This window comes from Sus scrofa, chromosome 17, assembly GCF_054392235.1.
Source record: "Sus scrofa isolate SSC_HxYL_T2T_F1_AM1 chromosome 17, Sscrofa_HxYL_maternal_Yorkshire_Landrace_v2.0, whole genome shotgun sequence".
Classification (NCBI taxonomy): Eukaryota; Metazoa; Chordata; class Mammalia; order Artiodactyla; family Suidae; genus Sus; species Sus scrofa.
The window spans coordinates 712,628-780,144 of NC_139399.1; positions in this window are offsets into that span (position 1 = coordinate 712,628).

Genomic DNA, 67,517 nt, shown 5'->3' on the forward strand with positions numbered 1-67,517 from the left:
TAGCAGGCGAAGGGTGGGGTGCTGGGGCCAGTGCACACAAGGCCTTTGCAGACCCCATCCGCCTTCTCCCTGAAGGAGAGCACGTTTGGAGGTGGTTTCCAGCTCCGGTGACCCTCGGCCAAGCACCGGCGCACAGGGAGCGGGAGGCAGCCCAGACCCTCCTAGGCCGAAGGGCGAGCACAGGCCTAGGGGCGAAACCGGCAAGCGCTGCTTTGCTGAGCACACACGCACTGGGGCTGAGCTTGCTTTCCCGAGGAGAGTTTCCCTTTCGAGAAGGCAGCTCCCAGAAGCTCGTTTTGTGCCCTCTCTGAGATGGGCCCTAGGTGGGTCCCTCCCTAGCAGGCGAAGGGTGGGGTGCTGGGGCCAGTGCACACAAGGCCTTTTCAGACCCCATCCGCCTTCTCCCTGAAGGAGAGCACGTTTGGAGGTGGTTTCCAGCTCCGGTGACCCTCAGACAAGCAGCGGCGCACAGGGAACAAGAGGCAGCCCAGACCCTCCTCGGCCGAAGGGAGAGCACAGGCCTAGGGGCGAAACCGGCAAGCGCTGCTTTGCTGAGCACACACGCACTGGGGCTGAGCTTGCTTTCCCGAGGAGAGTTTCCCTTTCGTGAAGGCAGCTCCCAGAAGCTCGTTTTGTGCCCTTTCTGAGATGGGCCCTAGGTGGGTCCCTCCCTCGCAGGCGAAGGGTGGGGTGCTGGGGCCAGTGCACACAAGGCCTTTGCAGACCCCATCCGCCTTCTCCCTGAAGGAGAGCACGTTTGGAGGTGGTTTCCAGCTCCGGTGAACCTCGGCCAAGCACCGGCGCACAGGGAGCGGGAGGCAGCCCAGACCCTCCTCGGCCGAAGGGCGAGCACAGGCCTAGGGGCGAAACCGGCAAGCGCTGCTTTGCTGAGCAAACACGCACTGGGGCTGAGCTTGCTTTCCCGAGCAGAGTTTCCCTTTCGAGAAGGCAGCTCCCAGAAGCTCGTTTTGTGCCCTCTCTGAGATGGGCCCTAGGTGGGTCCCTCCCTCGCAGGCGGAGGGTGGGGTGCTGGGGCCAGTGCACACAAGGCCTTTGCAGACCCCATCCGCCTTCTCCCTGAAGGAGAGCACGTTTGGAGGTGGTTTCCAGCTCCGGTGACCCTCGGCCAAGCAGCGGCGCACAGGGAACGAGAGGCAGCACAGACCCTCCTCGGCCGAAGGGCGAGCACAGGCCTAGGGGCGAAACCGGCAAGCGCTGCTTTGCTGAGCACACACGCACTGGGGCTGAGCTTGCTTTCCCGAGGAGAGTTTCCCTTTCGAGAAGGCAGCTCCCAGAAGCTCGTTTTGTGCCCTTTCTGAGATGGGCCCTAGGTGGGTCCCTCCCTCGCAGTCGGAGGGTGGGGTGCTGGGGCCAGTGCACACAAGGCCTTTTCAGACCCCATCCGCCTTCTCCCTGAAGGAGAGCACGTTTGGAGGTGGTTTCCAGCTCCGGTGACCCTCAGCCAAGCAGCGGTGCACAGGGAACAAGAGGCAGCCCAGACCCTCCTCGGCCGAAGGGAGAGCACAGGCCTAGGGGCGAAACCGGCAAGCGCTGCTTTGCTGAGCAAACACGCACTGGGGCTGAGCTTGCTTTCCCGAGGAGAGTTTCCCTTTCGAGAAGGCAGCTCCCAGAAGCTCGTTTTGTGCCCTTTCTGAGATGGGCCCTAGGTGGGTCCCTCCCTCGCAGGCGAAGGGTGGGGTGCTGGGGCCAGTGCACACAAGGCCTTTGCAGACCCCATCCGCCTTCTCCCTGAAGGAGAGCACGTTTGGAGGTGGTTTCCAGCTCCGGTGACCCTCGGCCAAGCACCGGCGCACAGGGAGCGGGAGGCAGCCCAGACCCTCCTAGGCCGAAGGGCGAGCACAGGCCTAGGGGCGAAACCGGCAAGCGCTGCTTTGCTGAGCACACACGCACTGGGGCTGAGCTTGCTTTCCCGAGGAGAGTTTCCCTTTCGAGAAGGCAGCTCCCAGAAGCTCGTTTTGTGCCCTTTCTGAGATGGGCCCTAGGTGGGTCCCTCCCTCGCAGGCGGAGGGTGGGGTGCTGGGGCCAGTGCACACAAGGCCTTTGCAGACCCCATCCGCCTTCTCCCTGAAGGAGAGCACGTTTGGAGGTGGTTTCCAGCTCCGGTGACCCTCAGCCAAGCAGCGGTGCACAGGGAACAAGAGGCAGCCCAGACCCTCCTCGGCCGAAGGGAGAGCACAGGCCTAGGGGCGAAACCGGCAAGCGCTGCTTTGCTGAGCAAACACGCACTGGGGCTGAGCTTGCTTTCCCGAGGAGAGTTTCCCTTTCGAGAAGGCAGCTCCCAGAAGCTCGTTTTGTGCCCTTTCTGAGATGGGCCCTAGGTGGGTCCCTCCCTCGCAGGCGAAGGGTGGGGTGCTGGGGCCAGTGCACACAAGGCCTTTGCAGACCCCATCCGCCTTCTCCCTGAAGGAGAGCACGTTTGGAGGTGGTTTCCAGCTCCGGTGACCCTCAGCCAAGCAGCGGTGCACAGGGAACAAGAGGCAGCCCAGACCCTCCTCGGCCGAAGGGAGAGCACAGGCCTAGGGGCGAAACCGGCAAGCGCTGCTTTGCTGAGCAAACACGCACTGGGGCTGAGCTTGCTTTCCCGAGGAGAGTTTCCCTTTCGAGAAGGCAGCTCCCAGAAGCTCGTTTTGTGCCCTTTCTGAGATGGGCCCTAGGTGGGTCCCTCCCTCGCAGGCGAAGGGTGGGGTGCTGGGGCCAGTGCACACAAGGCCTTTGCAGACCCCATCCGCCTTCTCCCTGAAGGAGAGCACGTTTGGAGGTGGTTTCCAGCTCCGGTGACCCTCAGCCAAGCACCGGCGCACAGGGAGCGGGAGGCAGCCCAGACCCTCCTAGGCCGAAGGGAGAGCACAGGCCTAGGGGCGAAACCGGCAAGCGCTGCTTTGCTGAGCACACACGCACTGGGGCTGAGCTTGCTTTCCCGAGGAGAGTTTCCCTTTCGAGAAGGCAGCTCCCAGAAGCTCGTTTTGTGCCCTCTCTGAGATGGGCCCTAGGTGGGTCCCTCCCTCGCAGGCGGAGGGTGGGGTGCTGGGGCCAGTGCACACAAGGCCTTTGCAGACCCCATCCGCCTTCTCCCTGAAGGAGAGCACGTTTGGAGGTGGTTTCCAGCTCCGGTGACCCTCAGCCAAGCAGCGGTGCACAGGGAACAAGAGGCAGCCCAGACCCTCCTCGGCCGAAGGGAGAGCACAGGCCTATGGGCGAAACCAGCAAGCGCTGCTTTGCTGAGCACACACGCACTGGGGCTGAGCTTGCTTTCCCGAGGAGAGTTTCCCTTTCGAGAAGGCAGCTCCCAGAAGCTCGTTTTGTGCCCTTTCTGAGATGGGCCCTAGGTGGGTCCCTCCCTCGCAGGCGGAGGGTGGGGTGCTGGGGCCAGTGCACACAAGGCCTTTTCAGACCCCATCCGCCTTCTCCCTGAAGGAGAGCACGTTTGGAGGTGGTTTCCAGCTCCGGTGACCCTCGGCCAAGCACCGGCGCACAGGGAGCGGGAGGCAGCCCAGACCCTCCTCGGCCGAAGGGAGAGCACAGGCCTAGGGGCGAAACCGGCAAGCGCTGCTTTGCTGAGCAAACACGCACTGGGGCTGAGCTTGCTTTCCCGAGCAGAGTTTCCCTTTCGAGAAGGCAGCTCCCAGAAGCTCGTTTTGTGCCCTCTCTGAGATGGGCCCTAGGTGGGTCCCTCCCTCGCAGGCGGAGGGTGGGGTGCTGGGGCCAGTGCACACAAGGCCTTTGCAGACCCCATCCGCCTTCTCCCTGAAGGAGAGCACGTTTGGAGGTGGTTTCCAGCTCCGGTGACCCTCGGCCAAGCAGCGGCGCACAGGGAACGAGAGGCAGCACAGACCCTCCTCGGCCGAAGGGCGAGCACAGGCCTAGGGGCGAAACCGGCAAGCGCTGCTTTGCTGAGCACACACGCACTGGGGCTGAGCTTGCTTTCCCGAGGAGAGTTTCCCTTTCGAGAAGGCAGCTCCCAGAAGCTCGTTTTGTGCCCTTTCTGAGATGGGCCCTAGGTGGGTCCCTCCCTCGCAGGCGGAGGGTGGGGTGCTGGGGCCAGTGCACACAAGGCCTTTTCAGACCCCATCCGCCTTCTCCCTGAAGGAGAGCACGTTTGGAGGTGGTTTCCAGCTCCGGTGACCCTCAGCCAAGCAGCGGTGCACAGGGAACAAGAGGCAGCCCAGACCCTCCTCGGCCGAAGGGAGAGCACAGGCCTAGGGGCGAAACCGGCAAGCGCTGCTTTGCTGAGCAAACACGCACTGGGGCTGAGCTTGCTTTCCCGAGGAGAGTTTCCCTTTCGAGAAGGCAGCTCCCAGAAGCTCGTTTTGTGCCCTTTCTGAGATGGGCCCTAGGTGGGTCCCTCCCTCGCAGGCGAAGGGTGGGGTGCTGGGGCCAGTGCACACAAGGCCTTTGCAGACCCCATCCGCCTTCTCCCTGAAGGAGAGCACGTTTGGAGGTGGTTTCCAGCTCCGGTGACCCTCGGCCAAGCACCGGCGCACAGGGAGCGGGAGGCAGCCCAGACCCTCCTAGGCCGAAGGGCGAGCACAGGCCTAGGGGCGAAACCGGCAAGCGCTGCTTTGCTGAGCACACACGCACTGGGGCTGAGCTTGCTTTCCCGAGGAGAGTTTCCCTTTCGAGAAGGCAGCTCCCAGAAGCTCGTTTTGTGCCCTTTCTGAGATGGGCCCTAGGTGGGTCCCTCCCTCGCAGGCGGAGGGTGGGGTGCTGGGGCCAGTGCACACAAGGCCTTTGCAGACCCCATCCGCCTTCTCCCTGAAGGAGAGCACGTTTGGAGGTGGTTTCCAGCTCCGGTGACCCTCAGCCAAGCAGCGGTGCACAGGGAACAAGAGGCAGCCCAGACCCTCCTCGGCCGAAGGGAGAGCACAGGCCTAGGGGCGAAACCGGCAAGCGCTGCTTTGCTGAGCAAACACGCACTGGGGCTGAGCTTGCTTTCCCGAGGAGAGTTTCCCTTTCGAGAAGGCAGCTCCCAGAAGCTCGTTTTGTGCCCTTTCTGAGATGGGCCCTAGGTGGGTCCCTCCCTCGCAGGCGAAGGGTGGGGTGCTGGGGCCAGTGCACACAAGGCCTTTGCAGACCCCATCCGCCTTCTCCCTGAAGGAGAGCACGTTTGGAGGTGGTTTCCAGCTCCGGTGACCCTCAGCCAAGCAGCGGTGCACAGGGAACAAGAGGCAGCCCAGACCCTCCTCGGCCGAAGGGAGAGCACAGGCCTAGGGGCGAAACCGGCAAGCGCTGCTTTGCTGAGCAAACACGCACTGGGGCTGAGCTTGCTTTCCCGAGGAGAGTTTCCCTTTCGAGAAGGCAGCTCCCAGAAGCTCGTTTTGTGCCCTTTCTGAGATGGGCCCTAGGTGGGTCCTTCCCTCGCAGGCGAAGGGTGGGGTGCTGGGGCCAGTGCACACAAGGCCTTTGCAGACCCCATCCGCCTTCTCCCTGAAGGAGAGCACGTTTGGAGGTGGTTTCCAGCTCCGGTGACCCTCAGCCAAGCACCGGCGCACAGGGAGCGGGAGGCAGCCCAGACCCTCCTAGGCCGAAGGGAGAGCACAGGCCTAGGGGCGAAACCGGCAAGCGCTGCTTTGCTGAGCACACACGCACTGGGGCTGAGCTTGCTTTCCCGAGGAGAGTTTCCCTTTCGAGAAGGCAGCTCCCAGAAGCTCGTTTTGTGCCCTCTCTGAGATGGGCCCTAGGTGGGTCCCTCCCTCGCAGGCGGAGGGTGGGGTGCTGGGGCCAGTGCACACAAGGACTTTGCAGACCCCATCCGCCTTCTCCCTGAAGGAGAGCACGTTTGGAGGTGGTTTCCAGCTCCGGTGACCCTCAGCCAAGCAGCGGTGCACAGGGAACAAGAGGCAGCCCAGACCCTCCTCGGCCGAAGGGAGAGCACAGGCCTATGGGCGAAACCAGCAAGCGCTGCTTTGCTGAGCACACACGCACTGGGGCTGAGCTTGCTTTCCCGAGGAGAGTTTCCCTTTCGAGAAGGCAGCTCCCAGAAGCTCGTTTTGTGCCCTTTCTGAGATGGGCCCTAGGTGGGTCCCTCCCTCGCAGGCGGAGGGTGGGGTGCTGGGGCCAGTGCACACAAGGCCTTTTCAGACCCCATCCGCCTTCTCCCTGAAGGAGAGCACGTTTGGAGGTGGTTTCCAGCTCCGGTGACCCTCGGCCAAGCACCGGCGCACAGGGAGCGGGAGGCAGCCCAGACCCTCCTCGGCCGAAGGGAGAGCACAGGCCTAGGGGCGAAACCGGCAAGCGCTGCTTTGCTGAGCAAACACGCACTGGGGCTGAGCTTGCTTTCCCGAGCAGAGTTTCCCTTTCGAGAAGGCAGCTCCCAGAAGCTCGTTTTGTGCCCTCTCTGAGATGGGCCCTAGGTGGGTCCCTCCCTCGCAGGCGGAGGGTGGGGTGCTGGGGCCAGTGCACACAAGGCCTTTGCAGACCCCATCCGCCTTCTCCCTGAAGGAGAGCACGTTTGGAGGTGGTTTCAAGCTCCGGTGACCCTCGGCCAAGCAGCGGCGCACAGGGAACGAGAGGCAGCACAGACCCTCCTCGGCCGAAGGGCGAGCACAGGCCTAGGGGCGAAACCGGCAAGCGCTGCTTTGCTGAGCACACACGCACTGGGGCTGAGCTTGCTTTCCCGAGGAGAGTTTCCCTTTCGAGAAGGCAGCTCCCAGAAGCTCGTTTTGTGCCCTCTCTGAGATGGGCCCTAGGTGGGTCCCTCCCTCGCAGGCGGAGGGTGGGGTGCTGGGGCCAGTGCACACAAGGCCTTTTCAGACCCCATCCGCCTTCTCCCTGAAGGAGAGCACGTTTGGAGGTGGTTTCCAGCTCCGGTGACCCTCAGCCAAGCAGCGGTGCACAGGGAACAAGAGGCAGCCCAGACCATCCTCGGCCGAAGGGAGAGCACAGGCCTAGGGGCGAAACCGGCAAGCGCTGCTTTGCTGAGCAAACACGCACTGGGGCTGAGCTTGCTTTCCCGAGGAGAGTTTCCCTTTCGAGAAGGCAGCTCCCAGAAGCTCGTTTTGTGCCCTTTCTGAGATGGGCCCTAGGTGGGTCCCTCCCTCGCAGGCGAAGGGTGGGGTGCTGGGGCCAGTGCACACAAGGCCTTTGCAGACCCCATCCGCCTTCTCCCTGAAGGAGAGCACGTTTGGAGGTGGTTTCCAGCTCCGGTGACCCTCAGCCAAGCAGCGGTGCACAGGGAACAAGAGGCAGCCCAGACCCTCCTCGGCCGAAGGGAGAGCACAGGCCTAGGGGCGAAACCGGCAAGCGCTGCTTTGCTGAGCAAACACGCACTGGGGCTGAGCTTGCTTTCCCGAGGAGAGTTTCCCTTTCGAGAATGCAGCTCCCAGAAGCTCGTTTTGTGCCCTTTCTGAGATGGGCCCTAGGTGGGTCCCTCCCTCGCAGGCGAAGGGTGGGGTGCTGGGGCCAGTGCACACAAGGCCTTTTCAGACCCCATCCGCCTTCTCCCTGAAGGAGAGCACGTTTGGAGGTGGTTTCCAGCTCCGGTGACCCTCAGCCAAGCAGCGGTGCACAGGGAACAAGAGGCAGCCCAGACCCTCCTCGGCCGAAGGGAGAGCACAGGCCTAGGGGCGAAACCGGCAAGCGCTGCTTTGCTGAGCACACACGCACTGGGGCTGAGCTTGCTTTCCCGAGGAGAGTTTCCCTTTTGAGAAGGCAGCTCCCAGAAGCTCGTTTTGTGCCCTTTCTGAGATGGGCCCTAGGTGGGTCCCTCCCTCGCAGGCGAAGGGTGGGGTGCTGGGGCCAGTGCACACAAGGCCTTTTCAGACCCCATCCGCCTTCTCCCTGAAGGAGAGCACGTTTGGAGGTGGTTTCCAGCTCCGGTGACCCTCGGCCAAGCAGCGGCGCACAGGGAACGAGAGGCAGCCCAGACCCTCCTAGGCCGAAGGGCGAGCACAGGCCTAGGGGCGAAACCGGCAAGCGCTGCTTTGCTGAGCACACACGCACTGGGGCTGAGCTTGCTTTCCCGAGGAGAGTTTCCCTTTCGAGAAGGCAGCTCCCAGAAGCTCGTTTTGTGCCCTTTCTGAGATGGGCCCTAGGTGGGTCCCTCCCTCGCAGGCGGAGGGTGGGGTGCTGGGGCCAGTGCACACAAGGCCTTTTCAGACCCCATCCGCCTTCTCCCTGAAGGAGAGCACGTTTGGAGGTGGTTTCCAGCTCCGGTGACCCTCAGCCAAGCAGCGGCGCACAGGGAACAAGAGGCAGCCCAGACCCTCCTCGGCCGAAGGGAGAGCACAGGCCTAGGGGCGAAACCGGCAAGCGCTGCTTTGCTGAGCACACACGCACTGGGGCTGAGCTTGCTTTCCCGAGGAGAGTTTCCCTTTCGAGAAGGCAGCTCCCAGAAGCTCGTTTTGTGCCCTTTCTGAGATGGGCCCTAGGTGGGTCCCTCCCTCGCAGGCGAAGGGTGGGGTGCTGGGGCCAGTGCACACAAGGCCTTTGCAGACCCCATCCGCCTTCTCCCTGAAGGAGAGCACGTTTGGAGGTGGTTTCCAGCTCCGGTGACCCTCGGCCAAGCACCGGCGCACAGGGAGCGGGAGGCAGCCCAGACCCTCCTAGGCCGAAGGGCGAGCACAGGCCTAGGGGCGAAACCGGCAAGCGCTGCTTTGCTGAGCACACACGCACTGGGGCTGAGCTTGCTTTCCCGAGGAGAGTTTCCTTTTCGAGAAGGCAGCTCCCAGAAGCTCGTTTTGTGCCCTCTCTGAGATGGGCCCTAGGTGGGTCCCTCCCGAGCAGGCGAAGGGTGGGGTGCTGGGGCCAGTGCACACAAGGCCTTTGCAGACCCCATCCGCCTTCTCCCTGAAGGAGAGCACGTTTGGAGGTGGTTTCCAGCTCCGGTGACCCTCGGCCAAGCACCGGCGCACAGGGAGCGGGAGGCAGCCCAGACCCTCCTAGGCCGAAGGGCGAGCACAGGCCTAGGGGCGAAACCGGCAAGCGCTGCTTTGCTGAGCACACACGCACTGGGGCTGAGCTTGCTTTCCCGAGGAGAGTTTCCTTTTCGAGAAGGCAGCTCCCAGAAGCTCGTTTTGTGCCCTCTCTGAGATGGGCCCTAGGTGGGTCCCTCCCTCGCTGGCGGAGGGTGGGGTGCTGGGGCCAGTGCACACAAGGCCTTTGCAGACCCCATCCGCCTTCTCCCTGAAGGAGAGCACGTTTGGAGGTGGTTTCCAGCTCCGGTGACCCTCGGCCAAGCAGCGGCGCACAGGGAACGAGAGGCAGCACAGACCCTCCTCGGCCGAAGGGCGAGCACAGGCCTAGGGGCGAAACCGGCAAGCGCTGCTTTGCTGAGCACACACGCACTGGGGCTGAGCTTGCTTTCCCGAGGAGAGTTTCCCTTTCGAGAAGGCAGCTCCCAGAAGCTCGTTTTGTGCCCTTTCTGAGATGGGCCCTAGGTGGGTCCCTCCCTCGCAGGCGGAGGGTGGGGTGCTGGGGCCAGTGCACACAAGGCCTTTTCAGACCCCATCCGCCTTCTCCCTGAAGGAGAGCACGTTTGGAGGTGGTTTCCAGCTCCGGTGACCCTCAGCCAAGCAGCGGCGCACAGGGAACAAGAGGCAGCCCAGACCCTCCTCGGCCGAAGGGCGAGCACAGGCCTAGGGGCGAAACCGGCAAGCGCTGCTTTGCTGAGCACACACGCACTGGGGCTGAGCTTGCTTTCCCGAGGAGAGTTTCCCTTTCGTGAAGGCAGCTCCCAGAAGCTCGTTTTGTGCCCTTTCTGAGATGGGCCCTAGGTGGGTCCCTCCCTCGCAGGCAAAGGGTGGGGTGCTGGGGCCAGTGCACACAAGGCCTTTGCAGACCCCATCCGCCTTCTCCCTGAAGGAGAGCACGTTTGGAGGTGGTTTCCAGCTCCGGTGACCCTCAGCCAAGCAGCGGTGCACAGGGAACAAGAGGCAGCCCAGACCCTCCTCGGCCGAAGGGAGAGCACAGGCCTAGGGGCGAAACCGGCAAGCGCTGCTTTGCTGAGCACACACGCACTGGGGCTGAGCTTGCTTTCCCGAGGAGAGTTTCCCTTTTGAGAAGGCAGCTCCCAGAAGCTCGTTTTGTGCCCTTTCTGAGATGGGCCCTAGGTGGGTCCCTCCCTAGCAGGCGGAGGGTGGGGTGCTGGGGCCAGTGCACACAAGGCCTTTTCAGACCCCATCCGCCTTCTCCCTGAAGGAGAGCACGTTTGGAGGTGGTTTCCAGCTCCGGTGACCCTCGGCCAAGCAGCGGCGCACAGGGAACGAGAGGCAGCACAGACCCTCCTAGGCCGAAGGGCGAGCACAGGCCTAGGGGCGAAACCGGCAAGCGCTGCTTTGCTGAGCACACACGCACTGGGGCTGAGCTTGCTTTCCCGAGGAGAGTTTCCCTTTCGAGAAGGCAGCTCCCAGAAGCTCGTTTTGTGCCCTCTCTGAGATGGGCCCTAGGTGGGTCCCTCCCTCGCAGGCGGAGGGTGGGGTGCTGGGGCCAGTGCACACAAGGCCTTTTCAGACCCCATCCGCCTTCTCCCTGAAGGAGAGCACGTTTGGAGGTGGTTTCCAGCTCCGGTGACCCTCAGCCAAGCAGCGGTGCACAGGGAACAAGAGGCAGCCCAGACCCTCCTCGGCCGAAGGGAGAGAACAGGCCTATGGGCGAAACCGGCAAGCAATGCTTTGCTGAGCAAACACGCACTGGGGCTGAGCTTGCTTTCCCGAGGAGAGTTTCCCTTTCGAGAAGGCAGCTCCCAGAAGCTCGTTTTGTGCCCTTTCTGAGATGGGCCCTAGGTGGGTCCCTCCCTCGCAGGCGAAGGTTGGGGTGCTGGGGCCAGTGCACACAAGGCCTTTGCAGACCCCATCCGCCTTCTCCCTGAAGGAGAGCACGTTTGGAGGTGGTTTCCAGCTCCGGTGACCCTCGGCCAAGCACCGGCGCACAGGGAGCGGGAGGCAGCCCAGACCCTCCTAGGCCGAAGGGCGAGCACAGGCCTAGGGGCGAAACCGGCAAGCGCTGCTTTGCTGAGCACACACGCACTGGGGCTGAGCTTGCTTTCCCGAGGAGAGTTTCCCTTTCGAGAAGGCAGCTCCCAGAAGCTCGTTTTGTGCCCTTTCTGAGATGGGCCCTAGGTGGGTCCCTCCCTCGCAGGCGGAGGGTGGGGTGCTGGGGCCAGTGCACACAAGGCCTTTTCAGACCCCATCCGCCTTCTCCCTGAAGGAGAGCACGTTTGGAGGTGGTTTCCAGCTCCGGTGACCCTCAGCCAAGCAGCGGCGCACAGGGAACAAGAGGCAGCCCAGACCCTCCTCGGCCGAAGGGAGAGCACAGGCCTAGGGGCGAAACCGGCAAGCGCTGCTTTGCTGAGCACACACGCACTGGGGCTGAGCTTGCTTTCCCGAGGAGAGTTTCCCTTTCGAGAAGGCAGCTCCCAGAAGCTCGTTTTGTGCCCTTTCTGAGATGGGCCCTAGGTGGGTCCCTCCCTAGCAGGCGAAGGGTGGGGTGCTGGGGCCAGTGCACACAAGGCCTTTGCAGACCCCATCCGCCTTCTCCCTGAAGGAGAGCACGTTTGGAGGTGGTTTCCAGCTCCGGTGACCCTCGGCCAAGCACCGGCGCACAGGGAGCGGGAGGCAGCCCAGACCCTCCTAGGCCGAAGGGCGAGCACAGGCCTAGGGGCGAAACCGGCAAGCGCTGCTTTGCTGAGCACACACGCACTGGGGCTGAGCTTGCTTTCCCGAGGAGAGTTTCCCTTTCGAGAAGGCAGCTCCCAGAAGCTCGTTTTGTGCCCTCTCTGAGATGGGCCCTAGGTGGGTCCCTCCCTCGCAGGCGGAGGGTGGGGTGCTGGGGCCAGTGCACACAAGGCCTTTTCAGACCCCATCCGCCTTCTCCCTGAAGGAGAGCACGTTTGGAGGTGGTTTCCAGCTCCGGTGACCCTCAGACAAGCAGCGGCGCACAGGGAACAAGAGGCAGCCCAGACCCTCCTCGGCCGAAGGGAGAGCACAGGCCTAGGGGCGAAACCGGCAAGCGCTGCTTTGCTGAGCACACACGCACTGGGGCTGAGCTTGCTTTCCCGAGGAGAGTTTCCCTTTCGTGAAGGCAGCTCCCAGAAGCTCGTTTTGTGCCCTTTCTGAGATGGGCCCTAGGTGGGTCCCTCCCTCGCAGGCGAAGGGTGGGGTGCTGGGGCCAGTGCACACAAGGCCTTTGCAGACCCCATCCGCCTTCTCCCTGAAGGAGAGCACGTTTGGAGGTGGTTTCCAGCTCCGGTGACCCTCGGCCAAGCACCGGCGCACAGGGAGCGGGAGGCAGCCCAGACCCTCCTCGGCCGAAGGGCGAGCACAGGCCTAGGGGCGAAACCGGCAAGCGCTGCTTTGCTGAGCAAACACGCACTGGGGCTGAGCTTGCTTTCCCGAGCAGAGTTTCCCTTTCGAGAAGGCAGCTCCCAGAAGCTCGTTTTGTGCCCTCTCTGAGATGGGCCCTAGGTGGGTCCCTCCCTCGCAGGCGGAGGGTGGGGTGCTGGGGCCAGTGCACACAAGGCCTTTTCAGACCCCATCCGCCTTCTCCCTGAAGGAGAGCACGTTTGGAGGTGGTTTCCAGCTCCGGTGACCCTCGGCCAAGCAGCGGCGCACAGGGAACGAGAGGCAGCCCAGACCCTCCTCGGCCGAAGGGCGAGCACAGGCCTAGGGGCGAAACCGGCAAGCGCTGCTTTGCTGAGCACACACGCACTGGGGCTGAGCTTGCTTTCCCGAGGAGAGTTTCCCTTTTGAGAAGGCAGCTCCCAGAAGCTCGTTTTGTGCCCTCTCTGAGATGGGCCCTAGGTGGGTCCCTCCCTCGCAGGCGGAGGGTGGGGTGCTGGGGCCAGTGCACACAAGGCCTTTTCAGACCCCATCCGCCTTCTCCCTGAAGGAGAGCACGTTTGGAGGTGGTTTCCAGCTCCGGTGACCCTCAGCCAAGCAGCGGTGCACAGGGAACAAGAGGCAGCCCAGACCCTCCTCGGCCGAAGGGAGAGCACAGGCCTAGGGGCGAAACCGGCAAGCGCTGCTTTGCTGAGCAAACACGCACTGGGGCTGAGCTTGCTTTCCCGAGGAGAGTTTCCCTTTCGAGAAGGCAGCTCCCAGAAGCTCGTTTTGTGCCCTTTCTGAGATGGGCCCTAGGTGGGTCCCTCCCTCGCAGGCGAAGTGTGGGGTGCTGGGGCCAGTGCACACAAGGCCTTTGCAGACCCCATCCGCCTTCTCCCTGAAGGAGAGCACGTTTGGAGGTGGTTTCCAGCTCCGGTGACCCTCAGCCAAGCAGCGGTGCACAGGGAACAAGAGGCAGCCCAGACCCTCCTCGGCCGAAGGGAGAGCACAGGCCTAGGGGCGAAACCTGCAAGCGCTGCTTTGCTGAGCAAACACGCACTGGGGCTGAGCTTGCTTTCCCGAGGAGAGTTTCCCTTTCGAGAAGGCAGCTCCCAGAAGCTCGTTTTGTGCCCTTTCTGAGATGGGCCCTAGGTGGGTCCCTCCCTCGCAGGCGAAGGGTGGGGTGCTGGGGCCAGTGCACACAAGGCCTTTGCAGACCCCATCCGCCTTCTCCCTGAAGGAGAGCACGTTTGGAGGTGGTTTCCAGCTCCGGTGACCCTCAGCCAAGCACCGGCGCACAGGGAACGAGAGGCAGCCCAGACCCTCCTCGGCCGAAGGGCGAGCACAGGCCTAGGGGCGAAACCGGCAAGCGCTGCTTTGCTGAGCAAACACGCACTGGGGCTGAGCTTGCTTTCCCGAGGAGAGTTTCCCTTTTGAGAAGGCAGCTCCCAGAAGCTCGTTTTGTGCCCTTTCTGAGATGGGCCCTAGGTGGGTCCCTCCCTAGCAGGCGGAGGGTGGGGTGCTGGGGCCAGTGCACACAAGGCCTTTTCAGACCCCATCCGCCTTCTCCCTGAAGGAGAGCACGTTTGGAGGTGGTTTCCAGCTCCGGTGACCCTCAGCCAAGCAGCGGCGCACAGGGAACGAGAGGCAGCACAGACCCTCCTAGGCCGAAGGGCGAGCACAGGCCTAGGGGCGAAACCGGCAAGCGCTGCTTTGCTGAGCAAACACGCACTGGGGCTGAGCTTGCTTTCCCGAGGAGAGTTTCCCTTTCGAGAAGGCAGCTCCCAGAAGCTCGTTTTGTGCCCTCTCTGAGATGGGCCCTAGGTGGGTCCCTCCCTCGCAGGCGAAGTGTGGGGTGCTGGGGCCAGTGCACACAAGGCCTTTGCAGACCCCATCCGCCTTCTCCCTGAAGGAGAGCACGTTTGGAGGTGGTTTCCAGCTCCGGTGACCCTCAGCAAAGCAGCGGCGCACAGGGAACAAGAGGCAGCCCAGACCCTCCTCGGCCGAAGGGAGAGCACAGGCCTAGGGGCGAAACCGGCAAGCGCTGCTTTGCTGAGCAAACACGCACTGGGGCTGAGCTTGCTTTCCCGAGGAGAGTTTCCCTTTCGAGAAGGCAGCTCCCAGAAGCTCGTTTTCTGCCCTCTCTGAGATGGGCCCTAGGTGGGTCCCTCCCTCGCAGGCGGAGGGTGGGGTGCTGGGGCCAGTGCACACAAGGCCTTTTCAGACCCCATCCGCCTTCTCCCTGAAGGAGAGCACGTTTGGAGGTGGTTTCCAGCTCCGGTGACCCTCAGCCAAGCAGCGGCGCACAGGGAACAAGAGGCAGCCCAGACCCTCCTCGGCCGAAGGGAGAGCACAGGCCTAGGGGCGAAACCGGCAAGCGCTGCTTTGCTGAGCAAACACGCACTGGGGCTGAGCTTGCTTTCCCGAGGAGAGTTTCCCTTTTGAGAAGGCAGCTCCCAGAAGCTCGTTTTGTGCCCTTTCTGAGATGGGCCCTAGGTGGGTCCCTCCCTAGCAGGCGGAGGGTGGGGTGCTGGGGCCAGTGCACACAAGGCCTTTTCAGACCCCATCCGCCTTCTCCCTGAAGGAGAGCACGTTTGGAGGTGGTTTCCAGCTCCGGTGACCCTCGGCCAAGCACCTGCGCACAGGGAACGAGAGGCAGCACAGACCCTCCTAGGCCGAAGGGCGAGCACAGGCCTAGGGGCGAAACCGGCAAGCGCTGCTTTGCTGAGCAAACACGCACTGGGGCTGAGCTTGCTTTCCCGAGGAGAGTTTCCCTTTCGAGAAGGCAGCTCCCAGAAGCTCGTTTTGTGCCCTCTCTGAGATGGGCCCTAGGTGGGTCCCTCCCTCGCAGGCGGAGGGTGGGGTGCTAGGGCCAGTGCACACAAGGCCTTTGCAGACCCCATCCGCCTTCTCCCTGAAGGAGAGCACGTTTGGAGGTGGTTTCCAGCTCCGGTGACCCTCGGCCAAGCAGCGGTGCCCAGGGAACAAGAGGCAGCCCAGACCCTCCTCGGCCGAAGGGAGAGCACAGGCCTATGGGCGAAACCGGCAAGCGCTGCTTTGCTGAGCACACACGCACTGGGGCTGAGCTTGCTTTCCCGAGGAGAGTTTCCCTTTCGAGAAGGCAGCTCCCAGAAGCTCGTTTTGTGCCCTTTCTGAGATGGGCCCTAGGTGGGTCCCTCCCTAGCAGGCGGAGGGTGGGGTGCTGGGGCCAGTGCACACAAGGCCTTTTCAGACCCCATCCGCCTTCTCCCTGAAGGAGAGCACGTTTGGAGGTGGTTTCCAGCTCCGGTGACCCTCGGCCAAGCACCGGCGCACAGGGAGCGGGAGGCAGCCCAGACCCTCCTAGGCCGAAGGGCGAGCACAGGCCTAGGGGCGAAACCGGCAAGCGCTGCTTTGCTGAGCACACACGCACTGGGGCTGAGCTTGCTTTCCCGAGGAGAGTTTCCCTTTCGAGAAGGCAGCTCCCAGAAGCTCGTTTTGTGCCCTCTCTGAGATGGGCCCTAGGTGGGTCGCTCCCTCGCAGGCGGAGGGTGGGGTGCTGGGGCCAGTGCACACAAGGCCTTTGCAGACCCCATCCGCCTTCTCCCTGAAGGAGAGCACGTTTGGAGGTGGTTTCCAGCTCCGGTGACCCTCAGCCATGCAGCGGCGCACAGGGAACGAGAGGCAGCCCAGACCCTCCTCGGCCAAAGGGAGAGCACAGGCCTAGGGGCGAAACCGGCAAGCGCTGCTTTGCTGAGCAAACACGCACTGGGGCTGAGCTTGCTTTCCCGAGGAGAGTTTCCCTTTCGAGAAGGCAGCTCCCAGAAGCTCGTTTTGTGCCCTTTCTGAGATGGGCCCTAGGTGGGTCCCTCCCTAGCAGGCGAAGGGTGGGGTGCTGGGGCCAGTGCACACAAGGCCTTTGCAGACCCCATCCGCCTTCTCCCTGAAGGAGAGCACGTTTGGAGGTGGTTTCCAGCTTCGGTGACCCTCGGCCAAGCACCGGCGCACAGGGAACGAGAGGCAGCCCAGACCCTCCTAGGCCGAAGGGCGAGCACAGGCCTAGGGGCGAAACCGGTAAGCGCTGCTTTGCTGAGCACACACGCACTGGGGCTGAGCTTGCTTTCCCGAGGAGAGTTTCCCTTTCGAGAAGGCAGCTCCCAGAAGCTCGTTTTGTGCCCTCTCTAAGATGGGCCCTAGGTGGGTCCTCCCTCGCAGGCGGAGGGTGGGGTGCTGGGGCCAGTGCACACAAGGCCTTTTCAGACCCCATCCGCCTTCTCCCTGAAGGAGAGCACGTTTGGAGGTGGTTTCCAGCTCCGGTGACAATCAGCTAAGCAGCGGCGCACCGGGAACGAGAGGCAGCCCAGACCCTCCTCGGCCGAAGGGCGAGCACAGGCCTAGGGGCGAAACCGGCAAGCGCTGCTTTGCTGAGCACACACGCACTGGGGCTGAGCTTGCTTTCCCGAGGAGAGTTTCCCTTTCGAGAAGGCAGCTCCCAGAAGCTCGTTTTGTGCCCTTTCTGAGATGGGCCCTAGGTGGGTCCCTCCCTCGCAGGCGGAGGGTGGGGTGCTGGGGCCAGTGCACACAAGGCCTTTGCAGACCCCATCCGCCTTCTCCCTGAAGGAGAGCACGTTTGGAGGTGGTTTCCAGCTCCGGTGACCCTCAGCCAAGCAGCGGCGCACAGGGAACAAGAGGCAGCCCAGACCCTCCTCGGCCGAAGGGCGAGCACAGGCCTAGGGGCGAAACCGGCAAGCGCTGCTTTGCTGAGCACACACGCACTGGGGCTGAGCTTGCTTTCCCGAGGAGAGTTTCCCTTTCGAGAAGGCAGCTCCCAGAAGCTCGTTTTGTGCCCTTTCTGAGATGGGCCCTAGGTGGGTCCCTCCCTAGCAGGCGAAGGGTGGGGTGCTGGGGCCAGTGCACACAAGGCCTTTGCAGACCCCATCCGCCTTCTCCCTGAAGGAGAGCACGTTTGGAGGTGGTTTCCAGCTCCGGTGACCCTCGGCCAAGCACCGGCGCACAGGGAGCGGGAGGCAGCCCAGACCCTCCTAGGCCGAAGGGCGAGCACAGGCCTAGGGGCGAAACCGGCAAGCGCTGCTTTGCTGAGCACACACGCACTGGGGCTGAGCTTGCTTTCCCGAGGAGAGTTTCCCTTTCGAGAAGGCAGCTCCCAGAAGCTCGTTTTGTGCCCTCTCTGAGATGGGCCCTAGGTGGGTCCCTCCCTAGCAGGCGAAGGGTGGGGTGCTGGGGCCAGTGCACACAAGGCCTTTTCAGACCCCATCCGCCTTCTCCCTGAAGGAGAGCACGTTTGGAGGTGGTTTCCAGCTCCGGTGACCCTCGGCCAAGCAGCGGCGCACAGGGAACGAGAGGCAGCACAGACCCTCCTCGGCCGAAGGGCGAGCACAGGCCTAGGGGCGAAACCGGCAAGCGCTGCTTTGCTGAGCACACACGCACTGGGGCTGAGCTTGCTTTCCCGAGGAGAGTTTCCCTTTCGAGAAGGCAGCTCCCAGAAGCTCGTTTTGTGCCCTCTCTGAGATGGGCCCTAGGTGGGTCCCTCCCTCGCAGGCGGAGGGTGGGGTGCTGGGGCCAGTGCACACAAGGCCTTTTCAGACCCCATCCGCCTTCTCCCTGAAGGAGAGCACGTTTGGAGGTGGTTTCCAGCTCCGGTGACCCTCGGCCAAGCAGCGGTGCACAGGGAACAAGAGGCAGCCCAGACCCTCCTCGGCCGAAGGGAGAGCACAGGCCTAGGGGCGAAACCGGCAAGCGCTGCTTTGCTGAGCAAACACGCACTGGGGCTGAGCTTGCTTTCCCGAGGAGAGTTTCCCTTTTGAGAAGGCAGCTCCCAGAAGCTCGTTTTGTGCCCTTTCTGAGATGGGCCCTAGGTGGGTCCCTCCCTCGCAGGCGAAGGGTGGGGTGCTGGGGCCAGTGCACACAAGGCCTTTTCAGACCCCATCCGCCTTCTCCCTGAAGGAGAGCACGTTTGGAGGTGGTTTCCAGCTCCGGTGACCCTCAGCCAAGCAGCGGTGCACAGGGAACAAGAGGCAGCCCAGACCCTCCTCGGCCGAAGGGAGAGCACAGGCCTAGGGGCGAAACCGGCAAGCGCTGCTTTGCTGAGCACACACGCACTGGGGCTGAGCTTGCTTTCCCGAGGAGAGTTTCCCTTTCGAGAAGGCAGCTCCCAGAAGCTCGTTTTGTGCCCTTTCTGAGATGGGCCCTAGGTGGGTCCCTCCCTCGCAGGCGAAGGGTGGGGTGCTGGGGCCAGTGCACACAAGGCCTTTGCAGACCCCATCCGCCTTCTCCCTGAAGGAGAGCACGTTTGGAGGTGGTTTCCAGCTCCGGTGACCCTCGGCCAAGCACCGGCGCACAGGGAGCGGGAGGCAGCCCAGACCCTCCTAGGCCGAAGGGCGAGCACAGGCCTAGGGGCGAAACCGGCAAGCGCTGCTTTGCTGAGCAAACACGCACTGGGGCTGAGCTTGCTTTCCCGAGGAGAGTTTCCCTTTTGAGAAGGCAGCTCCCAGAAGCTCGTTTTGTGCCCTTTCTGAGATGGGCCCTAGGTGGGTCCCTCCCTAGCAGGCGGAGGGTGGGGTGCTGGGGCCAGTGCACACAAGGCCTTTTCAGACCCCATCCGCCTTCTCCCTGAAGGAGAGCACGTTTGGAGGTGGTTTCCAGCTCCGGTGACCCTCGGCCAAGCAGCGGCGCACAGGGAACGAGAGGCAGCCCAGACCCTCCTAGGCCGAAGGGCGAGCACAGGCCTAGGGGCGAAACCGGCAAGCGCTGCTTTGCTGAGCACACACGCACTGGGGCTGAGCTTGCTTTCCCGAGGAGAGTTTCCCTTTCGAGAAGGCAGCTCCCAGAAGCTCGTTTTGTGCCCTCTCTGAGATGGGCCCTAGGTGGGTCCCTCCCTCGCAGGCGGAGGGTGGGGTGCTGGGGCCAGTGCACACAAGGCCTTTTCAGACCCCATCCGCCTTCTCCCTGAAGGAGAGCACGTTTGGAGGTGGTTTCCAGCTCCGGTGACCCTCAGCCAAGCAGCGGTGCACAGGGAACAAGAGGCAGCCCAGACCCTCCTCGGCCGAAGGGAGAGCACAGGCCTAGGGGCGAAACCGGCAAGCGCTGCTTTGCTGAGCAAACACGCACTGGGGCTGAGCTTGCTTTCCCGAGGAGAGTTTCCCTTTCGAGAAGGCAGCTCCCAGAAGCTCGTTTTGTGCCCTTTCTGAGATGGGCCCTAGGTGGGTCCCTCCCTCGCAGGCGGAGGGTGGGGTGCTGGGGCCAGTGCACACAAGGCCTTTTCAGACCCCATCCGCCTTCTCCCTGAAGGAGAGCACGTTTGGAGGTGGTTTCCAGCTTCGGTGACCCTCAGCCAAGCAGCGGCGCACAGGGAACAAGAGGCAGCCCAGACCCTCCTCGGCCGAAGGGAGAGCACAGGCCTAGGGGCGAAACCGGCAAGCGCTGCTTTGCTGAGCACACACGCACTGGGGCTGAGCTTGCTTTCCCGAGGAGAGTTTCCCTTTCGAGAAGGCAGCTCCCAGAAGCTCGTTTTGTGGCCTTTCTGAGATGGGCCCTTGGTGGGTCCCTCCCTAGCAGGCGAAGTGGGGGTGCTGGGGCCAGTGCACACAAGGCCTTTGCAGACCCCATCCGCCTTCTCCCTGAAGGAGAGCACGTTTGGAGGTGGTTTCCAGCTCCGGTGACCCTCGGCCAAGCACCGGCGCACAGGGAGCGGGAGGCAGCCCAGACCCTCCTAGGCCGAAGGGCGAGCACAGGCCTAGGGGCGAAACCGGCAAGCGCTGCTTTGCTGAGCACACACGCACTGGGGCTGAGCTTGCTTTCCCGAGGAGAGTTTCCCTTTCGAGAAGGCAGCTCCCAGAAGCTCGTTTTGTGCCCTCTCTGAGATGGGCCCTAGGTGGGTCCCTCCCTCGCAGGCGGAGGGTGGGGTGCTGGGGCCAGTGCACACAAGGCCTTTGCAGACCCCATCCGCCTTCTCCCTGAAGGAGAGCACGTTTGGAGGTGGTTTCCAGCTCCGGTGACCCTCAGCCAAGCAGCGGTGCACAGGGAACAAGAGGCAGCCCAGACCCTCCTCGGCCGAAGGGAGAGCACAGGCCTAGGGGCGAAACCGGCAAGCGCTGCTTTGCTGAGCACACACGCACTGGGGCTGAGCTTGCTTTCCCGAGGAGAGTTTCCCTTTCGAGAAGGCAGCTCCCAGAAGCTCGTTTTGTGCCCTTTCTGAGATGGGCCCTAGGTGGGTCCCTCCCTCGCAGGCGAAGGGTGGGGTGCTGGGGCCAGTGCACACAAGGCCTTTGCAGACCCCATCCGCCTTCTCCCTGAAGGAGAGCACGTTTGGAGGTGGTTTCCAGCTCCGGTGACCCTCGGCCAAGCAGCGGCGCACAGGGAACGAGAGGCAGCACAGACCCTCCTAGGCCGAAGGGCGAGCACAGGCCTAGGGGCGAAACCGGCAAGCGCTGCTTTGCTGAGCAAACACGCACTGGGGCTGAGCTTGCTTTCCCGAGGAGAGTTTCCCTTTCGAGAAGGCAGCTCCCAGAAGCTCGTTTTGTGCCCTCTCTGAGATGGGCCCTAGGTGGGTCCCTCCCTCGCAGGCGGAGGGTGGGGTGCTGGGGCCAGTGCACACAAGGCCTTTTCAGACCCCATCCGCCTTCTCCCTGAAGGAGAGCACGTTTGGAGGTGGTTTCCAGCTCCGGTGACCCTCAGCCAAGCAGCGGTGCACAGGGAACAAGAGGCAGCCCAGACCCTCCTCGGCCGAAGGGAGAGCATAGGCCTATTGGCGAAACCGGCAAGCGCTGCTTTGCTGAGCAAACACGCACTGGGGCTGAGCTTGCTTTCCCGAGGAGAGTTTCCCTTTCGAGAAGGCAGCTCCCAGAAGCTCGTTTTGTGCCCTTTCTGAGATGGGCCCTAGGTGGGTCCCTCCCTCGCAGGCGAAGGGTGGGGTGCTGGGGCCAGTGCACACAAGGCCTTTGCAGACCCCATCCGCCTTCTCCCTGAAGGAGAGCACGTTTGGAGGTGGTTTCCAGCTCCGGTGACCCTCGGCCAAGCACCGGCGCACAGGGAGCGGGAGGCAGCCCAGACCCTCCTAGGCCCGAAGGGCGAGCACAGGCCTAGGGGCGAAACCGGCAAGCGCTGCTTTGCTGAGCAAACACGCACTGGGGCTGAGCTTGCTTTCCCGAGGAGAGTTTCCCTTTTGAGAAGGCAGCTCCCAGAAGCTCGTTTTGTGCCCTTTCTGAGATGGGCCCTAGGTGGGTCCCTCCCTAGCAGGCGGAGGGTGGGGTGCTGGGGCCAGTGCACACAAGGCCTTTTCAGACCCCATCCGCCTTCTCCCTGAAGGAGAGCACGTTTGGAGGTGGTTTCCAGCTCCGGTGACCCTCGGCCAAGCAGCGGCGCACAGGGAACGAGAGGCAGCACAGACCCTCCTAGGCCGAAGGGCGAGCACAGGCCTAGGGGCGAAACCGGCAAGCGCTGCTTTGCTGAGCAAACACGCACTGGGACTGAGCTTGCTTTCCCGAGGAGAGTTTCCCTTTCGAGAAGGCAGCTCCCAGAAGCTCGTTTTGTGCCCTCTCTGAGATGGGCCCTAGGTGGGTCCCTCCCTCGCAGGCGGAGGTTGGGGTGCTAGGGCCAGTGCACACAAGGCCTTTGCAGACCCCATCCGCCTTCTCCCTGAAGGAGAGCACGTTTGGAGGTGGTTTCCAGCTCCGGTGACCCTCGGCCAAGCAGCGGTGCCCAGGGAACAAGAGGCAGCCCAGACCCTCCTCGGCCGAAGGGAGAGCACAGGCCTATGGGCGAAACCGGCAAGCGCTGCTTTGCTGAGCAAACACGCACTGGGGCTGAGCTTGCTTTCCCGAGGAGAGTTTCCCTCTCGAGAAGGCAGCTCCCAGAAGCTCGTTTTGTGCCCTTTCGGAGATGGGCCCTAGGTGGGTCCCTCCCTAGCAGGCGGAGGGTGGGGTGCTGGGGCCAGTGCACACAAGGCCTTTTCAGACCCCATCCGCCTTCTCCCTGAAGGAGAGCACGTTTGGAGGTGGTTTCCAGCTCCGGTGACCCTCGGCCAAGCACCGGCGCACAGGGAGCGGGAGTCAGCCCAGACCCTCCCAGGCCGAAGGGCGAGCACAGGCCTAGGGGCGAAACCGGCAAGCGCTGCTTTGCTGAGCACACACGCACTGGGGCTGAGCTTGCTTTCCCGAGGAGAGTTTCCCTTTCGAGAAGGCAGCTCCCAGAAGCTCGTTTTGTGCCCTCTCTGAGATGGGCCCTAGGTGGGTCGCTCCCTCGCAGGCGGAGGGTGGGGTGCTGGGGCCAGTGCACACAAGGCCTTTGCAGACCCCATCCGCCTTCTCCCTGAAGGAGAGCACGTTTGGAGGTGGTTTCCAGCTCCGGTGACCCTCGGCCAAGCACCGGCGCACAGGGAGCGGGAGGCAGCCCAGACCCTCCTAGGCCGAAGGGAGAGCACAGGCCTAGGGGCGAAACCGGCAAGCGCTGCTTTGCTGAGCACACACGCACTGGGGCTGAGCTTGCTTTCCCTAGGAGAGTTTCCCTTTCGAGAAGGCAGCTCCCAGAAGCTCGTTTTGTGCCCTTTCTGAGATGGGCCCTAGGTGGGTCCCTCCCTAGCAGGCGAAGGGTGGGGTGCTGGGGCCAGTGCACACAAGGCCTTTGCAGACCCCATCCGCCTTCTCCCTGAAGGAGAGCACGTTTGGAGGTGGTTTCCAGCTCCGGTGACAATCAGCTAAGCAGCGGCGCACAGGGAACGAGAGGCAGCCCAGACCCTCCTCGGCCGAAGGGCGAGCACAGGCCTAGGGGCGAAACCGGCAAGCGCTGCTTTGCTGAGCAAACACGCACTGGGGCTGAGCTTGCTTTCCCGAGGAGAGTTTCCCTTTCGAGAAGGCAGCTCCCAGAAGCTCGTTTTCTGCCCTCTCTGAGATGGGCCCTAGGTGGGTCCCTCCCTCGCAGGCGGAGGGTGGGGTGCTGGGGCCAGTGCACACAAGGCCTTTTCAGACCCCATCCGCCTTCTCCCTGAAGGAGAGCACGTTTGGAGGTGGTTTCCAGCTCCGGTGACCCTCAGCCAAGCAGCGGCGCACAGGGAACAAGAGGCAGCCCAGACCCTCCTCGGCCGAAGGGAGAGCACAGGCCTAGGGGCGAAACCGGCAAGCGCTGCTTTGCTGAGCAAACACGCACTGGGGCTGAGCTTGCTTTCCCGAGGAGAGTTTCCCTTTCGAGAAGGCAGCTCCCAGAAGCTCGTTTTGTGCCCTTTCTGAGATGGGCCCTAGGTGGGTCCCTCCCTAGCAGGCGAAGGGTGGGGTGCTGGGGCCAGTGCACACAAGGCCTTTGCAGACCCCATCCGCCTTCTCCCTGAAGGAGAGCACGTTTGGAGGTGGTTTCCAGCTCCGGTGACCCTCGGCCAAGCACCGGCGCACAGGGAACGAGAGGCAGCCCAGACCCTCCTCGGCCGAAGGGCGAGCACAGGCCTAGGGGCGAAACCGGCAAGCGCTGCTTTGCTGAGCAAACACGCACTGGGGCTGAGCTTGCTTTCCCGAGCAGAGTTTCCCTTTCGAGAAGGCAGCTCCCAGAAGCTCGTTTTGTGCCCTCTCTGAGATGGGCCCTAGGTGGGTCCCTCCCTCGCAGGCGGAGGGTGGGGTGCTGGGGCCAGTGCACACAAGGCCTTTTCAGACCCCATCCGCCTTCTCCCTGAAGGAGAGCACGTTTGGAGGTGGTTTCCAGCTCCGGTGACCCTCGGCCAAGCAGCGGCGCACAGGGAACGAGAGGCAGCACAGACCCTCCTAGGCCGAAGGGCGAGCACAGGCCTAGGGGCGAAACCGGCAAGCGCTGCTTTGCTGAGCACACACGCACTGGGGCTGAGCTTGCTTTCCCGAGGAGAGTTTCCCTTTCGAGAAGGCAGCCCCCAGAAGCTCGTTTTGTGCCCTCTCTGAGATGGGCCCTAGGTGGGTCGCTCCCTCGCAGGCGGAGGGTGGGGTGCTGGGGCCAGTGCACACAAGGCCTTTGCAGACCCCATCCGCCTTCTCCCTGAAGGAGAGCACGTTTGGAGGTGGTTTCCAGCTCCGGTGACCCTCGGCCAAGCACCGGCGCACAGGGAGCGGGAGGCAGCCCAGACCCTCCTAGGCCGAAGGGAGAGCACAGGCCTAGGGGCGAAACCGGCAAGCGCTGCTTTGCTGAGCACACACGCACTGGGGCTGAGCTTGCTTTCCCTAGGAGAGTTTCCCTTTCGAGAAGGCAGCTCCCAGAAGCTCGTTTTGTGCCCTTTCTGAGATGGGCCCTAGGTGGGTCCCTCCCTAGCAGGCGAAGGGTGGGGTGCTGGGGCCAGTGCACACAAGGCCTTTGCAGACCCCATCCGCCTTCTCCCTGAAGGAGAGCACGTTTGGAGGTGGTTTCCAGCTCCGGTGACAATCAGCTAAGCAGCGGCGCACAGGGAACGAGAGGCAGCCCAGACCCTCCTCGGCCGAAGGGCGAGCACAGGCCTAGGGGCGAAACCGGCAAGCGCTGCTTTGCTGAGCAAACACGCACTGGGGCTGAGCTTGCTTTCCCGAGGAGAGTTTCCCTTTCGAGAAGGCAGCTCCCAGAAGCTCGTTTTCTGCCCTCTCTGAGATGGGCCCTAGGTGGGTCCCTCCCTCGCAGGCGGAGGGTGGGGTGCTGGGGCCAGTGCACACAAGGCCTTTTCAGACCCCATCCGCCTTCTCCCTGAAGGAGAGCACGTTTGGAGGTGGTTTCCAGCTCCGGTGACCCTCAGCCAAGCAGCGGCGCACAGGGAACAAGAGGCAGCCCAGACCCTCCTCGGCCGAAGGGAGAGCACAGGCCTAGGGGCGAAACCGGCAAGCGCTGCTTTGCTGAGCAAACACGCACTGGGGCTGAGCTTGCTTTCCCGAGGAGAGTTTCCCTTTCGAGAAGGCAGCTCCCAGAAGCTCGTTTTGTGCCCTTTCTGAGATGGGCCCTAGGTGGGTCCCTCCCTAGCAGGCGAAGGGTGGGGTGCTGGGGCCAGTGCACACAAGGCCTTTGCAGACCCCATCCGCCTTCTCCCTGAAGGAGAGCACGTTTGGAGGTGGTTTCCAGCTCCGGTGACCCTCGGCCAAGCACCGGCGCACAGGGAACGAGAGGCAGCCCAGACCCTCCTCGGCCGAAGGGCGAGCACAGGCCTAGGGGCGAAACCGGCAAGCGCTGCTTTGCTGAGCAAACACGCACTGGGGCTGAGCTTGCTTTCCCGAGCAGAGTTTCCCTTTCGAGAAGGCAGCTCCCAGAAGCTCGTTTTGTGCCCTCTCTGAGATGGGCCCTAGGTGGGTCCCTCCCTCGCAGGCGGAGGGTGGGGTGCTGGGGCCAGTGCACACAAGGCCTTTTCAGACCCCATCCGCCTTCTCCCTGAAGGAGAGCACGTTTGGAGGTGGTTTCCAGCTCCGGTGACCCTCGGCCAAGCAGCGGCGCACAGGGAACGAGAGGCAGCACAGACCCTCCTAGGCCGAAGGGCGAGCACAGGCCTAGGGGCGAAACCGGCAAGCGCTGCTTTGCTGAGCACACACGCACTGGGGCTGAGCTTGCTTTCCCGAGGAGAGTTTCCCTTTCGAGAAGGCAGCCCCCAGAAGCTCGTTTTGTGCCCTCTCTGAGATGGGCCCTAGGTGGGTCCCTCCCTCGCAGGCGGAGGGTGGGGTGCTGGGGCCAGTGCACACAAGGCCTTTTCAGACCCCATCCGCCTTCTCCCTGAAGGAGAGCACGTTTGGAGGTGGTTTCCAGCTCCGGTGACCCTCAGCCAAGCAGCGGTGCACAGGGAACAAGAGGCAGCCCAGACCCTCCTCGGCCGAAGGGAGAGCACAGGCCTATGGGCGAAACCGGCAAGCGCTGCTTTGCTGAGCAAACACGCACTGGGGCTGAGCTTGCTTTCCCGAGGAGAGTTTCCCTTTCGAGAAGGCAGCTCCCAGAAGCTCGTTTTGTGCCCTTTCTGAGATGGGCCCTAGGTGGGTCCCTCCCGAGCAGGCGAAGGGTGGGGTGCTGGGGCCAGTGCACACAAGGCCTTTGCAGACCCCATCCGCCTTCTCCCTGAAGGAGAGCACGTTTGGAGGTGGTTTCCAGCTCCGGTGACCCTCGGCCAAGCACCGGCGCACAGGGAGCGGGAGGCAGCCCAGACCCTCCTAGGCCGAAGGGCGAGCACAGGCCTAGGGGCGAAACCGGCAAGCGCTGCTTTGCTGAGCACACACGCACTGGGGCTGAGCTTGCTTTCCCGAGGAGAGTTTCCCTTTCGAGAAGGCAGCTCCCAGAAGCTCGTTTTGTGCCCTCTCTGAGATGGGCCCTAGGTGGGTCGCTCCCTCGCAGGCGGAGGGTGGGGTGCTGGGGCCAGTGCACACAAGGCCTTTTCAGACCCCATCCGCCTTCTCCCTGAAGGAGAGCACGTTTGGAGGTGGTTTCCAGCTTCGGTGACCCTCGGCCAAGCACCGGCGCACAGGGAACGAGAGGCAGCCCAGACCCTCCTAGGCCGAAGGGCGAGCACAGGCCTAGGGGCGAAACCGGTAAGCGCTGCTTTGCTGAGCACACACGCACTGGGGCTGAGCTTGCTTTCCCGAGGAGAGTTTCCCTTTCGAGAAGGCAGCTCCCAGAAGCTCGTTTTGTGCCCTCTCTAAGATGGGCCCTAGGTGGGTCCTCCCTCGCAGGCGGAGGGTGGGGTGCTGGGGCCAGTGCACACAAGGCCTTTTCAGACCCCATCCGCCTTCTCCCTGAAGGAGAGCACGTTTGGAGGTGGTTTCCAGCTCCGGTGACAATCAGCTAAGCAGCGGCGCACCGGGAACGAGAGGCAGCCCAGACCCTCCTCGGCCGAAGGGCGAGCACAGGCCTAGGGGCGAAACCGGCAAGCGCTGCTTTGCTGAGCACACACGCACTGGGGCTGAGCTTGCTTTCCCGAGGAGAGTTTCCCTTTCGAGAAGGCAGCTCCCAGAAGCTCGTTTTGTGCCCTTTCTGAGATGGGCCCTAGGTGGGTCCCTCCCTCGCAGGCGGAGGGTGGGGTGCTGGGGCCAGTGCACACAAGGCCTTTTCAGACCCCATCCGCCTTCTCCCTGAAGGAGAGCACGTTTGGAGGTGGTTTCCAGCTCCGGTGACCCTCAGCCAAGCAGCGGCGCACAGGGAACAAGAGGCAGCCCAGACCCTCCTCGGCCGAAGGGAGAGCACAGGCCTAGGGGCGAAACCGGCAAGCGCTGCTTTGCTGAGCACACACGCACTGGGGCTGAGCTTGCTTTCCCGAGGAGAGTTTCCCTTTCGAGAAGGCAGCTCCCAGAAGCTCGTTTTGTGCCCTTTCTGAGATGGGCCCTAGGTGGGTCCCTCCCTCGCAGGCGAAGGGTGGGGTGCTGGGGCCAGTGCACACAAGGCCTTTGCAGACCCCATCCGCCTTCTCCCTGAAGGAGAGCACGTTTGGAGGTGGTTTCCAGCTCCGGTGACCCTCGGCCAAGCACCGGCGCACAGGGAGCGGGAGGCAGCCCAGACCCTCCTAGGCCGAAGGGCGAGCACAGGCCTAGGGGCGAAACCGGCAAGCGCTGCTTTGCTGAGCACACACGCACTGGGGCTGAGCTTGCTTTCCCGAGGAGAGTTTCCCTTTCGAGAAGGCAGCTCCCAGAAGCTCGTTTTGTGCCCTCTCTGAGATGGGCCCTAGGTGGGTCCCTCCCTAGCAGGCGAAGGGTGGGGTTCTGGGGCCAGTGCACACAAGGCCTTTTCAGACCCCATCCGCCTTCTCCCTGAAGGAGAGCACGTTTGGAGGTGGTTTCCAGCTCCGGTGACCCTCGGCCAAGCAGCGGCGCACAGGGAACGAGAGGCAGCACAGACCCTCCTAGGCCGAAGGGCGAGCACAGGCCTAGGGGCGAAACCGGCAAGCGCTGCTTTGCTGAGCACACACGCACTGGGGCTGAGCTTGCTTTCCCGAGGAGAGTTTCCCTTTCGAGAAGGCAGCTCCCAGAAGCTCGTTTTGTGCCCTCTCTGAGATGGGCCCTAGGTGGGTCCCTCCCTCGCAGGCGGAGGGTGGGGTGCTGGGGCCAGTGCACACAAGGCCTTTTCAGACCCCATCCGCCTTCTCCCTGAAGGAGAGCACGTTTGGAGGTGGTTTCCAGCTCCGGTGACCCTCGGCCAAGCAGCGGTGCACAGGGAACAAGAGGCAGCCCAGACCCTCCTCGGCCGAAGGGAGAGCACAGGCCTAGGGGCGAAACCGGCAAGCGCTGCTTTGCTGAGCAAACACGCACTGGGGCTGAGCTTGCTTTCCCGAGGAGAGTTTCCCTTTCGAGAAGGCAGCTCCCAGAAGCTCGTTTTGTGCCCTTTCTGAGATGGGCCCTAGGTGGGTCCCTCCCTCGCAGGCGAAGGGTGGGGTGCTGGGGCCAGTGCACACAAGGCCTTTGCAGACCCCATCCGCCTTCTCCCTGAAGGAGAGCACGTTTGGAGGTGGTTTCCAGCTCCGGTGACCCTCAGCCAAGCAGCGGTGCACAGGGAACAAGAGGCAGCCCAGACCCTCCTCGGCCGAAGGGAGAGCACAGGCCTAGGGGCGAAACCGGCAAGCGCTGCTTTGCTGAGCAAACACGCACTGGGGCTGAGCTTGCTTTCCCGAGGAGAGTTTCCCTTTCGAGAAGGCAGCTCCCAGAAGCTCGTTTTGTGCCCTTTCTGAGATGGGCCCTAGGTGGGTCCCTCCCTCGCAGGCGAAGGGTGGGGTGCTGGGGCCAGTGCACACAAGGCCTTTGCAGACCCCATCCGCCTTCTCCCTGAAGGAGAGCACGTTTGGAGGTGGTTTCCAGCTCCGGTGACCCTCGGCCAAGCACCGGCGCACAGGGAGCGGGAGGCAGCCCAGACCCTCCTAGGCCGAAGGGCGAGCACAGGCCTAGGGGCGAAACCGGCAAGCGCTGCTTTGCTGAGCAAACACGCACTGGGGCTGAGCTTGCTTTCCCGAGGAGAGTTTCCCTTTCGAGAAGGCAGCTCCCAGAAGCTCGTTTTGTGCCCTTTCTGAGATGGGCCCTAGGTGGGTCCCTCCCTAGCAGGCGAAGGGTGGGGTGCTGGGGCCAGTGCACACAAGGCCTTTGCAGACCCCATCCGCCTTCTCCCTGAAGGAGAGCACGTTTGGAGGTGGTTTCCAGCTCCGGTGACCCTCGGCCAAGCACCGGCGCACAGGGAAGGAGAGGCAGCCCAGACCCTCCTCGGCCGAAGGGCGAGCACAGGCCTAGGGGCGAAACCGGCAAGCGCTGCTTTGCTGAGCAAACACGCACTGGGGCTGAGCTTGCTTTCCCGAGCAGAGTTTCCCTTTCGAGAAGGCAGCTCCCAGAAGCTCGTTTTGTGCCCTCTCTGAGATGGGCCCTAGGTGGGTCCCTCCCTCGCAGGCGGAGGGTGGGGTGCTGGGGCCAGTGCACACAAGGCCTTTTCAGACCCCATCCGCCTTCTCCCTGAAGGAGAGCACGTTTGGAGGTGGTTTCCAGCTCCGGTGACCCTCGGCCAAGCAGCGGCGCACAGGGAACGAGAGGCAGCACAGACCCTCCTAGGCCGAAGGGCGAGCACAGGCCTAGGGGCGAAACCGGCAAGCGCTGCTTTGCTGAGCACACACGCACTGGGGCTGAGCTTGCTTTCCCGAGGAGAGTTTCCCTTTCGAGAAGGCAGCCCCCAGAAGCTCGTTTTGTGCCCTCTCTGAGATGGGCCCTAGGTGGGTCCCTCCCTCGCAGGCGGAGGGTGGGGTGCTGGGGCCAGTGCACACAAGGCCTTTTCAGACCCCATCCGCCTTCTCCCTGAAGGAGAGCACGTTTGGAGGTGGTTTCCAGCTCCGGTGACCCTCAGCCAAGCAGCGGTGCACAGGGAACAAGAGGCAGCCCAGACCCTCCTCGGCCGAAGGGAGAGCACAGGCCTATGGGCGAAACCGGCAAGCGCTGCTTTGCTGAGCAAACACGCACTGGGGCTGAGCTTGCTTTCCCGAGGAGAGTTTCCCTTTCGAGAAGGCAGCTCCCAGAAGCTCGTTTTGTGCCCTTTCTGAGATGGGCCCTAGGTGGGTCCCTCCCGAGCAGGCGAAGGGTGGGGTGCTGGGGCCAGTGCACACAAGGCCTTTGCAGACCCCATCCGCCTTCTCCCTGAAGGAGAGCACGTTTGGAGGTGGTTTCCAGCTCCGGTGACCCTCGGCCAAGCACCGGCGCACAGGGAGCGGGAGGCAGCCCAGACCCTCCTAGGCCGAAGGGCGAGCACAGGCCTAGGGGCGAAACCGGCAAGCGCTGCTTTGCTGAGCACACACGCACTGGGGCTGAGCTTGCTTTCCCGAGGAGAGTTTCCCTTTCGAGAAGGCAGCTCCCAGAAGCTCGTTTTGTGCCCTCTCTGAGATGGGCCCTAGGTGGGTCGCTCCCTCGCAGGCGGAGGGTGGGGTGCTGGGGCCAGTGCACACAAGGCCTTTTCAGACCCCATCCGCCTTCTCCCTGAAGGAGAGCACGTTTGGAGGTGGTTTCCAGCTTCGGTGACCCTCGGCCAAGCACCGGCGCACAGGGAACGAGAGGCAGCCCAGACCCTCCTAGGCCGAAGGGCGAGCACAGGCCTAGGGGCGAAACCGGTAAGCGCTGCTTTGCTGAGCACACACGCACTGGGGCTGAGCTTGCTTTCCCGAGGAGAGTTTCCCTTTCGAGAAGGCAGCTCCCAGAAGCTCGTTTTGTGCCCTCTCTAAGATGGGCCCTAGGTGGGTCCTCCCTCGCAGGCGGAGGGTGGGGTGCTGGGGCCAGTGCACACAAGGCCTTTTCAGACCCCATCCGCCTTCTCCCTGAAGGAGAGCACGTTTGGAGGTGGTTTCCAGCTCCGGTGACAATCAGCTAAGCAGCGGCGCACCGGGAACGAGAGGCAGCCCAGACCCTCCTCGGCCGAAGGGCGAGCACAGGCCTAGGGGCGAAACCGGCAAGCGCTGCTTTGCTGAGCACACACGCACTGGGGCTGAGCTTGCTTTCCCGAGGAGAGTTTCCCTTTCGAGAAGGCAGCTCCCAGAAGCTCGTTTTGTGCCCTTTCTGAGATGGGCCCTAGGTGGGTCCCTCCCTCGCAGGCGGAGGGTGGGGTGCTGGGGCCAGTGCACACAAGGCCTTTTCAGACCCCATCCGCCTTCTCCCTGAAGGAGAGCACGTTTGGAGGTGGTTTCCAGCTCCGGTGACCCTCAGCCAAGCAGCGGCGCACAGGGAACAAGAGGCAGCCCAGACCCTCCTCGGCCGAAGGGAGAGCACAGGCCTAGGGGCGAAACCGGCAAGCGCTGCTTTGCTGAGCACACACGCACTGGGGCTGAGCTTGCTTTCCCGAGGAGAGTTTCCCTTTCGAGAAGGCAGCTCCCAGAAGCTCGTTTTGTGCCCTTTCTGAGATGGGCCCTAGGTGGGTCCCTCCCTCGCAGGCGAAGGGTGGGGTGCTGGGGCCAGTGCACACAAGGCCTTTGCAGACCCCATCCGCCTTCTCCCTGAAGGAGAGCACGTTTGGAGGTGGTTTCCAGCTCCGGTGACCCTCGGCCAAGCACCGGCGCACAGGGAGCGGGAGGCAGCCCAGACCCTCCTAGGCCGAAGGGCGAGCACAGGCCTAGGGGCGAAACCGGCAAGCGCTGCTTTGCTGAGCACACACGCACTGGGGCTGAGCTTGCTTTCCCGAGGAGAGTTTCCCTTTCGAGAAGGCAGCTCCCAGAAGCTCGTTTTGTGCCCTCTCTGAGATGGGCCCTAGGTGGGTCCCTCCCTAGCAGGCGAAGGGTGGGGTTCTGGGGCCAGTGCACACAAGGCCTTTTCAGACCCCATCCGCCTTCTCCCTGAAGGAGAGCACGTTTGGAGGTGGTTTCCAGCTCCGGTGACCCTCGGCCAAGCAGCGGCGCACAGGGAACGAGAGGCAGCACAGACCCTCCTAGGCCGAAGGGCGAGCACAGGCCTAGGGGCGAAACCGGCAAGCGCTGCTTTGCTGAGCACACACGCACTGGGGCTGAGCTTGCTTTCCCGAGGAGAGTTTCCCTTTCGAGAAGGCAGCTCCCAGAAGCTCGTTTTGTGCCCTCTCTGAGATGGGCCCTAGGTGGGTCCCTCCCTCGCAGGCGGAGGGTGGGGTGCTGGGGCCAGTGCACACAAGGCCTTTTCAGACCCCATCCGCCTTCTCCCTGAAGGAGAGCACGTTTGGAGGTGGTTTCCAGCTCCGGTGACCCTCGGCCAAGCAGCGGTGCACAGGGAACAAGAGGCAGCCCAGACCCTCCTCGGCCGAAGGGAGAGCACAGGCCTAGGGGCGAAACCGGCAAGCGCTGCTTTGCTGAGCAAACACGCACTGGGGCTGAGCTTGCTTTCCCGAGGAGAGTTTCCCTTTCGAGAAGGCAGCTCCCAGAAGCTCGTTTTGTGCCCTTTCTGAGATGGGCCCTAGGTGGGTCCCTCCCTCGCAGGCGAAGGGTGGGGTGCTGGGGCCAGTGCACACAAGGCCTTTGCAGACCCCATCCGCCTTCTCCCTGAAGGAGAGCACGTTTGGAGGTGGTTTCCAGCTCCGGTGACCCTCAGCCAAGCAGCGGTGCACAGGGAACAAGAGGCAGCCCAGACCCTCCTCGGCCGAAGGGAGAGCACAGGCCTAGGGGCGAAACCGGCAAGCGCTGCTTTGCTGAGCAAACACGCACTGGGGCTGAGCTTGCTTTCCCGAGGAGAGTTTCCCTTTCGAGAAGGCAGCTCCCAGAAGCTCGTTTTGTGCCCTTTCTGAGATGGGCCCTAGGTGGGTCCCTCCCTCGCAGGCGAAGGGTGGGGTGCTGGGGCCAGTGCACACAAGGCCTTTGCAGACCCCATCCGCCTTCTCCCTGAAGGAGAGCACGTTTGGAGGTGGTTTCCAGCTCCGGTGACCCTCGGCCAAGCACCGGCGCACAGGGAGCGGGAGGCAGCCCAGACCCTCCTAGGCCGAAGGGCGAGCACAGGCCTAGGGGCGAAACCGGCAAGCGCTGCTTTGCTGAGCAAACACGCACTGGGGCTGAGCTTGCTTTCCCGAGGAGAGTTTCCCTTTTGAGAAGGCAGCTCCCAGAAGCTCGTTTTGTGCCCTTTCTGAGATGGGCCCTAGGTGGGTCCCTCCCTAGAAGGCGGAGGGTGGGGTGCTGGGGCCAGTGCACACAAGGCCTTTTCAGACCCCATCCGCCTTCTCCCTGAAGGAGAGCACGTTTGGAGGTGGTTTCCAGCTCCGGTGACCCTCGGCCAAGCAGCGGCGCACAGGGAACGAGAGGCAGCCCAGACCCTCCTAGGCCGAAGGGCGAGCACAGGCCTAGGGGCGAAACCGGCAAGCGCTGCTTTGCTGAGCACACACGCACTGGGGCTGAGCTTGCTTTCCCGAGGAGAGTTTCCCTTTCGAGAAGGCAGCTCCCAGAAGCTCGTTTTGTGCCCTCTCTGAGATGGGCCCTAGGTGGGTCCCTCCCTCGCAGGCGGAGGGTGGGGTGCTGGGGCCAGTGCACACAAGGCCTTTTCAGACCCCATCCGCCTTCTCCCTGAAGGAGAGCACGTTTGGAGGTGGTTTCCAGCTCCGGTGACCCTCAGCCAAGCAGCGGTGCACAGGGAACAAGAGGCAGCCCAGACCCTCCTCGGCCGAAGGGAGAGCACAGGCCTATGGGCGAAACCGGCAAGCGCTGCTTTGCTGAGCAAACACGCACTGGGGCTGAGCTTGCTTTCCCGAGGAGAGTTTCCCTTTCGAGAAGGCAGCTCCCAGAAGCTCGTTTTGTGCCCTTTCTGAGATGGGCCCTAGGTGGGTCCCTCCCTCGCAGGCGGAGGGTGGGGTGCTGGGGCCAGTGCACACAAGGCCTTTTCAGACCCCATCCGCCTTCTCCCTGAAGGAGAGCACGTTTGGAGGTGGTTTCCAGCTCCGGTGACCCTCAGCCAAGCACCGGCGCACAGGGAACAAGAGGCAGCCCAGACCCTCCTCGGCCGAAGGGAGAGCACAGGCCTAGGGGCGAAACCGGCAAGCGCTGCTTTGCTGAGCACACACGCACTGGGGCTGAGCTTGCTTTCCCGAGGAGAGTTTCCCTTTCGAGAAGGCAGCTCCCAGAAGCTCGTTTTGTGCCCTTTCTGAGATGGGCCCTTGGTGGGTCCCTCCCTAGCAGGCGAAGGGTGGGGTGCTGGGGCCAGTGCACACAAGGCCTTTGCAGACCCCATCCGCCTTCTCCCTGAAGGAGAGCACGTTTGGAGGTGGTTTCCAGCTCCGGTGACCCTCGGCCAAGCACCGGCGCACAGGGAGCGGGAGGCAGCCCAGACCCTCCTAGGCCGAAGGGCGAGCACAGGCCTAGGGGCGAAACCGGCAAGCGCTGCTTTGCTGAGCACACACGCACTGGGGCTGAGCTTGCTTTCCCGAGGAGAGTTTCCCTTTCGAGAAGGCAGCTCCCAGAAGCTCGTTTTGTGCCCTTTCTGAGATGGGCCCTAGGTGGGTCCCTCCCTCGCAGGCGAAGGGTGGGGTGCTGGGGCCAGTGCACACAAGGCCTTTGCAGACCCCATCCGCCTTCTCCCTGAAGGAGAGCACGTTTGGAGGTGGTTTCCAGCTCCGGTGACCCTCAGCCAAGCAGCGGTGCACAGGGAACAAGAGGCAGCCCAGACCCTCCTCGGCCGAAGGGAGAGCACAGGCCTAGGGGCGAAACCGGCAAGCGCTGCTTTGCTGAGCAAACACGCACTGGGGCTGAGCTTGCTTTCCCGAGGAGAGTTTCCCTTTCGAGAAGGCAGCTCCCAGAAGCTCGTTTTGTGCCCTTTCTGAGATGGGCCCTAGGTGGGTCCCTCCCTCGCAGGCGAAGGGTGGGGTGCTGGGGCCAGTGCACACAAGGCCTTTGCAGACCCCATCCGCCTTCTCCCTGAAGGAGAGCACGTTTGGAGGTGGTTTCCAGCTCCGGTGACCCTCGGCCAAGCACCGGCGCACAGGGAGCGGGAGGCAGCCCAGACCCTCCTAGGCCGAAGGGCGAGCACAGGCCTAGGGGCGAAACCGGCAAGCGCTGCTTTGCTGAGCAAACACGCACTGGGGCTGAGCTTGCTTTCCCGAGGAGAGTTTCCCTTTCGAGAAGGCAGCTCCCAGAAGCTCGTTTTGTGCCCTTTCTGAGATGGGCCCTAGGTGGGTCCCTCCCTAGCAGGCGAAGGGTGGGGTGCTGGGGCCAGTGCACACAAGGCCTTTGCAGACCCCATCCGCCTTCTCCCTGAAGGAGAGCACGTTTGGAGGTGGTTTCCAGCTCCGGTGACCCTCGGCCAAGCACCGGCGCACAGGGAAGGAGAGGCAGCCCAGACCCTCCTCGGCCGAAGGGCGAGCACAGGCCTAGGGGCGAAACCGGCAAGCGCTGCTTTGCTGAGCAAACACGCACTGGGGCTGAGCTTGCTTTCCCGAGCAGAGTTTCCCTTTCGAGAAGGCAGCTCCCAGAAGCTCGTTTTGTGCCCTCTCTGAGATGGGCCCTAGGTGGGTCCCTCCCTCGCAGGCGGAGGGTGGGGTGCTGGGGCCAGTGCACACAAGGCCTTTTCAGACCCCATCCGCCTTCTCCCTGAAGGAGAGCACGTTTGGAGGTGGTTTCCAGCTCCGGTGACCCTCGGCCAAGCAGCGGCGCACAGGGAACGAGAGGCAGCACAGACCCTCCTAGGCCGAAGGGCGAGCACAGGCCTAGGGGCGAAACCGGCAAGCGCTGCTTTGCTGAGCACACACGCACTGGGGCTGAGCTTGCTTTCCCGAGGAGAGTTTCCCTTTCGAGAAGGCAGCCCCCAGAAGCTCGTTTTGTGCCCTCTCTGAGATGGGCCCTAGGTGGGTCCCTCCCTCGCAGGCGGAGGGTGGGGTGCTGGGGCCAGTGCACACAAGGCCTTTTCAGACCCCATCCGCCTTCTCCCTGAAGGAGAGCACGTTTGGAGGTGGTTTCCAGCTCCGGTGACCCTCAGCCAAGCAGCGGTGCACAGGGAACAAGAGGCAGCCCAGACCCTCCTCGGCCGAAGGGAGAGCACAGGCCTATGGGCGAAACCGGCAAGCGCTGCTTTGCTGAGCAAACACGCACTGGGGCTGAGCTTGCTTTCCCGAGGAGAGTTTCCCTTTCGAGAAGGCAGCTCCCAGAAGCTCGTTTTGTGCCCTTTCTGAGATGGGCCCTAGGTGGGTCCCTCCCGAGCAGGCGAAGGGTGGGGTGCTGGGGCCAGTGCACACAAGGCCTTTGCAGACCCCATCCGCCTTCTCCCTGAAGGAGAGCACGTTTGGAGGTGGTTTCCAGCTCCGGTGACCCTCGGCCAAGCACCGGCGCACAGGGAGCGGGAGGCAGCCCAGACCCTCCTAGGCCGAAGGGCGAGCACAGGCCTAGGGGCGAAACCGGCAAGCGCTGCTTTGCTGAGCACACACGCACTGGGGCTGAGCTTGCTTTCCCGAGGAGAGTTTCCCTTTCGAGAAGGCAGCTCCCAGAAGCTCGTTTTGTGCCCTCTCTGAGATGGGCCCTAGGTGGGTCGCTCCCTCGCAGGCGGAGGGTGGGGTGCTGGGGCCAGTGCACACAAGGCCTTTTCAGACCCCATCCGCCTTCTCCCTGAAGGAGAGCACGTTTGGAGGTGGTTTCCAGCTTCGGTGACCCTCGGCCAAGCACCGGCGCACAGGGAACGAGAGGCAGCCCAGACCCTCCTAGGCCGAAGGGCGAGCACAGGCCTAGGGGCGAAACCGGTAAGCGCTGCTTTGCTGAGCACACACGCACTGGGGCTGAGCTTGCTTTCCCGAGGAGAGTTTCCCTTTCGAGAAGGCAGCTCCCAGAAGCTCGTTTTGTGCCCTCTCTAAGATGGGCCCTAGGTGGGTCCTCCCTCGCAGGCGGAGGGTGGGGTGCTGGGGCCAGTGCACACAAGGCCTTTTCAGACCCCATCCGCCTTCTCCCTGAAGGAGAGCACGTTTGGAGGTGGTTTCCAGCTCCGGTGACAATCAGCTAAGCACCGGCGCACCGGGAACGAGAGGCAGCCCAGACCCTCCTCGGCCGAAGGGCGAGCACAGGCCTAGGGGCGAAACCGGCAAGCGCTGCTTTGCTGAGCACACACGCACTGGGGCTGAGCTTGCTTTCCCGAGGAGAGTTTCCCTTTCGAGAAGGCAGCTCCCAGAAGCTCGTTTTGTGCCCTTTCTGAGATGGGCCCTAGGTGGGTCCCTCCCTCGCAGGCGGAGGGTGGGGTGCTGGGGCCAGTGCACACAAGGCCTTTTCAGACCCCATCCGCCTTCTCCCTGAAGGAGAGCACGTTTGGAGGTGGTTTCCAGCTCCGGTGACCCTCAGCCAAGCAGCGGCGCACAGGGAACAAGAGGCAGCCCAGACCCTCCTCGGCCGAAGGGAGAGCACAGGCCTAGGGGCGAAACCGGCAAGCGCTGCTTTGCTGAGCACACACGCACTGGGGCTGAGCTTGCTTTCCCGAGGAGAGTTTCCCTTTCGAGAAGGCAGCTCCCAGAAGCTCGTTTTGTGCCCTTTCTGAGATGGGCCCTAGGTGGGTCCCTCCCTCGCAGGCGAAGGGTGGGGTGCTGGGGCCAGTGCACACAAGGCCTTTGCAGACCCCATCCGCCTTCTCCCTGAAGGAGAGCACGTTTGGAGGTGGTTTCCAGCTCCGGTGACCCTCGGCCAAGCACCGGCGCACAGGGAGCGGGAGGCAGCCCAGACCCTCCTAGGCCGAAGGGCGAGCACAGGCCTAGGGGCGAAACCGGCAAGCGCTGCTTTGCTGAGCACACACGCACTGGGGCTGAGCTTGCTTTCCCGAGGAGAGTTTCCCTTTCGAGAAGGCAGCTCCCAGAAGCTCGTTTTGTGCCCTCTCTGAGATGGGCCCTAGGTGGGTCCCTCCCTAGCAGGCGAAGGGTGGGGTTCTGGGGCCAGTGCACACAAGGCCTTTTCAGACCCCATCCGCCTTCTCCCTGAAGGAGAGCACGTTTGGAGGTGGTTTCCAGCTCCGGTGACCCTCGGCCAAGCAGCGGCGCACAGGGAACGAGAGGCAGCACAGACCCTCCTAGGCCGAAGGGCGAGCACAGGCCTAGGGGCGAAACCGGCAAGCGCTGCTTTGCTGAGCACACACGCACTGGGGCTGAGCTTGCTTTCCCGAGGAGAGTTTCCCTTTCGAGAAGGCAGCTCCCAGAAGCTCGTTTTGTGCCCTCTCTGAGATGGGCCCTAGGTGGGTCCCTCCCTCGCAGGCGGAGGGTGGGGTGCTGGGGCCAGTGCACACAAGGCCTTTTCAGACCCCATCCGCCTTCTCCCTGAAGGAGAGCACGTTTGGAGGTGGTTTCCAGCTCCGGTGACCCTCGGCCAAGCAGCGGTGCACAGGGAACAAGAGGCAGCCCAGACCCTCCTCGGCCGAAGGGAGAGCACAGGCCTAGGGGCGAAACCGGCAAGCGCTGCTTTGCTGAGCAAACACGCACTGGGGCTGAGCTTGCTTTCCCGAGGAGAGTTTCCCTTTCGAGAAGGCAGCTCCCAGAAGCTCGTTTTGTGCCCTTTCTGAGATGGGCCCTAGGTGGGTCCCTCCCTCGCAGGCGAAGGGTGGGGTGCTGGGGCCAGTGCACACAAGGCCTTTGCAGACCCCATCCGCCTTCTCCCTGAAGGAGAGCACGTTTGGAGGTGATTTCCAGCTCCGGTGACCCTCAGCCAAGCAGCGGTGCACAGGGAACAAGAGGCAGCCCAGACCCTCCTCGGCCGAAGGGAGAGCACAGGCCTAGGGGCGAAACCGGCAAGCGCTGCTTTGCTGAGCAAACACGCACTGGGGCTGAGCTTGCTTTCCCGAGGAGAGTTTCCCTTTCGAGAAGGCAGCTCCCAGAAGCTCGTTTTGTGCCCTTTCTGAGATGGGCCCTAGGTGGGTCCCTCCCTCGCAGGCGAAGGGTGGGGTGCTGGGGCCAGTGCACACAAGGCCTTTGCAGACCCCATCCGCCTTCTCCCTGAAGGAGAGCACGTTTGGAGGTGGTTTCCAGCTCCGGTGACCCTCGGCCAAGCACCGGCGCACAGGGAGCGGGAGGCAGCCCAGACCCTCCTAGGCCGAAGGGCGAGCACAGGCCTAGGGGCGAAACCGGCAAGCGCTGCTTTGCTGAGCAAACACGCACTGGGGCTGAGCTTGCTTTCCCGAGGAGAGTTTCCCTTTTGAGAAGGCAGCTCCCAGAAGCTCGTTTTGTGCCCTTTCTGAGATGGGCCCTAGGTGGGTCCCTCCCTAGAAGGCGGAGGGTGGGGTGCTGGGGCCAGTGCACACAAGGCCTTTTCAGACCCCATCCGCCTTCTCCCTGAAGGAGAGCACGTTTGGAGGTGGTTTCCAGCTCCGGTGACCCTCGGCCAAGCAGCGGCGCACAGGGAACGAGAGGCAGCCCAGACCCTCCTAGGCCGAAGGGCGAGCACAGGCCTAGGGGCGAAACCGGCAAGCGCTGCTTTGCTGAGCACACACGCACTGGGGCTGAGCTTGCTTTCCCGAGGAGAGTTTCCCTTTCGAGAAGGCAGCTCCCAGAAGCTCGTTTTGTGCCCTCTCTGAGATGGGCCCTAGGTGGGTCCCTCCCTCGCAGGCGGAGGGTGGGGTGCTGGGGCCAGTGCACACAAGGCCTTTTCAGACCCCATCCGCCTTCTCCCTGAAGGAGAGCACGTTTGGAGGTGGTTTCCAGCTCCGGTGACCCTCAGCCAAGCAGCGGTGCACAGGGAACAAGAGGCAGCCCAGACCCTCCTCGGCCGAAGGGAGAGCACAGGCCTATGGGCGAAACCGGCAAGCGCTGCTTTGCTGAGCAAACACGCACTGGGGCTGAGCTTGCTTTCCCGAGGAGAGTTTCCCTTTCGAGAAGGCAGCTCCCAGAAGCTCGTTTTGTGCCCTTTCTGAGATGGGCCCTAGGTGGGTCCCTCCCTCGCAGGCGGAGGGTGGGGTGCTGGGGCCAGTGCACACAAGGCCTTTTCAGACCCCATCCGCCTTCTCCCTGAAGGAGAGCACGTTTGGAGGTGGTTTCCAGCTCCGGTGACCCTCAGCCAAGCAGCGGTGCACAGGGAACAAGAGGCAGCCCAGACCCTCCTCGGCCGAAGGGAGAGCACAGGCCTATGGGCGAAACCGGCAAGCGCTGCTTTGCTGAGCAAACACGCACTGGGGCTGAGCTTGCTTTCCCGAGGAGAGTTTCCCTTTCGAGAAGGCAGCTCCCAGAAGCTCGTTTTGTGCCCTTTCTGAGATGGGCCCTAGGTGGGTCCCTCCCTCGCAGGCGGAGGGTGGGGTGCTGGGGCCAGTGCACACAAGGCCTTTTCAGACCCCATCCGCCTTCTCCCTGAAGGAGAGCACGTTTGGAGGTGGTTTCCAGCTCCGGTGACCCTCAGCCAAGCAGCGGCGCACAGGGAACAAGAGGCAGCCCAGACCCTCCTCGGCCGAAGGGAGAGCACAGGCCTAGGGGCGAAACCGGCAAGCGCTGCTTTGCTGAGCACACACGCACTGGGGCTGAGCTTGCTTTCCCGAGGAGAGTTTCCCTTTCGAGAAGGCAGCTCCCAGAAGCTCGTTTTGTGCCCTTTCTGAGATGGGCCCTAGGTGGGTCCCTCCCTCGCAGGCGAAGGGTGGGGTGCTGGGGCCAGTGCACACAAGGCCTTTGCAGACCCCATCCGCCTTCTCCCTGAAGGAGAGCACGTTTGGAGGTGGTTTCCAGCTCCGGTGACCCTCGGCCAAGCACCGGCGCACAGGGAGCGGGAGGCAGCCCAGACCCTCCTAGGCCGAAGGGCGAGCACAGGCCTAGGGGCGAAACCGGCAAGCGCTGCTTTGCTGAGCACACACGCACTGGGGCTGAGCTTGCTTTCCCGAGGAGAGTTTCCCTTTTGAGAAGGCAGCTCCCAGAAGCTCGTTTTGTGCCCTTTCTGAGATGGGCCCTAGGTGGGTCCCTCCCTAGCAGGCGGAGGGTGGGGTGCTGGGGCCAGTGCACACAAGGCCTTTTCAGACCCCATCCGCCTTCTCCCTGAAGGAGAGCACGTTTGGAGGTGGTTTCCAGCTCCGGTGACCCTCGGCCAAGCAGCGGCGCACAGGGAACGAGAGGCAGCCCAGACCCTCCTAGGCCGAAGGGCGAGCACAGGCCTAGGGGCGAAACCGGCAAGCGCTGCTTTGCTGAGCACACACGCACTGGGGCTGAGCTTGCTATCCCGAGGAGAGTTTCCCTTTCGAGAAGGCAGCTCCCAGAAGCTCGTTTTGTGCCCTCTCTGAGATGGGCCCTAGGTGGGTCCCTCCCTCGCAGGCGGAGGGTGGGGTGCTGGGGCCAGTGCACACAAGGCCTTTGCAGACCCCATCCGCCTTCTCCCTGAAGGAGAGCACGTTTGGAGGTGGTTTCCAGCTCCGGTGACCCTCAGCCAAGCAGCGGTGCACAGGGAACAAGAGGCAGCCCAGACCCTCCTCGGCCGAAGGGAGAGCACAGGCCTATGGGCGAAACCGGCAAGCGCTGCTTTGCTGAGCAAACACGCACTGGGGCTGAGCTTGCTTTCCCGAGGAGAGTTTCCCTTTCGAGAAGGCAGCTCCCAGAAGCTCATTTTGTGCCCTTTCTGAGATGGGCCCTAGGTGGGTCCCTCCCTCGCAGGCGAAGGGTGGGGTGCTGGGGCCAGTGCACACAAGGCCTTTGCAGACCCCATCCGCCTTCTCCCTGAAGGAGAGCACGTTTGGAGGTGGTTTCCAGCTCCGGTGACCCTCGGCCAAGCACCGGCGCACAGGGAGCGGGAGGCAGCCCAGACCCTCCTAGGCCGAAGGGCGAGCACAGGCCTAGGGGCGAAACCGGCAAGCGCTGCTTTGCTGAGCACACACGCACTGGGGCTGAGCTTGCTTTCCCGAGGAGAGTTACCCTTTTGAGAAGGCCGCTCCCAGAAGCTCGTTTTGTGCCCTTTCTGAGATGGGCCCTAGGTGGGTCCCTCCCTAGCAGGCGGAGGGTGGGGTGCTGGGGCCAGTGCACACAAGGCCTTTTCAGACCCCATCCGCCTTCTCCCTGAAGGAGAGCACGTTTGGAGGTGGTTTCCAGCTCCGGTGACCCTCGGCCAAGCAGCGGCGCACAGGGAACGAGAGGCAGCACAGACCCTCCTAGGCCGAAGGGCGAGCACAGGCCTAGGGGCGAAACCGGCAAGCGCTGCTTTGCTGAGCACACACGCACTGGGGCTGAGCTTGCTTTCCCGAGGAGAGTTTCCCTTTCGAGAAGGCAGCTCCCAGAAGCTCGTTTTGTGCCCTCTCTGAGATGGGCCCTAGGTGGGTCCCTCCCTCGCAGGCGGAGGGTGGGGTGCTGGGGCCAGTGCACACAAGGCCTTTTCAGACCCCATCCGCCTTCTCCCTGAAGGAGAGCACGTTTGGAGGTGGTTTCCAGCTCCGGTGACCCTCAGCCAAGCAGCGGTGCACAGGGAACAAGAGGCAGCCCAGACCCTCCTCGGCCGAAGGGAGAGCACAGGCCTATGGGCGAAACCGGCAAGCGCTGCTTTGCTGAGCAAACACGCACTGGGGCTGAGCTTGCTTTCCCGAGGAGAGTTTCCCTTTCGAGAAGGCAGCTCCCAGAAGCTCGTTTTGTGCCCTTTCTGAGATGGGCCCTAGGTGGGTCCCTCCCTCGCAGGCGAAGGGTGGGGTGCTGGGGCCAGTGCACACAAGGCCTTTGCAGACCCCATCCGCCTTCTCCCTGAAGGAGAGCACGTTTGGAGGTGGTTTCCAGCTCCGGTGACCCTCGGCCAAGCACCGGCGCACAGGGAGCGGGAGGCAGCCCAGACCCTCCTAGGCCGAAGGGCGAGCACAGGCCTAGGGGCGAAACCGGCAAGCGCTGCTTTGCTGAGCACACACGCACTGGGGCTGAGCTTGCTTTCCCGAGGAGAGTTTCCCTTTCGAGAAGGCAGCTCCCAGAAGCTCGTTTTGTGCCCTTTCTGAGATGGGCCCTAGGTGGGTCCCTCCCTCGCAGGCGGAGGGTGGGGTGCTGGGGCCAGTGCACACAAGGCCTTTTCAGACCCCATCCGCCTTCTCCCTGAAGGAGAGCACGTTTGGAGGTGGTTTCCAGCTCCGGTGACCCTCAGCCAAGCAGCGGCGCACAGGGAACAAGAGGCAGCCCAGACCCTCCTCGGCCGAAGGGAGAGCACAGGCCTAGGGGCGAAACCGGCAAGCGCTGCTTTGCTGAGCACACACGCACTGGGGCTGAGCTTGCTTTCCCGAGGAGAGTTTCCCTTTCGAGAAGGCAGCTCCCAGAAGCTCGTTTTGTGCCCTTTCTGAGATGGGCCCTAGGTGGGTCCCTCCCTCGCAGGCGAAGGGTGGGGTGCTGGGGCCAGTGCACACAAGGCCTTTGCAGACCCCATCCGCCTTCTCCCTGAAGGAGAGCACGTTTGGAGGTGGTTTCCAGCTCCGGTGACCCTCGGCCAAGCACCGGCGCACAGGGAGCGGGAGGCAGTCCAGACCCTCCTCGGCCGAAGGGCGAGCACAGGCCTAGGGGCGAAACCGGCAAGCGCTGCTTTGCTGAGCAAACACGCACTGGGGCTGAGCTTGCTTTCCCGAGCAGAGTTTCCCTTTCGAGAAGGCAGCTCCCAGAAGCTCGTTTTGTGCCCTCTCTGAGATGGGCCCTAGGTGGGTCCCTCCCTCGCAGGCGGAGGGTGGGGTGCTGGGGCCAGTGCACACAAGGCCTTTTCAGACCCCATCCGCCTTCTCCCTGAAGGAGAGCACGTTTGGAGGTGGTTTCCAGCTCCGGTGACCCTCGGCCAAGCAGCGGCGCACAGGGAACGAGAGGCAGCACAGACCCTCCTCGGCCGAAGGGCGAGCACAGGCCTAGGGGCGAAACCGGCAAGCGCTGCTTTGCTGAGCACACACGCACTGGGGCTGAGCTTGCTTTCCCGAGGAGAGTTTCCCTTTCGAGAAGGCAGCTCCCAGAAGCTCGTTTTGTGCCCTCTCTGAGATGGGCCCTAGGTGGGTCCCTCCCTCGCAGGCGGAGGGTGGGGTGCTGGGGCCAGTGCACACAAGGCCTTTTCAGACCCCATCCGCCTTCTCCCTGAAGGAGAGCACGTTTGGAGGTGGTTTCCAGCTCCGGTGACCCTCAGCCAAGCAGCGGTGCACAGGGAACAAGAGGCAGCCCAGACCCTCCTCGGCCGAAGGGAGAGCACAGGCCTAGGGGCGAAACCGGCAAGCGCTGCTTTGCTGAGCAAACACGCACTGGGGCTGAGCTTGCTTTCCCGAGGAGAGTTTCCCTTTCGAGAAGGCAGCTCCCAGAAGCTCGTTTTGTGCCCTTTCTGAGATGGGCCCTAGGTGGGTCCCTCCCTCGCAGGCGGAGGGTGGGGTGCTGGGGCCAGTGCACACAAGGCCTTTGCAGACCCCATCCGCCTTCTCCCTGAAGGAGAGCACGTTTGGAGGTGGTTTCCAGCTCCGGTGACCCTCAGCCAAGCAGCGGTGCACAGGGAACAAGAGGCAGCCCAGACCCTCCTCGGCCGAAGGGCGAGCACAGGCCTAGGGGCGAAACTGGCAAGCGCTGCTTTGCTGAGCAAACACGCACTGGGGCTGAGCTTGCTTTCCCGAGGAGAGTTTCCCTTTCGAGAAGGCAGCTCCCAGAAGCTCGTTTTGTGCCCTTTCTGAGATGGGCCCTAGGTGGGTCCCTCCCTCGCAGGCGAAGGGTGGGGTGCTGGGGCCAGTGCACACAAGGCCTTTGCAGACCCCATCCGCCTTCTCCCTGAAGGAGAGCACGTTTGGAGGTGGTTTCCAGCTCCGGTGACCCTCGGCCAAGCACCGGCGCACAGGGAGCGGGAGGCAGCCCAGACCCTCCTAGGCCGAAGGGCGAGCACAGGCCTAGGGGCGAAACCGGCAAGCGCTGCTTTGCTGAGCAAACACGCACTGGGGCTGAGCTTGCTTTCCCGAGGAGAGTTTCCCTTTTGAGAAGGCAGCTCCCAGAAGCTCGTTTTGTGCCCTTTCTGAGATGGGCCCTAGGTGGGTCCCTCCCTAGCAGGCGGAGGGTGGGGTGCTGGGGCCAGTGCACACAAGGCCTTTGCAGACCCCATCCGCCTTCTCCCTGAAGGAGAGCACGTTTGGAGGTGGTTTCCAGCTCCGGTGACCCTCGGCCAAGCAGCGGCGCACAGGGAACGGGAGGCAGCACAGACCCTCCTAGGCCGAAGGGCGAGCACAGGCCTAGGGGCGAAACCGGCAAGCGCTGCTTTGCTGAGCACACACGCACTGGGGCTGAGCTTGCTTTCCCGAGGAGAGTTTCCCTTTCGAGAAGGCAGCTCCCAGAAGCTCGTTTTGTGCCCTCTCTGAGATGGGCCCTAGGTGGGTCCCTCCCTCGCAGGCGGAGGGTGGGGTGCTGGGGCCAGTGCACACAAGGCCTTTTCAGACCCCATCCGCCTTCTCCCTGAAGGAGAGCACGTTTGGAGGTGGTTTCCAGCTCCGGTGACCCTCAGCCAAGCACCGGCGCACAGGGAACAAGAGGCAGCCCAGACCCTCCTCGGCCGAAGGGAGAGCACAGGCCTAGGGGCGAAACCGGCAAGCGCTGCTTTGCTGAGCACACACGCACTGGGGCTGAGCTTGCTTTCCCGAGGAGAGTTTCCCTTTCGAGAAGGCAGCTCCCAGAAGCTCGTTTTGTGCCCTTTCTGAGATGGGCCCTAGGTGGGTCCCTCCCTCGCAGGCGAAGGGTGGGGTGCTGGGGCCAGTGCACACAAGGCCTTTGCAGACCCCATCCGCCTTCTCCCTGAAGGAGAGCACGTTTGGAGGTGGTTTCCAGCTCCGGTGACCCTCGGCCAAGCACCGGCGCACAGGGAGCGGGAGGCAGCCCAGACCCTCCTCGGCCGAAGGGCGAGCACAGGCCTAGGGGCGAAACCGGCAAGCGCTGCTTTGCTGAGCAAACACGCACTGGGGCTGAGCTTGCTTTCCCGAGCAGAGTTTCCCTTTCGAGAAGGCAGCTCCCAGAAGCTCGTTTTGTGCCCACTCTGAGATGGGCCCTAGGTGGGTCGCTCCCTCGCAGGCGGAGGGTGGGGTGCTGGGGCCAGTGCACACAAGGCCTTTTCAGACCCCATCCGCCTTCTCCCTGAAGGGGAGCACGTTTGGAGGTGGTTTCCAGCTCCGGTGACCCTCGGCCAAGCAGCGGCGCACAGGGAACGAGAGGCAGCACAGACCCTCCTCGGCCGAAGGGCGAGCACAGGCCTAGGGGCGAAACCGGCAAGCGCTGCTTTGCTGAGCACACACGCACTGGGGCTGAGCTTGCTTTCCCGAGGAGAGTTTCCCTTTCGAGAAGGCAGCTCCCAGAAGCTCGTTTTGTGCCCTCTCTGAGATGGGCCCTAGGTGGGTCCCTCCCTCGCAGGCGGAGGGTGGGGTGCTGGGGCCAGTGCACACAAGGCCTTTTCAGACCCCATCCGCCTTCTCCCTGAAGGAGAGCACGTTTGGAGGTGGTTTCCAGCTCCGGTGACCCTCAGCCAAGCAGCGGTGCACAGGGAACAAGAGGCAGCCCAGACCCTCCTCGGCCGAAGGGAGAGCACAGGCCTAGGGGCGAAACCGGCAAGCGCTGCTTTGCTGAGCAAACACGCACTGGGGCTGAGCTTGCTTTCCCGAGGAGAGTTTCCCTTTCGAGAAGGCAGCTCCCAGAAGCTCGTTTTGTGCCCTTTCTGAGATGGGCCCTAGGTGGGTCCCTCCCTCGCAGGCGAAGGGTGGGGTGCTGGGGCCAGTGCACACAAGGCCTTTGCAGACCCCATCCGCCTTCTCCCTGAAGGAGAGCACGTTTGGAGGTGGTTTCCAGCTCCGGTGACCCTCAGCCAAGCAGCGGTGCACAGGGAACAAGAGGCAGCCCAGACCCTCCTCGGCCGAAGGGAGAGCACAGGCCTAGGGGCGAAACCGGCAAGCGCTGCTTTGCTGAGCAAACACGCACTGGGGCTGAGCTTGCTTTCCCGAGGAGAGTTTCCCTTTCGAGAAGGCAGCTCCCAGAAGCTCGTTTTGTGCCCTTTCTGAGATGGGCCCTAGGTGGGTCCCTCCCTCGCAGGCGAAGGGTGGGGTGCTGGGGCCAGTGCACACAAGGCCTTTGCAGACCCCATCCGCCTTCTCCCTGAAGGAGAGCACGTTTGGAGGTGGTTTCCAGCTCCGGTGACCCTCGGCCAAGCACCGGCGCACAGGGAGCGGGAGGCAGCCCAGACCCTCCTAGGCCGAAGGGCGAGCACAGGCCTAGGGGCGAAACCGGCAAGCGCTGCTTTGCTGAGCAAACACGCACTGGGGCTGAGCTTGCTTTCCCGAGGAGAGTTTCCCTTTTGAGAAGGCAGCTCCCAGAAGCTCGTTTTGTGCCCTTTCTGAGATGGGCCCTAGGTGGGTCCCTCCCTAGCAGGCGGAGGGTGGGGTGCTGGGGCCAGTGCACACAAGGCCTTTTCAGACCCCATCCGCCTTCTCCCTGAAGGAGAGCACGTTTGGAGGTGGTTTCCAGCTCCGGTGACCCTCGGCCAAGCAGCGGCGCACAGGGAACGGGAGGCAGCACAGACCCTCCTAGGCCGAAGGGCGAGCACAGGCCTAGGGGCGAAACCGGCAAGCGCTGCTTTGCTGAGCAAACACGCACTGGGGCTGAGCTTGCTTTCCCGAGGAGAGTTTCCCTTTCGAGAAGGCAGCTCCCAGAAGCTCGTTTTGTGCCCTTTCTGAGATGGGCCCTAGGTGGGTCCCTCCCTCGCAGGCGAAGGGTGGGGTGCTGGGGCCAGTGCACACAAGGCCTTTGCAGACCCCATCCGCCTTCTCCCTGAAGGAGAGCACGTTTGGAGGTGGTTTCCAGCTCCGGTGACCCTCGGCCAAGCACCGGCGCACAGGGAGCGGGAGGCAGCCCAGACCCTCCTAGGCCGAAGGGCGAGCACAGGCCTAGGGGCGAAACCGGCAAGCGCTGCTTTGCTGAGCACACACGCACTGGGGCTGAGCTTGCTTTCCCGAGGAGAGTTTCCCTTTCGAGAAGGCAGCTCCCAGAAGCTCGTTTTGTGCCCTCTCTGAGATGGGCCCTAGGTGGGTCCCTCCCTCGCAGGCGGAGGGTGGGGTGCTGGGGCCAGTGCACACAAGGCCTTTTCAGACCCCATCCGCCTTCTCCCTGAAGGAGAGCACGTTTGGAGGTGGTTTCCAGCTCCGGTGACCCTCAGCCAAGCACCGGCGCACAGGGAACAAGAGGCAGCCCAGACCCTCCTCGGCCGAAGGGAGAGCACAGGCCTAGGGGCGAAACCGGCAAGCGCTGCTTTGCTGAGCACACACGCACTGGGGCTGAGCTTGCTTTCCCGAGGAGAGTTTCCCTTTCGAGAAGGCAGCTCCCAGAAGCTCGTTTTGTGCCCTTTCTGAGATGGGCCCTAGGTGGGTCCCTCCCTCGCAGGCGGAGGGTGGGGTGCTGGGGCCAGTGCACACAAGGCCTTTGCAGACCCCATCCGCCTTCTCCCTGAAGGAGAGCACGTTTGGAGGTGGTTTCCAGCTCCGGTGACCCTCGGCCAAGCACCGGCGCACAGGGAGCGGGAGGCAGCCCAGACCCTCCTCGGCCGAAGGGTGAGCACAGGCCTAGGGGCGAAACCGGCAAGCGCTGCTTTGCTGAGCAAACACGCACTGGGGCTGAGCTTGCTTTCCCGAGCAGAGTTTCCCTTTCGAGAAGGCAGCTCCCAGAAGCTCGTTTTGTGCCCACTCTGAGATGGGCCCTAGGTGGGTCGCTCCCTCGCAGGCGGAGGGTGGGGTGCTGGGGCCAGTGCACACAAGGCCTTTTCAGACCCCATCCGCCTTCTCCCTGAAGGGGAGCACGTTTGGAGGTGGTTTCCAGCTCCGGTGACCCTCGGCCAAGCAGCGGCGCACAGGGAACGAGAGGCAGCACAGACCCTCCTCGGCCGAAGGGCGAGCACAGGCCTAGGGGCGAAACCGGCAAGCGCTGCTTTGCTGAGCACACACGCACTGGGGCTGAGCTTGCTTTCCCGAGGAGAGTTTCCCTTTCGAGAAGGCAGCTCCCAGAAGCTCGTTTTGTGCCCTCTCTGAGATGGGCCCTAGGTGGGTCCCTCCCTCGCAGGCGGAGGGTGGGGTGCTGGGGCCAGTGCACACAAGGCCTTTTCAGACCCCATCCGCCTTCTCCCTGAAGGAGAGCACGTTTGGAGGTGGTTTCCAGCTCCGGTGACCCTCAGCCAAGCAGCGGTGCACAGGGAACAAGAGGCAGCCCAGACCCTCCTCGGCCGAAGGGAGAGCACAGGCCTAGGGGCGAAACCGGCAAGCGCTGCTTTGCTGAGCACACACGCACTGGGGCTGAGCTTGCTTTCCCGAGGAGAGTTTCCCTTTCGAGAAGGCAGCTCCCAGAAGCTCGTTTTGTGCCCTTTCTGAGATGGGCCCTAGGTGGGTCCCTCCCTCGCAGGCGGAGGGTGGGGTGCTGGGGCCAGTGCACACAAGGCCTTTGCAGACCCCATCCGCCTTCTCCCTGAAGGAGAGCACGTTTGGAGGTGGTTTCCAGCTCCGGTGACCCTCGGCCAAGCACCAGCGCACAGGGAGCGGGAGGCAGCCCAGACCCTCCTAGGCCGAAGGGCGAGCACAGGCCTAGGGGCGAAACCGGCAAGCGCTGCTTTGCTGAGCAAACACGCACTGGGGCTGAGCTTGCTTTCCCGAGGAGAGTTTCCCTTTCGAGAAGGCAGCTCCCAGAAGCTCGTTTTGTGCCCTTTCTGAGATGGGCCCTAGGTGGGTCCCTCCCTAGCAGGCGGAGGGTGGGGTGCTGGGGCCAGTGCACACAAGGCCTTTTCAGACCCCATCCGCCTTCTCCCTGAAGGAGAGCACGTTTGGAGGTGGTTTCCAGCTCCGGTGACCCTCGGCCAAGCACCGGCGCACAGGGAGCGGGAGGCAGCCCAGACCCTCCTCGGCCGAAGGGCGAGCACAGGCTTAGGGGCGAAACCGGCAAGCGCTGCTTTGCTGAGCAAACACGCACTGGGGCTGAGCTTGCTTTCCCGAGCAGAGTTTCCCTTTCGAGAAGGCAGCTCCCAGAAGCTCGTTTTGTGCCCACTCTGAGATGGGCCCTAGGTGGGTCGCTCCCTCGCAGGCGGAGGGTGGGGTGCTGGGGCCAGTGCACACAAGGCCTTTTCAGACCCCATCCGCCTTCTCCCTGAAGGGGAGCACGTTTGGAGGTGGTTTCCAGCTCCGGTGACCCTCGGCCAAGCAGCGGCGCACAGGGAACGAGAGGCAGCACAGACCCTCCTCGGCCGAAGGGCGAGCACAGGCCTAGGGGCGAAACCGGCAAGCGCTGCTTTGCTGAGCACACACGCACTGGGGCTGAGCTTGCTTTCCCGAGGAGAGTTTCCCTTTCGAGAAGGCAGCTCCCAGAAGCTCCTTTTGTGCCCTCTCTGAGATGGGCCCTAGGTGGGTCCCTCCCTCGCAGGCGGAGGGTGGGGTGCTGGGGCCAGTGCACACAAGGCCTTTTCAGACCCCATCCGCCTTCTCCCTGAAGGAGAGCACGTTTGGAGGTGGTTTCCAGCTCCGGTGACCCTCAGCCAAGCAGCGGTGCACAGGGAACAAGAGGCAGCCCAGACCCTCCTCGGCCGAAGGGAGAGCACAGGCCTAGGGGCGAAACCGGCAAGCGCTGCTTTGCTGAGCAAACACGCACTGGGGCTGAGCTTGCTTTCCCGAGGAGAGTTTCCCTTTCGAGAAGGCAGCTCCCAGAAGCTCGTTTTGTGCCCTTTCTGAGATGGGCCCTAGGTGGGTCCCTCCCTCGCAGGCGAACGGTGGGGTGCTGGGGCCAGTGCACACAAGGCCTTTGCAGACCCCATCCGCCTTCTCCCTGAAGGAGAGCACGTTTGGAGGTGGTTTCCAGCTCCGGTGACCCTCAGCCAAGCAGCGGTGCACAGGGAACAAGAGGCAGCCCAGACCCTCCTCGGCCGAAGGGAGAGCACAGGCCTAGGGGCGAAACCGGCAAGCGCTGCTTTGCTGAGCAAACACGCACTGGGGCTGAGCTTGCTTTCCCGAGGAGAGTTTCCCTTTCGAGAAGGCAGCTCCCAGAAGCTCGTTTTGTGCCCTTTCTGAGATGGGCCCTAGGTGGGTCCCTCCCTCGCAGGCGAAGGGTGGGGTGCTGGGGCCAGTGCACACAAGGCCTTTGCAGACCCCATCCGCCTTCTCCCTGAAGGAGAGCACGTTTGGAGGTGGTTTCCAGCTCCGGTGACCCTCAGCCAAGCAGCGGTGCACAGGGAACAAGAGGCAGCCCAGACCCTCCTCGGCCGAAGGGAGAGCACAGGCCTAGGGGCGAAACCGGCAAGCGCTGCTTTGCTGAGCACACACGCACTGGGGCTGAGCTTGCTTTCCCGAGGAGAGTTTCCCTTTCGAGAAGGCAGCTCCCAGAAGCTCGTTTTGTGCCCTTTCTGAGATGGGCCCTAGGTGGGTCCCTCCCTCGCAGGCGAACGGTGGGGTGCTGGGGCCAGTGCACACAAGGCCTTTGCAGACCCCATCCGCCTTCTCCCTGAAGGAGAGCACGTTTGGAGGTGGTTTCCAGCTCCGGTGACCCTCGGCCAAGCACCGGCGCACAGGGAGCGGGAGGCAGCCCAGACCCTCCTAGGCCGAAGGGCGAGCACAGGCCTAGGGGCGAAACCGGCAAGCGCTGCTTTGCTGAGCAAACACGCACTGGGGCTGAGCTTGCTTTCCCGAGGAGAGTTTCCCTTTCGAGAAGGCAGCTCCCAGAAGCTCGTTTTGTGCCCTTTCTGAGATGGGCCCTAGGTGGGTCCCTCCCTAGCAGGCGGAGGGTGGGGTGCTGGGGCCAGTGCACACAAGGCCTTTTCAGACCCCATCCGCCTTCTCCCTGAAGGAGAGCACGTTTGGAGGTGGTTTCCAGCTCCGGTGACCCTCGGCCAAGCACCGGCGCACAGGGAGCGGGAGGCAGCCCAGACCCTCCTCGGCCGAAGGGCGAGCACAGGCTTAGGGGCGAAACCGGCAAGCGCTGCTTTGCTGAGCAAACACGCACTGGGGCTGAGCTTGCTTTCCCGAGCAGAGTTTCCCTTTCGAGAAGGCAGCTCCCAGAAGCTCGTTTTGTGCCCACTCTGAGATGGGCCCTAGGTGGGTCGCTCCCTCGCAGGCGGAGGGTGGGGTGCTGGGGCCAGTGCACACAAGGCCTTTTCAGACCCCATCCGCCTTCTCCCTGAAGGGGAGCACGTTTGGAGGTGGTTTCCAGCTCCGGTGACCCTCGGCCAAGCAGCGGCGCACAGGGAACGAGAGGCAGCACAGACCCTCCTCGGCCGAAGGGCGAGCACAGGCCTAGGGGCGAAACCGGCAAGCGCTGCTTTGCTGAGCACACACGCACTGGGGCTGAGCTTGCTTTCCCGAGGAGAGTTTCCCTTTCGAGAAGGCAGCTCCCAGAAGCTCCTTTTGTGCCCTCTCTGAGATGGGCCCTAGGTGGGTCCCTCCCTCGCAGGCGGAGGGTGGGGTGCTGGGGCCAGTGCACACAAGGCCTTTTCAGACCCCATCCGCCTTCTCCCTGAAGGAGAGCACGTTTGGAGGTGGTTTCCAGCTCCGGTGACCCTCAGCCAAGCAGCGGTGCACAGGGAACAAGAGGCAGCCCAGACCCTCCTCGGCCGAAGGGAGAGCACAGGCCTAGGGGCGAAACCGGCAAGCGCTGCTTTGCTGAGCAAACACGCACTGGGGCTGAGCTTGCTTTCCCGAGGAGAGTTTCCCTTTCGAGAAGGCAGCTCCCAGAAGCTCGTTTTGTGCCCTTTCTGAGATGGGCCCTAGGTGGGTCCCTCTCTCGCAGGCGAACGGTGGGGTGCTGGGGCCAGTGCACACAAGGCCTTTGCAGACCCCATCCGCCTTCTCCCTGAAGGAGAGCACGTTTGGAGGTGGTTTCCAGCTCCGGTGACCCTCAGCCAAGCAGCGGTGCACAGGGAACAAGAGGCAGCCCAGACCCTCCTCGGCCGAAGGGAGAGCACAGGCCTAGGGGCGAAACCGGCAAGCGCTGCTTTGCTGAGCAAACACGCACTGGGGCTGAGCTTGCTTTCCCGAGGAGAGTTTCCCTTTCGAGAAGGCAGCTCCCAGAAGCTCGTTTTGTGCCCTTTCTGAGATGGGCCCTAGGTGGGTCCCTCCCTCGCAGGCGAAGGGTGGGGTGCTGGGGCCAGTGCACACAAGGCCTTTGCAGACCCCATCCGCCTTCTCCCTGAAGGAGAGCACGTTTGGAGGTGGTTTCCAGCTCCGGTGACCCTCGGCCAAGCACCGGCGCACAGGGAGCGGGAGGCAGCCCAGACCCTCCTAGGCCGAAGGGCGAGCACAGGCCTAGGGGCGAAACCGGCAAGCGCTGCTTTGCTGAGCAAACACGCACTGGGGCTGAGCTTGCTTTCCCGAGGAGAGTTTCCCTTTCGAGAAGGCAGCTCCCAGAAGCTCGTTTTGTGCCCTTTCTGAGATGGGCCCTAGGTGGGTCCCTCCCTAGCAGGCGGAGGGTGGGGTGCTGGGGCCAGTGCACACAAGGCCTTTTCAGACCCCATCCGCCTTCTCCCTGAAGGAGAGCACGTTTGGAGGTGGTTTCCAGCTCCGGTGACCCTCGGCCAAGCACCGGCGCACAGGGAACGAGAGGCAGCACAGACCCTCCTAGGCTGAAGGGCGAGCACAGGCCTAGGGGCGAAACCGGCAAGCGCTGCTTTGCTGAGCACACACGCTCTGGGGCTGAGCTTGCTTTCCCGAGGAGAGTTTCCCTTTCGAGAAGGCAGCTCCCAGAAGCTCGTTTTGTGCCCTCTCTGAGATGGGCCCTAGGTGGGTCCCTCCCTCGCAGGCGGAGGGTGGGGTGCTGGGGCCAGTGCACACAAGGCCTTTTCAGACCCCATCCGCCTTCTCCCTGAAGGAGAGCACGTTTGGAGGTGGTTTCCAGCTCCGGTGACCCTCAGCCAAGCAGCGGTGCACAGGGAACAAGAGGCAGCCCAGACCCTCCTCAGCCGAAGGGAGAGCACAGGCCTATGGGCGAAACCGGCAAGCGCTGCTTTGCTGAGCAAACACGCACTGGGGCTGAGCTTGCTTTCCCGAGGAGAGTTTCCCTTTCGAGAAGGCAGCTCCCAGAAGCTCGTTTTGTGCCCTTTCTGAGGTGGGCCCTAGGTGGGTCCCTCCCTCGCAGGCGGAGGGTGGGGTGCTGGGGCCAGTGCACACAAGGCCTTTGCAGACCCCATCCGCCTTCTCCCTGAAGGAGAGCACGTTTGGAGGTGGTTTCCAGCTCCGGTGACCCTCGGCCAAGCACCGGCGCACAGGGAGCGGGAGGCAGCCCAGACCCTCCTAGGCCGAAGGGCGAGCACAGGCCTAGGGGCGAAACCGGCAAGCTCTGCTTTGCTGAGCACACACGCACTGGGGCTGAGCTTGCTTTCCCGAGGAGAGTTTCCCTTTCGAGAAGGCAGCTCCCAGAAGCTCGTTTTGTGCCCTCTCTGAGATGGGCCCTAGGTGGGTCCCTCCCTCGCAGGCGGAGGGTGGGGTGCTGGGGCCAGTGCACACAAGGCCTTTGCAGACCCCATCCGCCTTCTCCCTGAAGGAGAGCACGTTTGGAGGTGGTTTCCAGCTCCGGTGACCCTCGGCCAAGCACCGGCGCACAGGGAGCGGGAGGCAGCCCAGACCCTCCTAGGCCGAAGGGCGAGCACAGGCCTAGGGGCGAAACCGGCAAGCGCTGCTTTGCTGAGCAAACACGCACTGGGGCTGAGCTTGCTTTCCCGAGGAGAGTTTCCCTTTTGAGAAGGCAGCTCCCAGAAGCTCGTTTTGTGCCCTTTCTGAGATGGGCCCTAGGTGGGTCCCTCCCTAGCAGGCGGAGGGTGGGGTGCTGGGGCCAGTGCACACAAGGCCTTTTCAGACCCCATCCGCCTTCTCCCTGAAGGAGAGCACGTTTGGAGGTGGTTTCCAGCTCCGGTGACCCTCGGCCAAGCAGCGGCGCACAGGGAACGAGAGGCAGCACAGACCCTCCTAGGCCGAAGGGCGAGCACAGGCCTAGGGGCGAAACCGGCAAGCGCTGCTTTGCTGAGCACACACGCACTGGGGCTGAGCTTGCTTTCCCGAGGAGAGTTTCCCTTTCGAGAAGGCAGCTCCCAGAAGCTCGTTTTGTGCCCTCTCTGAGATGGGCCCTAGGTGGGTCCCTCCCTCGCAGGCGGAGGGTGGGGTGCTGGGGCCAGTGCACACAAGGCCTTTTCAGACCCCATCCGCCTTCTCCCTGAAGGAGAGCACGTTTGGAGGTGGTTTCCAGCTCCGGTGACCCTCAGCCAAGCAGCGGTGCACAGGGAACAAGAGGCAGCCCAGACCCTCCTCGGCCGAAGGGAGAGCACAGGCCTAGGGGCGAAACCGGCAAGCGCTGCTTTGCTGAGCACACACGCACTGGGGCTGAGCTTGCTTTCCCGAGGAGAGTTTCCCTTTCGAGAAGGCAGCTCCCAGAAGCTCCTTTTGTGCCCTCTCTGAGATGGGCCCTAGGTGGGTCCCTCCCTCGCAGGCGGAGGGTGGGGTGCTGGGGCCAGTGCACACAAGGCCTTTTCAGACCCCATCCGCCTTCTCCCTGAAGGAGAGCACGTTTGGAGGTGGTTTCCAGCTCCGGTGACCCTCAGCCAAGCAGCGGTGCACAGGGAACAAGAGGCAGCCCAGACCCTCCTCGGCCGAAGGGCGAGCACAGGCCTAGGGGCGAAACCGGCAAGCGCTGCTTTGCTGAGCAAACACGCACTGGGGCTGAGCTTGCTTTCCCGAGGAGAGTTTCCCTTTCGAGAAGGCAGCTCCCAGAAGCTCGTTTTGTGCCCTTTCTGAGATGGGCCCTAGGTGGGTCCCTCTCTCGCAGGCGAACGGTGGGGTGCTGGGGCCAGTGCACACAAGGCCTTTGCAGACCCCATCCGCCTTCTCCCTGAAGGAGAGCACGTTTGGAGGTGGTTTCCAGCTCCGGTGACCCTCAGCCAAGCAGCGGTGCACAGGGAACAAGAGGCAGCCCAGACCCTCCTCGGCCGAAGGGAGAGCACAGGCCTAGGGGCGAAACCGGCAAGCGCTGCTTTGCTGAGCAAACACGCACTGGGGCTGAGCTTGCTTTCCCGAGGAGAGTTTCCCTTTCGAGAAGGCAGCTCCCAGAAGCTCGTTTTGTGCCCTTTCTGAGATGGGCCCTAGGTGGGTCCCTCCCTCGCAGGCGAAGGGTGGGGTGCTGGGGCCAGTGCACACAAGGCCTTTGCAGACCCCATCCGCCTTCTCCCTGAAGGAGAGCACGTTTGGAGGTGGTTTCCAGCTCCGGTGACCCTCGGCCAAGCACCGGCGCACAGGGAGCGGGAGGCAGCCCAGACCCTCCTAGGCCGAAGGGCGAGCACAGGCCTAGGGGCGAAACCGGCAAGCGCTGCTTTGCTGAGCAAACACGCACTGGGGCTGAGCTCGCTTTCCCTAGGAGAGTTTCCCTTTCCAGAAGGCAGCTCCCAGAAGCTCGTTTTGTGCCCTTTCTGAGGTGGGCCCTAGGTGGGTCCCTCCCTCGCAGGCGGAGGGTGGGGTGCTGGGGCCAGTGCACACAAGGCCTTTGCAGACCCCATCCGCCTTCTCCCTGAAGGAGAGCACGTTTGGAGGTGGTTTCCAGCTCCGGTGACCCTCGGCCAAGCACCGGCGCACAGGGAGCGGGAGGCAGCCCAGACCCTCCTAGGCCGAAGGGCGAGCACAGGCCTAGGGGCGAAACCGGCAAGCTCTGCTTTGCTGAGCACACACGCACTGGGGCTGAGCTTGCTTTCCCGAGGAGAGTTTCCCTTTCGAGAAGGCAGCTCCCAGAAGCTCGTTTTGTGCCCTCTCTGAGATGGGCCCTAGGTGGGTCGCTCCCTCGCAGGCGGAGGGTGGGGTGCTGGGGCCAGTGCACACAAGGCCTTTGCAGACCCCATCCGCCTTCTCCCTGAAGGAGAGCACGTTTGGAGGTGGTTTCCAGCTCCGGTGACCCTCGGCCAAGCACCGGCGCACAGGGAGCGGGAGGCAGCCCAGACCCTCCTAGGCCGAAGGGCGAGCACAGGCCTAGGGGCGAAACCGGCAAGCGCTGCTTTGCTGAGCAAACACGCACTGGGGCTGAGCTTGCTTTCCCGAGGAGAGTTTCCCTTTTGAGAAGGCAGCTCCCAGAAGCTCGTTTTGTGCCCTTTCTGAGATGGGCCCTAGGTGGGTCCCTCCCTAGCAGGCGGAGGGTGGGGTGCTGGGGCCAGTGCACACAAGGCCTTTTCAGACCCCATCCGCCTTCTCCCTGAAGGAGAGCACGTTTGGAGGTGGTTTCCAGCTCCGGTGACCCTCGGCCAAGCAGCGGCGCACAGGGAACGAGAGGCAGCACAGACCCTCCTAGGCCGAAGGGCGAGCACAGGCCTAGGGGCGAAACCGGCAAGCGCTGCTTTGCTGAGCACACACGCACTGGGGCTGAGCTTGCTTTCCCGAGGAGAGTTTCCCTTTCGAGAAGGCAGCTCCCAGAAGCTCGTTTTGTGCCCTCTCTGAGATGGGCCCTAGGTGGGTCCCTCCCTCGCAGGCGGAGGGTGGGGTGCTGGGGCCAGTGCACACAAGGCCTTTTCAGACCCCATCCGCCTTCTCCCTGAAGGAGAGCACGTTTGGAGGTGGTTTCCAGCTCCGGTGACCCTCAGCCAAGCAGCGGTGCACAGGGAACAAGAGGCAGCCCAGACCCTCCTCGGCCGAAGGGAGAGCACAGGCCTAGGGGCGAAACCGGCAAGCGCTGCTTTGCTGAGCACACACGCACTGGGGCTGAGCTTGCTTTCCCGAGGAGAGTTTCCCTTTCGAGAAGGCAGCTCCCAGAAGCTCGTTTTGTGCCCTTTCTGAGATGGGCCCTAGGTGGGTCCCTCCCGAGCAGGCGAAGGGTGGGGTGCTGGGGCCAGTGCACACAAGGCCTTTGCAGACCCCATCCGCCTTCTCCCTGAAGGAGAGCACGTTTGGAGGTGGTTTCCAGCTCCAGTGACCCTCGGCCAAGCACCGGCGCACAGGGAGCGGGAGGCAGCCCAGACCCTCCTAGGCCGAAGGGCGAGCACAGGCCTAGGGGCGAAACCGGCAAGCGCTGCTTTGCTGAGCACACACGCACTGGGGCTGAGCTTGCTTTCCCGAGGAGAGTTTCCCTTTCGAGAAGGCAGCTCCCAGAAGCTCGTTTTGTGCCCTCTCTGAGATGGGCCCTAGGTGGGTCCCTCCCTCGCAGGCGGAGGGTGGGGTGCTGGGGCCAGTGCACACAAGGCCTTTTCAGACCCCATCCGCCTTCTCCCTGAAGGAGAGCACGTTTGGAGGTGGTTTCCAGCTCCGGTGACCCTCAGCCAAGCAGCGGTGCACAGGGAACAAGAGGCAGCCCAGACCCTCCTCGGCCGAAGGGAGAGCACAGGCCTAGGGGCGAAACCGGCAAGCGCTGCTTTGCTGAGCACACACGCACTGGGGCTGAGCTTGCTTTCCCGAGGAGAGTTTCCCTTTCGAGAAGGCAGCTCCCAGAAGCTCGTTTTGTGCCCTTTCTGAGATGGGCCCTAGGTGGGTCCCTCCCGAGCAGGCGAAGGGTGGGGTGCTGGGGCCAGTGCACACAAGGCCTTTGCAGACCCCATCCGCCTTCTCCCTGAAGGAGAGCACGTTTGGAGGTGGTTTCCAGCTCCGGTGACCCTCGGCCAAGCACCGGCGCACAGGGAGCGGGAGGCAGCCCAGACCCTCCTAGGCCGAAGGGCGAGCACAGGCCTAGGGGCGAAACCGGCAAGCGCTGCTTTGCTGAGCACACACGCACTGGGGCTGAGCTTGCTTTCCCGAGGAGAGTTTCCCTTTCGAGAAGGCAGCTCCCAGAAGCTCGTTTTGTGCCCTCTCTGAGATGGGCCCTAGGTGGGTCCCTCCCTCGCAGGCGGAGGGTGGGGTGCTGGGGCCAAGGCACACAAGGCCTTTTCAGACCCCATCCGCCTTCTCCCTGAAGGAGAGCACGTTTGGAGGTGGTTTCCAGCTCCGGTGACCCTCAGCCAAGCAGCGGTGCACAGGGAACAAGAGGCAGCCCAGACCCTCCTCGGCCGAAGGGAGAGCACAGGCCTAGGGGCGAAACCGGCAAGCGCTGCTTTGCTGAGCAAACACGCACTGGGGCTGAGCTTGCTTTCCCGAGGAGAGTTTCCCTTTCGAGAAGGCAGCTCCCAGAAGCTCGTTTTGTGCCCTTTCTGAGATGGGCCCTAGGTGGGTCCCTCCCTCGCAGGCGAAGGGTGGGGTGCTGGGGCCAGTGCACACAAGGCCTTTGCAGACCCCATCCGCCTTCTCCCTGAAGGAGAGCACGTTTGGAGGTGGTTTCCAGCTCCGGTGACCCTCGGCCAAGCACCGGCGCACAGGGAGCGGGAGGCAGCCCAGACCCTCCTAGGCCGAAGGGCGAGCACAGGCCTAGGGGCGAAACCGGCAAGCGCTGTTTTGCTGAGCAAACACGCACTGGGGCTGAGCTCGCTTTCCCGAGGAGAGTTTCCCTTTCGAGAAGGCAGCTCCCAGAAGCTCGTTTTGTGCCCTTTCTGAGATGGGCCCTAGGTGGGTCCCTCCCTAGCAGGCGGAGGGTGGGGTGCTGGGGCCAGTGCACACAAGGCCTTTTCAGACCCCATCCGCCTTCTCCCTGAAGGAGAGCACGTTTGGAGGTGGTTTCCAGCTCCGGTGACCCTCGGCCAAGCACCGGCGCACAGGGAACGAGAGGCAGCACAGACCCTCCTAGGCCGAAGGGCGAGCACAGGCCTAGGGGCGAAACCGGCAAGCGCTGCTTTGCTGAGCACACACGCACTGGGGCTGAGCTTGCTTTCCCGAGGAGAGTTTCCCTTTCGAGAAGGCAGCTCCCAGAAGCTCGTTTTGTGCCCTCTCTGAGATGGGCCCTAGGTGGGTCCCTCCCTCGCAGGCGGAGGGTGGGGTGCTGGGGCCAGTGCACACAAGGCCTTTTCAGACCCCATCCGCCTTCTCCCTGAAGGAGAGCACGTTTGGAGGTGGTTTCCAGCTCCGGTGACCCTCAGCCAAGCAGCGGTGCACAGGGAACAAGAGGCAGCCCAGACCCTCCTCAGCCGAAGGGAGAGCACAGGCCTATGGGCGAAACCGGCAAGCGCTGCTTTGCTGAGCAAACACGCACTGGGGCTGAGCTTGCTTTCCCGAGGAGAGTTTCCCTTTCGAGAAGGCAGCTCCCAGAAGCTCGTTTTGTGCCCTTTCTGAGGTGGGCCCTAGGTGGGTCCCTCCCTCGCAGGCGGAGGGTGGGGTGCTGGGGCCAGTGCACACAAGGCCTTTGCAGACCCCATCCGCCTTCTCCCTGAAGGAGAGCACGTTTGGAGGTGGTTTCCAGCTCCGGTGACCCTCGGCCAAGCACCGGCGCACAGGGAGCGGGAGGCAGCCCAGACCCTCCTAGGCCGAAGGGCGAGCACAGGCCTAGGGGCGAAACCGGCAAGCTCTGCTTTGCTGAGCACACACGCACTGGGGCTGAGCTTGCTTTCCCGAGGAGAGTTTCCCTTTCGAGAAGGCAGCTCCCAGAAGCTCGTTTTGTGCCCTCTCTGAGATGGGCCCTAGGTGGGTCGCTCCCTCGCAGGCGGAGGGTGGGGTGCTGGGGCCAGTGCACACAAGGCCTTTGCAGACCCCATCCGCCTTCTCCCTGAAGGAGAGCACGTTTGGAGGTGGTTTCCAGCTCCGGTGACCCTCGGCCAAGCACCGGCGCACAGGGAGCGGGAGGCAGCCCAGACCCTCCTAGGCCGAAGGGCGAGCACAGGCCTAGGGGCGAAACCGGCAAGCGCTGCTTTGCTGAGCAAACACGCACTGGGGCTGAGCTTGCTTTCCCGAGGAGAGTTTCCCTTTTGAGAAGGCAGCTCCCAGAAGCTCGTTTTGTGCCCTTTCTGAGATGGGCCCTAGGTGGGTCCCTCCCTAGCAGGCGGAGGGTGGGGTGCTGGGGCCAGTGCACACAAGGCCTTTTCAGACCCCATCCGCCTTCTCCCTGAAGGAGAGCACGTTTGGAGGTGGTTTCCAGCTCCGGTGACCCTCGGCCAAGCAGCGGCGCACAGGGAACGAGAGGCAGCACAGACCCTCCTAGGCCGAAGGGCGAGCACAGGCCTAGGGGCGAAACCGGCAAGCGCTGCTTTGCTGAGCACACACGCACTGGGGCTGAGCTTGCTTTCCCGAGGAGAGTTTCCCTTTCGAGAAGGCAGCTCCCAGAAGCTCGTTTTGTGCCCTCTCTGAGATGGGCCCTAGGTGGGTCCCTCCCTCGCAGGCGGAGGGTGGGGTGCTGGGGCCAGTGCACACAAGGCCTTTTCAGACCCCATCCGCCTTCTCCCTGAAGGAGAGCACGTTTGGAGGTGGTTTCCAGCTCCGGTGACCCTCAGCCAAGCAGCGGTGCACAGGGAACAAGAGGCAGCCCAGACCCTCCTCGGCCGAAGGGAGAGCACAGGCCTAGGGGCGAAACCGGCAAGCGCTGCTTTGCTGAGCACACACGCACTGGGGCTGAGCTTGCTTTCCCGAGGAGAGTTTCCCTTTCGAGAAGGCAGCTCCCAGAAGCTCGTTTTGTGCCCTTTCTGAGATGGGCCCTAGGTGGGTCCCTCCCGAGCAGGCGAAGGGTGGGGTGCTGGGGCCAGTGCACACAAGGCCTTTGCAGACCCCATCCGCCTTCTCCCTGAAGGAGAGCACGTTTGGAGGTGGTTTCCAGCTCCGGTGACCCTCGGCCAAGCACCGGCGCACAGGGAGCGGGAGGCAGCCCAGACCCTCCTAGGCCGAAGGGCGAGCACAGGCCTAGGGGCGAAACCGGCAAGCGCTGCTTTGCTGAGCACACACGCACTGGGGCTGAGCTTGCTTTCCCGAGGAGAGTTTCCCTTTCGAGAAGGCAGCTCCCAGAAGCTCGTTTTGTGCCCTCTCTGAGATGGGCCCTAGGTGGGTCCCTCCCTCGCAGGCGGAGGGTGGGGTGCTGGGGCCAGTGCACACAAGGCCTTTTCAGACCCCATCCGCCTTCTCCCTGAAGGAGAGCACGTTTGGAGGTGGTTTCCAGCTCCGGTGACCCTCAGCCAAGCAGCGGTGCACAGGGAACAAGAGGCAGCCCAGACCCTCCTCGGCCGAAGGGAGAGCACAGGCCTAGGGGCGAAACCGGCAAGCGCTGCTTTGCTGAGCAAACACGCACTGGGGCTGAGCTTGCTTTCCCGAGGAGAGTTTCCCTTTCGAGAAGGCAGCTCCCAGAAGCTCGTTTTGTGCCCTTTCTGAGATGGGCCCTAGGTGGGTCCCTCCCTCGCAGGCGAAGGGTGGGGTGCTGGGGCCAGTGCACACAAGGCCTTTGCAGACCCCATCCGCCTTCTCCCTGAAGGAGAGCACGTTTGGAGGTGGTTTCCAGCTCCGGTGACCCTCGGCCAAGCACCGGCGCACAGGGAGCGGGAGGCAGCCCAGACCCTCCTAGGCCGAAGGGCGAGCACAGGCCTAGGGGCAAAACCGGCAAGCGCTGCTTTGCTGAGCACACACGCACTGGGGCTGAGCTTGCTTTCCCGAGGAGAGTTTCCCTTTCGAGAAGGCAGCTCCCAGAAGCTCGTTTTGTGCCCTCTCTGAGATGGGCCCTAGGTGGGTCCCTCCCTCGCAGGCGGAGGGTGGGGTGCTGGGGCCAGTGCACACAAGGCCTTTTCAGACCCCATCCGCCTTCTCCCTGAATTAGAGCACGTTTAGAGTTGGTTTCCAGCTCCGGTGACCCTCGGCCAAGCACCGGCGCACAGGGAGCGGGAGGCAGCCCAGACCCTCCTAGGCCGAAGGGCGAGCACAGGCCTAGGGGCGAAACCGGCAAGCGCTGCTTTGCTGAGCAAACACGCACTGGGGCTGAGCTTGCTTTCCCGAGGAGAGTTTCCCTTTCGAGAAGGCAGCTCCCAGAAGCTCGTTTTGTGCCCTTTCTGAGGTGGGCCCTAGGTGGGTCCCTCCCTCGCAGGCGGAGGGTGGGGTGCTGGGGCCAGTGCACACAAGGCCTTTGCAGACCCCATCCGCCTTCTCCCTGAAGGAGAGCACGTTTGGAGGTGGTTTCCAGCTCCGGTGACCCTCGGCCAAGCACCGGCGCACAGGGAGCGGGAGGCAGCCCAGACCCTCCTAGGCCGAAGGGCGAGCACAGGCCTAGGGGCGAAACCGGCAAGCTCTGCTTTGCTGAGCACACACGCACTGGGGCTGAGCTTGCTTTCCCGAGGAGAGTTTCCCTTTCGAGAAGGCAGCTCCCAGAAGCTCGTTTTGTGCCCTCTCTGAGATGGGCCCTAGGTGGGTCCCTCCCTCGCAGGCGGAGGGTGGGGTGCTGGGGCCAGTGCACACAAGGCCTTTGCAGACCCCATCCGCCTTCTCCCTGAAGGAGAGCACGTTTGGAGGTGGTTTCCAGCTCCGGTGACCCTCGGCCAAGCACCGGCGCACAGGGAGCGGGAGGCAGCCCAGACCCTCCTAGGCCGAAGGGCGAGCACAGGCCTAGGGGCGAAACCGGCAAGCGCTGCTTTGCTGAGCAAACACGCACTGGGGCTGAGCTTGCTTTCCCGAGGAGAGTTTCCCTTTTGAGAAGGCAGCTCCCAGAAGCTCGTTTTGTGCCCTTTCTGAGATGGGCCCTAGGTGGGTCCCTCCCTAGCAGGCGGAGGGTGGGGTGCTGGGGCCAGTGCACACAAGGCCTTTTCAGACCCCATCCGCCTTCTCCCTGAAGGAGAGCACGTTTGGAGGTGGTTTCCAGCTCCGGTGACCCTCGGCCAAGCAGCGGCGCACAGGGAACGAGAGGCAGCACAGACCCTCCTAGGCCGAAGGGCGAGCACAGGCCTAGGGGCGAAACCGGCAAGCGCTGCTTTGCTGAGCACACACGCACTGGGGCTGAGCTTGCTTTCCCGAGGAGAGTTTCCCTTTCGAGAAGGCAGCTCCCAGAAGCTCGTTTTGTGCCCTCTCTGAGATGGGCCCTAGGTGGGTCCCTCCCTCGCAGGCGGAGGGTGGGGTGCTGGGGCCAGTGCACACAAGGCCTTTTCAGACCCCATCCGCCTTCTCCCTGAAGGAGAGCACGTTTGGAGGTGGTTTCCAGCTCCGGTGACCCTCAGCCAAGCAGCGGTGCACAGGGAACAAGAGGCAGCCCAGACCCTCCTCGGCCGAAGGGAGAGCACAGGCCTAGGGGCGAAACCGGCAAGCGCTGCTTTGCTGAGCACACACGCACTGGGGCTGAGCTTGCTTTCCCGAGGAGAGTTTCCCTTTCGAGAAGGCAGCTCCCAGAAGCTCGTTTTGTGCCCTTTCTGAGATGGGCCCTAGGTGGGTCCCTCCCGAGCAGGCGAAGGGTGGGGTGCTGGGGCCAGTGCACACAAGGCCTTTGCAGACCCCATCCGCCTTCTCCCTGAAGGAGAGCACGTTTGGAGGTGGTTTCCAGCTCCGGTGACCCTCGGCCAAGCACCGGCGCACAGGGAGCGGGAGGCAGCCCAGACCCTCCTAGGCCGAAGGGCGAGCACAGGCCTAGGGGCGAAACCGGCAAGCGCTGCTTTGCTGAGCACACACGCACTGGGGCTGAGCTTGCTTTCCCGAGGAGAGTTTCCCTTTCGAGAAGGCAGCTCCCAGAAGCTCGTTTTGTGCCCTCTCTGAGATGGGCCCTAGGTGGGTCCCTCCCTCGCAGGCGGAGGGTGGGGTGCTGGGGCCAGTGCACACAAGGCCTTTTCAGACCCCATCCGCCTTCTCCCTGAAGGAGAGCACGTTTGGAGGTGGTTTCCAGCTCCGGTGACCCTCAGCCAAGCAGCGGTGCACAGGGAACAAGAGGCAGCCCAGACCCTCCTCGGCCGAAGGGAGAGCACAGGCCTAGGGGCGAAACCGGCAAGCGCTGCTTTGCTGAGCAAACACGCACTGGGGCTGAGCTTGCTTTCCCGAGGAGAGTTTCCCTTTCGAGAAGGCAGCTCCCAGAAGCTCGTTTTGTGCCCTTTCTGAGATGGGCCCTAGGTGGGTCCCTCCCTCGCAGGCGAAGGGTGGGGTGCTGGGGCCAGTGCACACAAGGCCTTTGCAGACCCCATCCGCCTTCTCCCTGAAGGAGAGCACGTTTGGAGGTGGTTTCCAGCTCCGGTGACCCTCGGCCAAGCACCGGCGCACAGGGAGCGGGAGGCAGCCCAGACCCTCCTAGGCCGAAGGGCGAGCACAGGCCTAGGGGCGAAACCGGCAAGCGCTGCTTTGCTGAGCACACACGCACTGGGGCTGAGCTTGCTTTCCCGAGGAGAGTTTCCCTTTCGAGAAGGCAGCTCCCAGAAGCTCGTTTTGTGCCCTTTCTGAGATGGGCCCTAGGTGGGTCCCTCCCTAGCAGGCGGAGGGTGGGGTGCTGGGGCCAGTGCACACAAGGCCTTTTCAGGCCCCATCCGCCTTCTCCCTGAAGGAGAGCACGTTTGGAGGTGGTTTCCAGCTCCGGTGACCCTCGGCCAAGCACCGGCGCACAGGGAGCGGGAGGCAGCCCAGACCCTCCTCGGCCGAAGGGCGAGCACAGGCTTAGGGGCGAAACCGGCAAGCGCTGCTTTGCTGAGCAAACACGCACTGGGGCTGAGCTTGCTTTCCCGAGCAGAGTTTCCCTTTCGAGAAGGCAGCTCCCAGAAGCTCGTTTTGTGCCCACTCTGAGATGGGCCCTAGGTGGGTCGCTCCCTCGCAGGCGGAGGGTGGGGTGCTGGGGCCAGTGCACACAAGGCCTTTTCAGACCCCATCCGCCTTCTCCCTGAAGGGGAGCACGTTTGGAGGTGGTTTCCAGCTCCGGTGACCCTCGGCCAAGCAGCGGCGCACAGGGAACGAGAGGCAGCACAGACCCTCCTCGGCCGAAGGGCGAGCACAGGCCTAGGGGCGAAACCGGCAAGCGCTGCTTTGCTGAGCACACACGCACTGGGGCTGAGCTTGCTTTCCCGAGGAGAGTTTCCCTTTCGAGAAGGCAGCTCCCAGAAGCTCCTTTTGTGCCCTCTCTGAGATGGGCCCTAGGTGGGTCCCTCCCTCGCAGGCGGAGGGTGGGGTGCTGGGGCCAGTGCACACAAGGCCTTTTCAGACCCCATCCGCCTTCTCCCTGAAGGAGAGCACGTTTGGAGGTGGTTTCCAGCTCCGGTGACCCTCAGCCAAGCAGCGGTGCACAGGGAACAAGAGGCAGCCCAGACCCTCCTCGGCCGAAGGGCGAGCACAGGCCTAGGGGCGAAACCGGCAAGCGCTGCTTTGCTGAGCAAACACGCACTGGGGCTGAGCTTGCTTTCCCGAGGAGAGTTTCCCTTTCGAGAAGGCAGCTCCCAGAAGCTCGTTTTGTGCCCTTTCTGAGATGGGCCCTAGGTGGGTCCCTCTCTCGCAGGCGAAGGGTGGGGTGCTGGGGCCAGTGCACACAAGGCCTTTGCAGACCCCATCCGCCTTCTCCCTGAAGGAGAGCACGTTTGGAGGTGGTTTCCAGCTCCGGTGACCCTCAGCCAAGCAGCGGTGCACAGGGAACAAGAGGCAGCCCAGACCCTCCTCGGCCGAAGGGAGAGCACAGGCCTAGGGGCGAAACCGGCAAGCGCTGCTTTGCTGAGCAAACACGCACTGGGGCTGAGCTTGCTTTCCCGAGGAGAGTTTCCCTTTCGAGAAGGCAGCTCCCAGAAGCTCGTTTTGTGCCCTTTCTGAGATGGGCCCTAGGTGGGTCCCTCCCTCGCAGGCGAAGGGTGGGGTGCTGGGGCCAGTGCACACAAGGCCTTTGCAGACCCCATCCGCCTTCTCCCTGAAGGAGAGCACGTTTGGAGGTGGTTTCCAGCTCCGGTGACCCTCGGCCAAGCACCGGCGCACAGGGAGCGGGAGGCAGCCCAGACCCTCCTAGGCCGAAGGGCGAGCACAGGCCTAGGGGCGAAACCGGCAAGCGCTGCTTTGCTGAGCAAACACGCACTGGGGCTGAGCTCGCTTTCCCTAGGAGAGTTTCCCTTTCCAGAAGGCAGCTCCCAGAAGCTCGTTTTGTGCCCTTTCTGAGGTGGGCCCTAGGTGGGTCCCTCCCTCGCAGGCGGAGGGTGGGGTGCTGGGGCCAGTGCACACAAGGCCTTTGCAGACCCCATCCGCCTTCTCCCTGAAGGAGAGCACGTTTGGAGGTGGTTTCCAGCTCCGGTGACCCTCGGCCAAGCACCGGCGCACAGGGAGCGGGAGGCAGCCCAGACCCTCCTAGGCCGAAGGGCGAGCACAGGCCTAGGGGCGAAACCGGCAAGCTCTGCTTTGCTGAGCACACACGCACTGGGGCTGAGCTTGCTTTCCCGAGGAGAGTTTCCCTTTCGAGAAGGCAGCTCCCAGAAGCTCGTTTTGTGCCCTCTCTGAGATGGGCCCTAGGTGGGTCGCTCCCTCGCAGGCGGAGGGTGGGGTGCTGGGGCCAGTGCACACAAGGCCTTTGCAGACCCCATCCGCCTTCTCCCTGAAGGAGAGCACGTTTGGAGGTGGTTTCCAGCTCCGGTGACCCTCGGCCAAGCACCGGCGCACAGGGAGCGGGAGGCAGCCCAGACCCTCCTAGGCCGAAGGGCGAGCACAGGCCTAGGGGCGAAACCGGCAAGCGCTGCTTTGCTGAGCAAACACGCACTGGGGCTGAGCTTGCTTTCCCGAGGAGAGTTTCCCTTTTGAGAAGGCAGCTCCCAGAAGCTCGTTTTGTGCCCTTTCTGAGATGGGCCCT